At 48.0% G+C, this 70,809-nt stretch overlaps 5 protein-coding genes across 6 annotated transcripts in view; 2 read left to right on the top strand and 3 right to left on the bottom strand.

Annotated features, from left to right (window-relative positions):
• Nucleotides 1–536: 536 nt before the first annotated feature.
• On the top strand, nucleotides 537–13,381 carry LOC306697812 (uncharacterized protein). The gene is made up of 13 exons (XM_079161872.1): nucleotides 537–605; nucleotides 713–1,007; nucleotides 4,869–4,950; nucleotides 5,024–5,206; nucleotides 5,661–5,801; nucleotides 5,978–6,056; nucleotides 6,211–6,439; nucleotides 6,601–8,404; nucleotides 8,502–8,675; nucleotides 9,489–9,662; nucleotides 9,769–9,942; nucleotides 11,588–11,634; nucleotides 11,774–13,381. The coding sequence occupies exons 3-13, from the start codon at nucleotides 4,883–4,885 to the stop codon at nucleotides 12,388–12,390; spliced, it is 3,690 nt and encodes a 1,229-aa protein (XP_079017998.1). The 5' UTR covers nucleotides 537–605; nucleotides 713–1,007; nucleotides 4,869–4,882; the 3' UTR covers nucleotides 12,391–13,381.
• Nucleotides 13,382–15,953: 2,572 nt separating this feature from the next.
• On the top strand, nucleotides 15,954–17,993 carry brd3os (BRD3 opposite strand). 2 transcript variants are annotated; one of them, XM_079161897.1, is made up of 2 exons: nucleotides 15,954–16,139; nucleotides 17,304–17,993. In XM_079161897.1, exon 2 carries the CDS (start codon nucleotides 17,414–17,416, stop codon nucleotides 17,699–17,701), a length of 288 nt encoding a protein of 95 aa, XP_079018023.1. In that variant the 5' UTR covers nucleotides 15,954–16,139; nucleotides 17,304–17,413; the 3' UTR covers nucleotides 17,702–17,993. The 2 variants fall into 2 exon arrangements, with proteins under 2 accessions (XP_079018023.1, XP_079018022.1); XM_079161896.1 differs by having other exon boundaries at nucleotides 17,316–17,993.
• Nucleotides 17,994–26,456: 8,463 nt separating this feature from the next.
• On the bottom strand, nucleotides 26,457–40,862 carry brd3b (bromodomain containing 3b). Its single transcript, XM_079161883.1, is given in 13 exon segments — nucleotides 26,457–28,698; nucleotides 32,358–32,656; nucleotides 32,764–32,996; nucleotides 33,261–33,443; nucleotides 33,536–33,664; nucleotides 33,761–34,195; nucleotides 34,293–34,434; nucleotides 34,436–34,460; nucleotides 36,396–36,543; nucleotides 36,639–36,776; nucleotides 38,208–38,319; nucleotides 39,064–39,416; nucleotides 40,494–40,862. Coding segments are annotated over 12 exon segments (2,055 nt in total). The 5' UTR covers nucleotides 39,156–39,416; nucleotides 40,494–40,862; the 3' UTR covers nucleotides 26,457–28,579.
• Nucleotides 40,863–43,722: 2,860 nt separating this feature from the next.
• LOC306697819 (nucleus accumbens-associated protein 2-like) lies at nucleotides 43,723–49,618 on the bottom strand (the record flags this gene model as incomplete). Its single annotated transcript, XM_079161884.1, has 7 exons — nucleotides 43,723–44,342; nucleotides 44,572–44,669; nucleotides 45,151–45,256; nucleotides 45,363–45,539; nucleotides 45,641–45,900; nucleotides 46,255–46,493; nucleotides 49,193–49,618. The coding sequence occupies 7 exons, from the start codon at nucleotides 49,616–49,618 to the stop codon at nucleotides 43,723–43,725; spliced, it is 1,926 nt and encodes a 641-aa protein (XP_079018010.1).
• Nucleotides 49,619–56,587: 6,969 nt separating this feature from the next.
• The window catches only part of qsox2 (quiescin Q6 sulfhydryl oxidase 2), a 17,640-nt gene continuing 3,418 nt past the window's right edge, over nucleotides 56,588–70,809 (bottom strand). Inside the window, 11 exon segments of the mRNA XM_079161899.1 lie at nucleotides 56,588–57,448; nucleotide 57,600; nucleotides 57,603–57,901; nucleotides 58,281–58,469; nucleotides 64,771–64,921; nucleotides 65,089–65,211; nucleotides 65,344–65,473; nucleotides 65,616–65,765; nucleotides 66,371–66,516; nucleotides 69,954–70,044; nucleotides 70,177–70,282. Coding sequence (XP_079018025.1) covers nucleotides 57,276–57,448; nucleotide 57,600; nucleotides 57,603–57,901; nucleotides 58,281–58,469; nucleotides 64,771–64,921; nucleotides 65,089–65,211; nucleotides 65,344–65,473; nucleotides 65,616–65,765; nucleotides 66,371–66,516; nucleotides 69,954–70,044; nucleotides 70,177–70,282 — 1,559 coding nt within the window. The 3' untranslated portion in view covers nucleotides 56,588–57,275.

Raw genomic sequence — 70,809 nt, forward strand, 5'->3', positions numbered from 1 at the left:
CTAGCAGTAGCATGCCAGCTACGGCTAGGCTAAGCACTCAAAGCAGCAGACTCACTAGATCTGCTTCATGAGGTGATTGTGTCATTTCATATCGGTCAAGCTCGTTCAGTAAATCTACATTCTGTGTGAAGGCAGCTCACTGGTGGAATGCTCTGACATCACACAACACGTACAAAACATTCAAGCACAACCTTAAAGAACGGCTTGTTGCCAATCAGGTGTGCAAGCATTGATGTGCTGTCTGTCCTGCCTGCTTGTTTCACCTACATGTGCATTTGTCTTGTTCAGTGTTGCTATTTTACATGTTTTGATGTGTATGTTAAGTGCTTCAGTGTTATACAGAGTTCAAGGTGCCATGTGATGAGGAAGCAGTCTGTCCCAGTTGAATGCAGACTGCATGCATCAGTATGTACTTTGTAAGGAAGCTGTCCCGCCCCAACAGGTTCAACCAGATCCACAAAGTGGAGTGAAGAACAACAACACTCTCAGGTCTCTCTGTTGTCTTAGTGAATGTATTATTCTAGATCAACTCTACACAACATTTGCTGCAAAGGTTTCTGCTTGATCCTCTGTTCCCTACTAGTCTACATCTACAAGGAGACAAGGTGACAAAGAGGGGCGTGCATGGATCCTCTAAACTCTCTGCTCTCAACAACACAATCCAGTCTGTTGTCAAAGCAACTCTTTACAAGTTGAAGTGATTTGTCCACAGATGCTGAGTTTGATCCTGAGAGACTCTTGTTTGAGCTGTGAGGAGGTTTGTGTTCACAATGACGTTTGATCCTGTGAACGCAGCTCAGACTGAGACTCAGTCCAACCAGTCCGACTGCATCCTGTGATGGTGACGTGAGGACACACGCCCTCTCTGATGAAGCATAACAAGCTGCGTCACTTCACTTCGTCTGATGGAAGTTGAAGTTGAAGTGAAGCACGAAGCTCCTTTTCTACACAGACCTGCTGAGGACAGAAGAGAGCTGCACACGGAGGAAGTTCATGCTGAAAGTTCAGTAAGTGGAGCTGTGATTGGTTGAAGTGACGTCATTGATTGTTGTGAACGTGTGATTGTTTAAAGCTGCTTTCAAACACAAACGTCAGCTGGGAAACAAGATGGCCGCCTGTGTGAGCCGGCAGAGAGAAGCTGCTGTTAGTTTGAATGTTGAAGTCCAGATGTGTTGCTTTGAATGATGACGCTGTGATGAAGAAGAGGAGTTCAGTCTGATCTGGGGTCTGTCAGGGTCCGTGTACGTTTTATTCATCTGTTTTACATTTTAAAAAAATATGGAAAATACATAAATTTTTCTTTTTTTTTTTAAACTAAACATTCCTAAGAAAAGAGAACCAATCAATCATGTTGTTGCTCTTGTTTTGTGTATTAAATACATCTGTATCAATAACCTAGATAATGAACAAAGGCACAGGTAAATAGGACTGAATCTATGGTTTAAATACACGTTTACTGCCATCTAGTGGTAGAAAGAAACACTTTGTGTGTCCTTACAGGCTACACTCTGTGTTCACTGAATCAACAGCACAACACAGTGAAACACAACTATCAGTGCAACAGCAACATCTCTGTGAACACAAACATGACTTTGATGAAACTACATCACGAACTGTGTTGCATCAAACAATGAATATTAAACAGCATGTAGTCACTACTGATGCTAACACACTCCCATCGGCAGAGATTTATTTATTTATTCATTTCTTGCACACGGTCATTATATTGCCTTGACTTTTATTTTGAAATATTCTTGTTTCCGGGTTACCTGTTGTGCTCTGCGTCTCGTTTTAAAGGAAAAAACTAAAAACGGATTTGCAAAAACGAAACCCGGCTCGTTATTTGACTTCTTTGGTTTTTCCGTTTTTGAATTCAGAACCAAAAACGGAAATACGACCTTCCACTTCCGTTTTCCCGTTTTTGGTTTGAAATGTAAAATGAGAATACCATGGTATTTACGTATTTAGTTTTTCCGTATTAACGGTAAAACAGATGACTAAAACGTACACGGACCTGTCAGGACTTACTGCTGTGGAGCACTAGGACCCAGCAGGGACCAGAGAGCTCACCTGAGAGACTGTTTGCTCTCAGCTGCTGCTTTCAATCCTCTAAGTCCACAAAGCTTCATGTTCATTTCTTCTTCTGCTTCTCAACACATTTACTCCATTTGTGGCATGTTTGAATGTGTTTGTGTGTCTTTAGTGTTGACTTTGTCTCTCATTGATCACCAGGTTGTAGTCGAGCTTTTACTAACTGATCAAATGTTGAAGTGAACGATCCATCAGATGAAAGCTTCCACATGTTCCCATAGTGCCCACAGTGAGAAGAGAACACTAAGATCTCCTGATGGAGAACATGAAGAAGCTTCCTGCTGATGTCAAAGGATCTGAGCTTCCTGAGGAAGAAGAGTGTTGACTGAGCCTTTTTAAAAACAGCATCAGTTCTTCTTCCAGTTTCATTCACCGTCCAGATCGACCCCGAGATATTTATACGACTGCACACTTTCTATCTGCTGACCTGCAGTTGTCCCTGGGGAGTCCTCCTCCTCCTTCCTTCTGAAATCAATCACCAACTCTTTGGTCTTTCCAACATTTAGTTTAAATGTTCATCACACCAGCTGACAAAAGATTCAACCTCCCGTCTGTAGAACAGGTCACTGCCTCGGGTCAGTAGACCAACCAGAGCAGTGTGATCTGAGAACTTCTGGACGTTACAGGACACGTTGCTCTGCCTGTAGTCAGCTGAATGAAGTGAGAATCAAAAGGAGATAGAACTGATCCCTGTGGTGCTCCAGCTTTAGTGAAGATAGTGTCAGACAGTTTGTCATCAAGCCTGACAAACTGTGGTCGAGACAGAAGGGAATCCAAAACCCAAGCAGCAGTTGTATCGTGCAGGTCAAAGGTCAGACGTGTTTTAGCTAAACGGAGCGGTTGGATTGTGCCAAGTCTCTTAATTGTCGTTTCCTCGCTCCCAAAGCTCTTATTTAGAGAGGAGAGAGGAGAGAGGAGGGAGGAGAGAGGAGAGAGGAGAGGAGGAGAGAGGAGAGAGGAGAGGAGGAGAGAGGAGGGAGGAGGGAGGAGAGAGGAGAGAGGAGAGAGGAGAGGAGGAGAGAGGAGAGAGGAGGGAGGAGGGAGGAGAGAGGAGAGAGGAGAGGAGGAGAGAGGAGGGAGGAGGGAGGAGGGAGGAGAGAGGAGAGAGGAGGGAGGAGGGAGGAGAGAGGAGAGAGGAGGGAGGAGGGAGGAGAGAGGAGAGAGGAGAGGAGGAGAGAGGAGAGAGGAGAGAGGAGAGAGGAGAGGAGGAGAGAGGAGAGAGGAGGGAGGAGGGAGGAGAGAGGAGAGAGGAGGGAGGAGAGAGGAGGGAGGAGAGAGGAGAGAGGAGAGAGGAGCGAGGAGGGAGGAGGGAGGAGAGAGGAGGGAGGAGGGAGGAGGGAGGAGAGAGGAGAGGAGGAGAGAGGAGAGAGGAGAGGAGGAGAGAGGAGGGAGGAGGGAGGAGAGAGGAGAGAGGAGGGAGGAGGGAGGAGGGAGGAGAGAGGAGAGAGGAGGGAGGAGGGAGGAGAGAGGAGAGAGGAGAGAGGAGGGAGGAGAGAGGAGAGAGGAGAGAGGAGCGAGGAGAGAGGAGAGAGGAGGGAGGAGGGAGGAGAGAGGAGGGAGGAGAGAGGAGGGAGGAGAGAGGAGAGAGGAGAGAGGAGCGAGGAGGGAGGAGAGAGGAGGGAGGAGAGAGGAGTGAGTTTCATCATTTCAGAGAAACAATCATCATGTTCTGCTGATTTCATGATGACGTCACCGTTTAAAACGTTCAGACGCAAATAATCATAAATAGACGAAAACATTCCACCGTAGAGATGATCCTGATCTCATGAACACAGTTTAACAGACTGCAGAGACGATCACTGTGTTTATGAGTTATTAGTGTTATTAGTTACTATTATTAGTCCAGAGGTCATGAGAACAGACTCACACTCCTCTAAAGTCTCTCCAGCTGTTAAAGCGACTGACAGGTGATCAGGTGTGATCAGCTGATCAGCTGATCCTCGTCATCAGAAACAGACGTCGCTTCACGTGAGCAACTGAGGAAAAGACGTCTCATGTCTCTTAAAATATGTTTCCTCGTCTCCTCTCTCCTCACATGGTTTCCTCCTTGCATCCCTGGTGGGAGGGACTAAGACGCAAGGAAAGGAGCCAAGTGAGGGAAACGAGGATGCAATGAAGAGACTTGGGATGTACCCAGAGTCGACAGCAAAGGGGGCGGCGCCTCAGTAAGACGATGAAAAACAACTGAAGTCACAATTAACGAAAGGTTTGTTCACTTCAGTGTTTAGTGTGAGCAACAAGAAGCCAAAGGGATTCAGCTGACACTGATAGGAAACAGAGAGGAGCAGCTGATACAGGAGAGATGATGTAAAGGAGGAATGAGTGCTGATCAATGATTGGACGGATGCTTTCAGCTCTGCTCTCAGTGGTTCCTCTACACATGAAGGTACAAAGTGATGTGAATCCAGCAGCAGCTAACAAGGTCACATGACTGATTCTGGATCATTGGACGAGCTGCTTCATGCTCTGACTGGATGTAGTAGACGTGGAAACAGAGGAACATTTGAAGAGCTTTTCAAAGTCACTCAAATAGAAGTGAAAAGTGACGTCATCCCCAAAGAAAGGCCAATAAAAAGCCACATGAAGAGTCTTCCTCTAGTCTTCAAACAAGCCAACAGACTAAAGAGCATTGTGAACGTCATTTCTTAGAGATGACTCTGCAGCTCAAAGTGACAACAACATGGAAACTGTCCCATGAGTGTCTTTAGTATTGAGGTGAATGAGCTGTGTGTGTTTGTCATGATGAAGAGAAATAATGTTGTTGTGTTTGTGTGAAGGTGTGGACTCTGCTATGAATCAGTGTGAGGACAGAGAGGAGGGAGTCCCTCCCTCTAAAACCAGCCACACCAAAGCTCAGAGGTGAGATGACCGTCTCTAACTGTCCATGACTCAAAGTCTTTCATTCACTGACTCTGTTCCTACATGTGACCAGGACCCATCAGGGACCACACTGTCCTGGACCTGGACCTGGACCTGATCCTGATCCTGAACCTGGACCTGGACCTGAACCTGGACCTGAACCTGAACCTGAACCCAGTTGTCTGTCCATGAAGAGTGACGGGTCTATGGGTCTTCCTATTACCTTCAAAGATGGACGCCACTCTGTTGATCAAAGGTGAGGATATCAAACTGATGATGATGATGATGATGATGGTGATGATGATGATGATGATGATGATGATGATGATGATGATGATGATGATGATGATGATGATGATGATGATGATGATGATGATGATGATGGTGATGATGATGATGATGATGATGATGATGTCAGAAGGACACTCACACATGGTTCCTCTCTTCATCCTGATTGGACAGCATTACTCTTCAACCATCATGGTCACCTCACTGCATCACTTCCTGTCTTTGCTGCACTGAATACAGCTTCAACATCAACACTGAAACATTTCTACATGAAACATTGATTTCATACTAAACGTCTCCTAAATCTACCAGGATACTAACACACAGAGTCTCTCTCTCTCTGGCCTTTATGCCTCCTGGCATGTAGGGCAGCAACAGAGCAGATTTGTCTCAGAGCAGAATTGATCTGTTTTTTCCATCAGGAGGAAGCTGGAACAACCTGGACCTGAACCTGGACCTGGACCTGGACCTGGACCTGAACCCAGCTGTGTGTCCATGAAGAGTGACCGGTCTATGGGTCGTCCTATTTCCTTCAAAGATGGACGCCACTCTGTTGATCAAAGGTGAGCTGGAAGACTGAGCTGTTGATTCTCAGTGGGATCAGCAGGACTAGTGAACCTTTACCACTACAGGGACTCATCTGATCCACATCCACATATCACTTCATGGACCTTTACCTTGTGTTGGTCTCTGTGTGGACAGACACAATGTGAGCTGATTCTTCATGATTCCTCCACAGAGAGGACCAGGAGAGCTCAGAGGTTCCCAGAGGTCAGTCTGCCCAGCAGCATCAAACACACCTGGACTCCATATTTATGGTCTGTACATGTACAACTACTTTAAATCTATTCTGTTCACAATCATCTCCATGCTGCACTTTGTAGACCAGTGGATTGTCAGTCTGTCCAACATGGATCTGATGTTTGGTTCCATGGTTTTAGTTTTTGTCATTCAGAGAATATTCTGTTCCAGCTGCTGGAGGAGAACATCGTCACTTTTGTGAAGAACGAGCTGAAGAAGATCCAGAAGGGACTGAGTTCAGATTACCCAGAATGCTTAGAGAGTCAGAGGGAGGATGAGGAGGTGTTGGACGGTGAGGATGAAGAGCAGAGGAGGAGCAGCAGAGAGGCATTTCTGAAGATCACAATGAACTTCCTGAGGAGGATGAAGCAGGAGGAGCTGGCTGACTGTCTGCAGAGCAGTAAGAGGATTTCTCTAAAGATTTAACATGCTGGATAAATGGGACGTTTACTAAAGTCTCAAGAGATGGACCAACATGTGTTCATAGACTCATTCTTTGAGGAAATGACATGTTGAAATCTATTCTTTGACTCATTGATCTTCTTTGTTGTGTTCATTCAGGACTTCTTGCTGCAGTTTGTCAGCGTGAACTCAAATCTAACCTGAAGAAGAAGTTCCAGTGTGTGTTTGAGGGAATCGCTAAAGCAGGAAACCCAACCCTTCTGAACCAGATCTACACAGAGCTCTACATCACAGAGGGAGGGACTGCAGAGGTCAATGATGAACATGAGGTCAGACAGATTGAAACAGCATCCAGGAAACCACACAGACCAGAAACAACCATCAGACAAGAAGACCTCTTTAAAGCCTCACCTGGAGGAGAGGAACCAATCAGAACAGTGATGACAAAGGGAGTGGCTGGCATTGGGAAAACAGTCTTAACACAGAAGTTCACTCTGGACTGGGCTGAAGACAAAGACCACCAGGACATACTGTTCACATTTCCATTCACTTTCAGAGAGCTGAATGTGCTGAAAGAGAAGAAGTTCAGCTTGGTGGAACTTGTTCATCACTTCTTCAGTGAAACCAAAGAAGCAGGAATCTGCAGGTTTGAAGAGTTCCTGGTTCTGTTCATCTTTGACGGTCTGGATGAGTGTCGACTTCCTCTGGACTTCCACAACAATGAGGTCCTGACTGATGTTACAGAGTCCACCTCAGTGGATGTGCTGCTGACAAACCTCTTCAGGGGGAACCTGCTTCCCTCTGCTCGCCTCTGGATAACCACACGACCTGCAGCAGCCAATCAGATCCCTCCTGAGTGTGTCGGCATGGTGACAGAGGTCAGAGGGTTCACTGACCCACAGAAGGAGGAGTACTTCAGGAAGAGATTCAGAGATAAGAAGCAGGCCAGCAGGATCATCTCCCACATCAAGACCTCACAAAGCCTCCACATCATGTGCCACATCCCAGTCTTCTGCTGGATCACTGCTACAGTTCTGGAGGATGTGTTGAAGACCAGAGAGGGAGGAGAGCTGCCCAAGACCCTGACTGAGATGTACATCCACTTCCTGGTGGTTCAGTCCAAACTGAAGAAGGTCAAGTATGATGGAGGAGCTGAGACAGATCCACACTGGAATCCAGAGAGCAGGGAGATGACTGAGTCTCTGGTAAAACTGGCTTTTGATCAGCTGCAGAAAGGCAACCTGATCTTCTATGAATCCGACCTGACAGAGTGTGGCATCGACATCAGAGCAGCCTCAGTGTACTCAGGAGTGTTCACACAGATCTTTAGAGAGGAGAGAGGACTGTACCAGGACAAGGTCTTCTGCTTCGTCCATCTGAGTGTTCAGGAGTTTCTGGCTGCTCTTCATGTCCATCTGACCTTCATCAACTCTGGAGTCAATCTGCTGTCAGAAGAACAAACAACCTCCCGGTTGTCTGAAGTCTCTAGAGACAAACCTGAACTAACACGTTTCTACCAGAGTGCTGTGGACAAGGCCTTACAGAGTCCAAATGGACAGCTGGACTTGTTCCTCCGCTTCCTCCTCGGTCTTTCACTGGAGACCAATCAGACTCTCCTACGAGGTCTGCTGACACAGACAGGAAGTAGCACACAGACCAATCAGAGAACAGTCCAGTATATCAAGGAGAAGATCAATGAGGATGTGTCTCCAGAGAAAAGCATCAATCTGTTCCACTGTCTGAATGAACTGAATGATCGTTCTCTAGTGGAGGAGATCCAACAGTCCCTGAGTTCAGGACGTCTCTCCACAGATGAACTGTCTCCTGCTCAGTGGTCAGCTCTGGTCTTCATCTTACTGTCATCAGGAAAAGATCTGGACGTGTTTGACCTGAAGAAATACTCTGCTTCAGAGGAGGCTCTTCTGAGGCTGCTGCCAGTGGTCAAAACCTCCAACAAAGCTCTGTAAGTACAGAGAGAGTTAGATTCATAGATCATAACTTAAATATGCTGCTATCTTTTCTACTTATTGTTTATTTTTTCTTCATCATTGTCTCTTCAGACTGAGTGGCTGTAACCTCTCAGAGAGAAGCTGTGAAGCTCTGTCCTCAGTTCTCAGCTCCCAGTCCTCTAGTCTGAGAGACATGGACCTGAGTAACAACGACCTGCAGGATTCAGGAGTGAAGCTAATGTCTGCTGGACTGAAGAGTCCACATTGTACACTGGAGACTCTCAGGTCAGGATTCAATTAATGTCCAAATAGTTTCCTTATTTACTTCTATGGGTAAACTCATAACCTTCATAAGATTGTCTCTGCTTTCATGATTTCAATCAAATATTTTATTTCTGTCACGGGGCATTATGGAGGACTCAAACGCAGATCAGGCAGAGTAGCGTGAAGAAGGTTTTTTATTGCACAAGTTACTCCGACAGGAAACTTACAGGAAACGACAGGGGATCCACGGACAAGACGAGAGACGAGGGGGGAAATCCAGCAGGAATGAGACAGGGAAGGCAGACGGGAAACCTGGGAACAGGACGAGCAAACGGGCGGGTAGACATTAAGCAAGGATCTGGCAACGAGTGACTGAGGGACAGGAGTTATGTAGAGGGATGAACAGGTGAGGGGAGTTGTGCTGATGAGGGGGAAGTGCTTGATTAATAATCAGAGGCAGGTGAAGGGAATTAGACTGAGGGAGTGACTGACAGGTAGAGTGAGAAGCTACACAAAGACACACAGAACACAGAGGCAAAGCCTCATCGTGACAATTTCAATATTCTTCCATAAACATATGTAATAGTGTTTTTTTCTCAGTGTATTGTTACATCAGAGAGTTAGCAGTAATGTTGTAAGATTGTTGATAGACATTAGTGGGTTCTTGGTTGTGACGAGAAAACAATCAGTAACAATGTTAATGTAACCCCACAGTAGCCGACAGTATCTCAGTACTACAGTAACCTTCCAGCCCTCACAGTTCCTCACATAACTTAAATACGCTGCTATCTTTTCTACTTATTGTTTCTTCTTTCTTCATCATTGTCTCTTCAGACTGAGTGTCTGTAACCTCTCAGAGAGAAGCTGTGAAGCTCTGTCCTCAGTTCTCAGCTCCCAGTCCTCTAGTCTGAGAGAGATGGACCTGAGTAACAACAACCTGCAGGATTCAGGAGTGAAGCTGCTGTCTGCTGGACTGGAGAGTCCACACTGTGAACTGGAGACTCTCAGGTGACCCTGTGAATTACTTTCTTGGACTAAGTACTAAGTTTAAAGTTTACACACAAACAGATTCCGTCAGATTATGTGATGTGTGTGTTGTTTTGTGTGTTTGCAGCCTGTCAGGCTGTCTGATCAAAGAGGAAGGCTGTGCTTCTCTGGCCTCAGCTCTGAGCTCCAACCCCTCCCATCTGAGAGAGCTGGACCTGAGCTACAATCATCCAGGAGACTCAGGAGTGAAGCTGCTGTTTGCTGGACTGAAGGATCCACACTGGAGACTGGAAACTCTCAGGTATGAAGAGGCCTGCTGCAGCTACAGACAATCAGTCTGATGGAGGAGGTAGAGCTGGAGACTTTTCTCTGTCACACTGTCAGCCTGGTTAATATGACCCTGACACACCAAGCTGACCTCAAACTACCAGAGACAGGGAAAATAGGACAGTGGTGTATCCTGACACGTTGACGGGCATCATGGTGGGTTGACATGAGTCAATGTCGTCACGCTGCAGGTTTGTGGGCTCATATCAAACAATAGTTGATGCTTAGATGCTCGTGTGTGTTGCCCTTTAGTCCAGACTTTATTGTGAAAAGACAAACAAACAATAAATAATCACAATAGGAATGTTTTTCTGTTTTGAAGGAGTTCAGCTTTACCTGGTTTTGGTTTGTTCTGCACTGAGAGCCAGTTCCCTGGCTGATAAGAGTCGACTTGTTGAAACTACAGGTGACAGTCGGCCACAGACGCTCAGTGAAGAACCAACAGCTGATTGTGGACATGGTGTGTCAGAGCCCAAAGAGGTTTATTGAGGACTGGACCAAAGTTCTAGGGGGACACAGGCAGTGCTCTGTGGCTGCAGACGGACTTGAACTGTAATATTTTCACCCCCAGATTACAGATCATAGAAACCAGTGTTGACTGTTGCTAGGAGACGGGATGTGAACAGCTTTGTACATCCAACCATCCCCCCCGACCTCCTCCATCAGAGGGTTTGTGGCGCTGTAGTGGTTTCAGGATTCTTTCTCCTTTACTTCTGAGAGACAACAGTCATTATTACACAAACACAAGAGGTCGCTTGTCAGGACCAGAACATCAACAATCAATGCTTCTATACTGACAACAGATCAGCTGACTCTGTGTGATGGTGAAGAGTCGTGTGGTGGTGATGAACCCACAGAGAACTGTCTCCATCTCTGCAGCTCTACTGAGCTTTTTAGCCTCTTTTAGCTCCTAGTTTTGGTTCTGCAGCACATTTCCTGTTTGGTTCAGTCTCAGTGTTTCCAGCAGCAGCTGTTTTCATCCAACAAGCTGTGATGAAGCCACTGTTCACTACCTGCTCAGCAGCAAACAGCAGACAGACTCAGTCAGAGACTAGCTGGTGAACATAGAGGAGCATTTAGCAGCTAAAGAGACAGATGTTTCCCTCAGGAGGTGGTGGAGACCAAACACAGAGCTACAAGAGAGAGAATAGTGGACTAACATTCATCAGGAGACACAAACACAAAGACTCCTGATGAGTCATCATGTTGATGTGTAACTGCTGGATGTGGAAGCAGCTGGTTGACATCATGTTAGACACAACTACTTTATAAGCTGATAATATGTCACATGGTGTGTTTACAGCTTGTTTTCACTGAACCACAAGTGGACAAAGAAATCAATTGATGCAGGTTTAAACATGTGATTTACTGACTGACTGGTGGAGGAAACTGAGTGTGAAATGGATGATTGTCAATATAATACTGATAATAATAGATCATGAACAAGTGAACATCATGAGCTGTCGTCATGGGCCAATCAGAAGAAGCTCCAGTGAAGTCAAAGAGTATGAGCTGATGAATAATAAGTGCTCCATGTGAACATGAATAACAAAGCTCTGTGTGTGAGAGCGATGTAATGTCCATGTTTCATGCTGCTCTGACCCCCCTCCTCCTTTCAGGGTGGAGCCTGCTGGAGTCCGATGGTTCAGACCAGGTCTGAGGAAGTGTGAGTGTGCTTTGAGTTTGATTCATGAAAACAAAGCATCTTCAGACTGTGACATCACTCATTCACATCTCTGATGTCATCATCAAACAGATGATAGATTAATAACTGCAGCTGTGTTGTGTCTTGTTCTCTCCATCAGATTCCTGTGAACTCACACTCGACACAAACACAGTGAACAGAAACCTCAAACTGTCTGACAACAACAGGAAGGTGACACAAGTGAAGGAGGATCAGTCATATCCTGATCATCCAGACAGGTTTGATGACTATCATCAGCTGCTGTGTAGAACTGGTCTGACTGGTCGCTGTTACTGGGAGGTTGAGTGGAGCGGAAGAGTTAATATATCAGTGAGTTACAGAGGAATCAAGAGGAGAGGAAACAGTGGAGAGTGTAGGTTTGGATTAAATGATCAGTCCTGGTGTCTGTGGTGCTTTGGTGGTCGTTACTCTGTCCGTCACAATAAGACAGACACACCCATCTCCTCCTCCTCCTCCTCCTCCTCCTCCTCCTCCTCCTCCTCCTCCTCCTCCTCTGGTAGAGTAGCAGTGTATGTGGACTGTCCTGCTGGCTCTCTGTCCTTCTACAGAGTCTCCTCTGACACACTGATCCACCTCCACACCTTCAACACCACATTCACTGAACCTCTTTATCCTGGCTTTGGGTTCTGGTTCAGTTCTGGTTCCTCAGTGTCTCTGTGTTCTCTGGAGGGAGAGTCTCCTCCTGCTAGAGAAACCTTCTCTCTGCTGACCAGATAGTTCAGTGTGTACAGGATCACACACAGCTGATGTTAGTTCGTACCAACCTGGTCTCTCAGTGGTTGTAGATGCAGTTGGAGCAGGTGAGGGGTACCTGAGCTGGTCTGGACTCTGGGGGGTTGAGAGCTCTCTGGGACTTGTGGTGTTGCAGATGGAGGTCTGAAGGAGCTGAGCGAGGTCCATGTAATGACCTGACATGATGTGTTGTCTGAGAGAAGCTGTGAAACATCTTTGACTTTGTGTAGAAAACTGAACTTTGTTGTCTTGAAACATTTGTTTGTGTTCAGAAAAACCTCCGAATGTCAAACAAGAGTCTTTCTGGATCAAATTCAGCATCTGTGGAAAAAGAACCACAAGTTGTAAAGAGTTGTTTTGATTTGAACAAACTAAATTCATCTTCTTTGATCATCGTGTAACAAATGAACAAACTGTGAGAAGTGACGTTGAAATCAAAAGAAATCAAAGTTTTGGATGATTCTAGATAATAAAGCACATAAACATCACGTCAAAGCAGAAATGTCCAAATCCATCCCAACACTGTATAAAATGAAGGATTAGTTAAATCAGCTTCATTCTTCACGTGGTGTTGTTCACTTTCACTTCATTCATCACTGACTGTGTGCTAGTTTGATGAAACTCATAGAAACAAATCAAAAGAGACAAAAGAAGTTTGAACCAAACTACTGATCAAGAACCAACTCAGCTGTTTATTCAATGAAGATATATTATAATTCAGAATGTGTCATGATTTCACTTTTCATTCTTTGATTTGTATTCTTACTGATCATGTGTTCATTTAATGATGCTCATGTTTCAGTGATGTTCATTCATGTATTAACGTGTGATTGTTGACGAGGCTGATTGGTGATCTGAACTTTTGAGGTTTTTGACATTTTATCTTTTCTTTTATTTACTTTCTACATCATCTGTTTCTGTAACCTTTCATGTTTTTATTGTATAAACCAAATAAAACTGGTTTGTATTTTGTACATTCCAACCAAAGTCCAGTGCTGCTGGTCTCTGAGGGTGTCTGCGTAGTCTCCATGAGGTCAGAGAGCTCTTCTCCTGGGAGAGGCTGACAGCACTGAATGATGGAGATGAAAGATAGTTACTGTGTTGATCCCTCAAGGGGACATTTCTTCACTGCAGCAGCAATTATGGTCCAGGTCAATAAAAATATTAAATATTAAATGCAAATATCAAACGCACACAGTGGTGGGCCGTGCGTTTCATACCTGGGCCTTCACTGCTGAAATACCACCTTATAACCACACGGTGGCGCCACAGCTCCGGTTATTATTTGTTTCTTGGGCTGTAACTATATAACGTTACGTATTCGTATGAAACCGTTCGTACGAGGCTTACAAACCGAACAATACGTTTGAATAATACTAGTGCATTTGGAAAATACAGAAGCTTAAATTGTAGTAAATATAATGTTTCCTGCGCTCAGTAGGAGACAGCGGTCTGTGTGACCTCTGAACCCGAACAACAAGAACCACAACAAAAAACAGCTGGGGCTCCGCGAGTGTTCTGGGAGGCTAGGCTAACTAGCTTAACGGAAAAACAACAGCAGTAAGACACATTCTGCTACACACTCGAGGGCCGTTCAGATACTAGATGTAAAAAAACAAACACAGTTCACTTACCAAATGCTGTTCACTTAAAGACAAACTCCATCCCCCTTTCTTTGTTGACAAAGAGTTTAATCTCACGGTTAAATCACAACTCACTAATCCGTTTCTCCTCCTTCAGACATTCAGTGTTAAAAAACAAAGCTCGGTAAAAAAATAATAATCTACACCAAGCTAAATGCAAAACATGTCATAATTTCATTCATATCTTTCAATATGAACTCTCACTACTCCGACTGAGCCTCTGCTGTAAATTTCGGTTCAAAATAGTCACGCGCTCGCCCACTGACCAATCACAGCTCAGAATCTCACTGCAGCGCTGCTGCTAATGCTGACATAGCTGTAGGCCTGCAGGCCGCTCTGGCGCATCAAAGAATGTTAAACTAAAGATCTGATTGGTTGAACACTATGACGATCAACAACATCGTCCCCATTCACTTAACCTGCACATGGATTCACTGGTGAGTCTGCAGGCCTGGGGCCTCTCTTCTACCTAGAGACACAGAGGTGAACTCTGATTGGATAAAAGCTCTACTTAAAACAAGCTGCACTGAAGCAGAGCAGCTGAGGAGCACAGTAGCTGTGCAATGAGAACATAAGATAATGGGAACAATATTTATATAAATTATGATACATGTAGTGTATTTAAAAACAATGATTAAATTATAAAATAGCTCTAACTTTGTGATTGTGTTTAGGCCAGCAGAGAAGGCTTTGAGGCCCTGACGGCCCAACACTGAACGCACAATATATACAATAATAATAACAGAGTAAAATATTAGATATAAAATGCACAATATATACCATGAAATAGAATAATATTAAATTAACTAACTAAACAGTAGTGCAAACAGAGTAACAGAGGTATAGTTGTGTGATTGATCTGTCCTGAGGAGGATCATTATAGAGTCTTACAGCAGAAGGTTCTCCTGGATCTGGATCCGTCTGTCCCTGCAGCAGGTGGTGCAGAGGGGGGTCCTGGTGATCCAGTATGGAGAATAGTTTCTTCAGAGTCCTCCTCTGCACCACCTGTTCCAGAATGTCTCGTTTGATTTAATCTCAATAAACGGACAAAAAAAAGATGCAGAAATATCTGCAATGCAGATTTGTTCTCTCCTCAAGACGACAAACGAATCACTTTTAAAATACTTGTTTTCTGAATGGAGCTCGGATCGATTGGTGCTAAGCTATCGATCGGTGCTAAGCTATGCTAACATTGTAGCAGCTCCAACAACACTCAAAATAACTTCATATAGGAGTAAATACGGCAGCATCTTTTAAGTTATTTGTACCGTTTGGTACATATTTCTACACACAGTTTCCGGTCTCTACTGATACGAGGTCTCGTAGAGCTCTGGTGAACAACTACATATAGGTCTACCTGCTAGAGTCCCGTAGACCTGAGTCCTTCACCAGAGACCACGTCCAGACTCAACATGTAGGTCTACCTGCTAGAGTCCCGTAGACCCGAGTCCTTCAGCAGAGACCACGTCCAGCCTCAACATGCCCCCCCTGTATAATACTGACACACTTTGTCTGGTTTTGAAGCAGAACCTTTACTTGTGGTTGAGTATTGTCTCAGCGTGGTTTTAGTACACATACTACAGGAATGTACTACTATACTTCTCCCACCATTTTTATTTCACTTAACTTTATTTTAGTTTTTTTCTTACTTCACTGAAACCCTCTCCTCGTAGGAACCTTTGTTTGTTTCTTTGTGTGTTCCTATCCGGACCCGGTTTACAGACACACCGTTGCTATTGGATGCAGTGCAGCGGCTTCAGCTGTGCTATGGTTGCGGCATGCTAACGATGCTAACTTCAACTAAAACCGTTAGAGAAAATACATCAAACGTAGCACTTTATATTCTGACGTGTTTACCCTCTGGTGCAATGACGTCATTAAGTCTGTAAACGTCAGCTAGGGTATTTACCTCGAGAGCTAACGGAAGCTAACTGAGCAGCTAGGATTAGCTGTTAGCATTTGAAAGCTGTCTGAGCAGCTAGTTAGCTGACGGGCGGCTAACATCCATTAGCTTCTCAAGTTTCGCTTAACGGAAGAATGTACGGGAGCCGGAATGGACGAGAGGACACGAAGAGGTCCGACTGATGGACTGTGAGTCTGTCCCTCTGTGCATTTATATTCAACTATATTATATTAAACTATATTCAACTATATGTATAGATACATATAGTTCAATATATTCAACGATATAGTTTAATATATTCAACGATATAGTTTAATATATATACTGTATATATATAAATATTATAATATTTATATATATACAGTATGTCATGTCCTCAGGTCCTCATGTCATGTCCTCAGGTCATGTCTTCATGTCCTCATGTCCTGTCCTCATGTCCTCATGTCCTCATGTCATGTCCTCAGGTCCTCATGTCATGTCCTCAGGTCCTCATGTCCTGTCCTCAGGTCCTCATGTCCTGTCCTCATGTCATGTCCTCAGGTCCTCATGTCATGTCCTCATGTCATGTCCTCAGGTCCTCATGTCATGTCCTCATGTCATGTCCTCAGGTCCTCATGTCATGTCCTCAGGTCCTCATGTCATGTCCTCATGTCATGTCCTCAGGTCCTCATGTCATGTCCTCATGTCATGTCCTCAGGTCCTCATGTCATGTCCTCATGTCATGTCCTCAGGTCCTCATGTCCTGTCCTCATGTCATGTCCTCATGTCCTCAGGTCCTCATGTCCTGTCCTCATGTCATGTCCTCAGGTCCTCATGTCCTGTCCTCATGTCATGTCCTCAGGTCCTCATGTCATGTCCTCATGTCATGTCCTCAGGTCCTCATGTCATGTCCTCATGTCATGTCCTCAGGTCCTCATGTCATGTCCTCATGTCATGTCCTCAGGTCCTCATGTCATGTCCTCATGTCATGTCCTCAGGTCCTCATGTCCTGTCCTCATGTCATGTCCTCATGTCCTCATGTCATGTCCTCAGGTCCTCATGTCATGTCCTCATGTCATGTCCTCATGTCATGTCCTCATGTCATGTCCTCAGGTCCTCATGTCCTGTCCTCATGTCATGTCCTCATGTCATGTCCTCAGGTCCTCATGTCCTCATGTCCTGTCCTCATGTCATGTCCTCATGTCCTCATGTCATGTCCTCAGGTCCTCATGTCATGTCCTCATGTCATGTCTTCATGTCTTCATGTCATGTCCTCAGGTCCTCATGTCATGTCCTCATGTCCTCATGTCCTGTCCTCATTAACCGTTAGAACTAGATCCAGGTTAAACTCATACCTGGTTTTCTTCTTTCAGGTTCTGCTGAAGGATCAGACGAACAGGTGGACTCTTCATACTGAGATGGACCTGGACTTGATCCGGGCCGATCTTCTTCTGACCATTTCTGTCACCATGCTGGTTTCGACATGTCGGACTGCGACCCAGCTGCTGTAGAGGAAGCTCCTGGTCCTGGTCGCCCCCCCCTGGCGGAGAAGGCCCTGTCGGAGGCCTTTGCCCGGCTGAGGTACCGGGACACGTCCCTGCTGGTCTGGCAGCAGCAGCAGCAGGACCTGCAGGCCGCCTCCCCCTCCACCTACCTGAGCCGCAGCCAGTCGGCCTGGTACAGCAGCTTCGGGAACCAGGCCGTGCTGGTCCGGGACAAGACGGGTCTGGAGGACGCAGAGGGGCGGTCCAGGATCTGCAGCGTCATGTAGACCGGAACCAGGAACCAGGACCCTGAGCTGACTGGTTTCATTCCAGTCCTGGTGGGATGTATCAGTGAAGTTCAGGGTTTGGTGGTTGTGGTCTCGGAGGGACGTCGGTCCTCTAATCCACCAGAGAAGAAGAGACAGAGAGCCGCTGGGCATTGTGGGAAATGTGTTCCAGTTTGACTCCAGGACCTGAACTACAAAGAGTCCAATAAACCAGTTCATGTCCTGGTTATCTAGTTTAACAAAACCTTCACATAAAGGGGCGGGGTTTACAGCTTCTGACCAATCAGAGACAAGGACCAGTCTGATGTCAGCAGAGCGTTTTATGAATAAAGAGAAAACTAGAAAATCAAAGAAATAAGAAGTTAAAGTCAGAATTCATAAATGAATACATTAATAAAATCACTGCTTCATCTAGAGAGTAGATCCAACTGTTATTACATGTTTATTATATTAAATGAATATACCAATATGAAGCAGTGATTTTATTAATATATTAATTTAAACACATTTATTAACAGCTGTTCTTTCAGTCTGAATTATGACTTTAACGTGAAATATTATCTATTGATCCATGAGCCGAGCTCTGATTGGTCAGGAGGCGGAGCCTGGTCACATGACCACGAAGACTCCTGTTTACATTTAAAACTAATCACAACACCTGGTTAGTTTGGTGTAGAATGAATTAAAGTAAAAACTTACCAACATACAACTTTACATTAATATTACTTTACATTAAAAAGACTTTACGTTAAAAAGACTTTACGTTAGTTCGACTTTACGTTAGTACGACTTTACTTTAATACGACTTTAAGTTAATAAGACTTTACTTTAATATGACTTTACGTTAATAAAGTCGTATTAAATTAAAAACGTAAATAAGTACCTGTCAATGATGACTCAGTACCTGTAAACGACTGTGACTAAATAACGACTCGGTGTCTGTAAATAACGACTCGTGTCTGTAAAAGTACCTGTAAATAAAATCTCTGTCTGCAAATGACGAGTTGGTATCTGTAAATAACGAGTTGGTGTCTGTAAAAGTACCTGTAAATAACGACTCGTAACTGTAAATAAGTACCTGTAAATAACGACTCAATAACGACTCGGTATCTGTAAATAACGAGTCTGTCTGTAAATAACCCAGTGAGCATTTTTCCGTTGAAAAGACGTTCAGAATTGGTTCAAAAGTGAAAGTTTATTCGCCGACTATTCATAGTTGTTTAAACGTTCAGGTTTAGACCAGATTTCAACGGGATTTGCAATACTACAATGTTTCGTCCTCTACATTGTGCTAATAGTATATCCTCATTTTAGAGGCGTACTAAGAAACCACATTTATCAGTTGAAAGCCAGTTTTGCAAATCCCGTTGAAATCTGGTCTAAACCTGAACGTTTAAACAACGACTATAAATAGTCGTCGTTTAAACGTTCACTTTTGAACCAGTTTTAACATGATTTCACCTCGAAATGCTCTCAGATCAATATGTAGCAACTAAATACTTCAACATAGTAACACATCAGTTTACTTACAGGACAAAAGACCAAGTGAGACAGGAAACCGTTCATTTGTATTTATTAACTTCTTGCACCCAAGAGCCCTCTATAAATACACACAATATAAATAACGTTCTTTATATACACAACTGTAAGCTATTATGTTGAGTATGTTAAGAAGCAGGGTTCCTATATATGTGTTTGTGCTTTTATTGTGAAGGAGAAGACGGAAGGAGAGAGAGAGTGGAGAAGTGTGAGTTTGAATTAAAGTGGCGGCCTCTTGGCGCTGAATACGAGCTCGTGGTTCTGTGTTATTATTATCCTCACATATATATGTGCAACTAAACCCTCGGCTACATTGGTGGCAGCGGTGGGATCGCTTTCCTACTGAAAAGACCCATCGTCAGATAAGTGAAGGCAGTTCACCGAAGTTTGAGCTAGTTAGCTAACGTAGCTAACTGCTAACACCCGCTTAGCTTAACTGTGTACAGTGTTCAGCTAGCACGTGTCGGAGATTCCGGGCCGCGTCTGTGTGGGGCCATCTCCTGTTGCATCGCCATATCAAGCACAGAGAGTGAAAACAAAACAAAAGAAACACGACAGAATGTTTAACTTCGATGACGACCTGCTGGGCTACAGTGGGCGGCGCGGAGATCGGCCGTTCGCCGGCAATGTCAGGATTGAACTTCCACCGCCCTTTGCCGGAGAGGAAAAGCAAAGTTTCCCTGCTGGTCCAGACAGTATGAAGTCGCTGTGAAGGCGCTGGTAGGAGGCAGCGGAGGTGACTATGATTACGAACTGGCTAGGATCTCGCCAACGTGGCTGACCAAGGCTGCTTTTCTCCTGTGGGATAGCCTGCCAGCGGCCGTGCAGACCGACTATTCTGCAGTAAAGGAGAAATTACTGGAAGCTTTTGGACAAAGACATTCTCTGGACTGTTTCAGAGCGAACCTCTCTGCCCGTGTCCGTGCTCCAGGTGAGAGTTTGGAAGTGTATGCAGCAGATATAAGCAAGCTAGTTCAAGAAGCATTCCCGGGCTACGTGAGATAGCGCACAGAGAGGAGAAATTTAGCAGATTTCTGTCTGGACTCGATCCGGTTCTGAGAGCTGAATGTCACGAGCAGGGGGCTACTGAGTTGGAGGAGGCCCTGGTCATTGCTGGCTGATGGCCAGAGAGACTCTGAAGATGGACTATGTCAACACCCATGTGAGCCAGCCTCTTACAGGAAGCAGTACAGCACCAATGGTACAGTCCATATCTGATAGTGGGGGCTTGTACAGAACGATGGACAGAATGACTGAAGAGATGAGAGAAATGAGGATAGAGATGAGGAGAACAACCGACTGAGATCCAGTGGCTGCAAGGACGAGTGGAAAACCTCTCACTCAGTGCGTGGAGGTCAGTGTGTGTGTGTGTGTGTGTGTGTGTGTGTGTGTGTGTGTGTGTGTGTGTGTGTGTGTGTGTGTGTGTGTGTGTGTGTGTGTGTGTGTGTGTGTGTGTGTGTGTGTGTGTGTGTGTGTGTGTGTGTGTGTGTACGTTCCCCTGACCGTGCCTGGTGGGAACGTACAGAAAGAGGTCCCGGGGAAAAACAGGATTACCGGACGCCTTACGATAACCGAGGCGGCTCTCCAACTTGGAGGGGCCCTAGATCTACCAGGGGCCCCTTTAACGAGGACACACAGAGGAAGAGAGGAGTGCGTTTTCTCTCTCCCAAGAGAGAGGACCCAGCCGATCAGTCGGGAAACGGAAGGTAGCTGATGTTGAGGCCCAAACACCAGCTACCACACCTCTGGGCTCAGCCAATGATGCATCGAGACAAGACGCAACAAAGCGACAGAGTACCTCATAAGTGAGGGGGAGCATTGAAGGGACTGACATCAACATATTGGTGGACTCGGGGGCTACAGAGTCGTTTATCAGTGCTGATTGTCGCACGATCGGCCCATAAATGCTGACTTCATTGCTGCGCGTGCTGTGAATGGCCAGATGCTGGACACATTGGGCACCATCACTACCACCCTACGTCTGGGTAATGAATCCTGGCAGCATGTTTTCTATGTACTTACTATCTACACAAGCAGCACTGCTGGGCCTGGACGTTCTGGTCCCTAATCGTGCCCTCTTGGATTTTTCCCGTGGCAGACTGCAGTTATGAGACACTGAGATTCCACTTTTGAGTGTCAAAGACTTGATTCCTGAGTGTTGTAATGTCTCAATCGCAACTGCTATGACATCGCCACCCCTCAGCGAGATGCTGGTGCCAGTGTGTGTGTGTGTGTGTGTGTGTGTGTGTGTGTGTGTGTGTGTGTGTGTGTGTGTGTGTGTGTGTGTGTGTGTGTGTGTGTGTGTGTGTGTGTGTGTGTGTGTGTGTCCGGCCGGGGTCACTGACCAGCTGCCTGACTTTGTGGGCTACTTAGCACCTAACCTCCGGAGTAAGAGTGAGTGTGTCGTTGCACACACAGTGACTTTGGTGAAGGACGGGGTTACTACCGCCCGGGTGTTGAATCCTACAGATCAAGACATGGTACTGAGAGAAGGCATCTAGGGGAGTTTTCTATGTGAATGAGTCTGAGCTGGTGTCACTCCCTCAGGTTCCAGTTTCCGTCACCTCATCCACTGAGGTGCCGTTTGTGTCACTGGAGGAGTCTCCGACTAGTCAGCAGCAGAAGGCACGATTGGTGGCATTGCTAGCAGAACACCAGGAGATATTCAGCACATCCAGAGGAGTGCCTGGCAAATGCACGCTTATTCAACATCGCATCAAAACTGACAATCATCCTCCCCAGCGACAGCGCGCGTACCGGACTTCACCAGAGAAGAGGAGAAATAGACCAGCAGGTGGCAGCCTGGCATCGCCTGTCGTCCTCGTAAAAGAGAAGAATGGTGGAGATTCTGCATTGACTACCGTCGCTTGAACAGTGTAACGGTGAAAGACTGTCCTCCCCTTCCCAGGGTGGAGGATACATTGGATGCGTTAGCAGGCTCCCTGTGGTTTAGCACATTAGATTTCTCTAATGGCTGCTGGCAGGTTGAGGTTGCTGAGGGAGACAGAGAGAAAACGGCCTTCACGACGGGCAGGGGCCTCTACCAGTGGCGGTCGATGCCGATGGGTCTCACCAACTCACCGGCAACGTTTCAGCGGATGATGGAGCTGGTGCTCAGAGGGCTGCCGTGCAGGTGTGTATGGTGTATCTCGATGATGTTCTGATATACAGCCCCACCGTCGAGAGTCATCTCTCCAGTCTGCGTGAAGTTTTCTCCAGGATCCGAGCAGCAGGTCTCAAACTAAACCCTAAAAAGTGCCACCTAGCTCAAGATCATGTGGTGTTCCTGGGGCATGTTGTTTCTCCCCACGGCCGACAGCCAGACCCTCGAAACACTGACAAGGTCAGAACGTGGCCTACACCACGGAATCCAACTGAAGTGAGCGTTTGTGGGTTTATGCTCTTACTATAGACGTTTAGTGAAGGACTTTGCCGAGCGTGCAGCACCTGACGTGTAGAGGCACGCCGTTCCAATGGACCCCTGAATGTGATGAGGCCTTTGAGTATCTTAAAGGAGTGCTCTCAGAGGCCCCGGTTGTCACTATGCCTGACTTCAACATCCCCTTTAAAGTGTACACAGATGCCTCCATGGAAGCAGTGGGGGCCGTGTTGGCTCAAGACAGGGACGGACTAGAGAGAGTGCTGCTGTATGCTAGTCAGGTCCACGTTTGACAGAGAGCTGTGGGCTGTACGCCAATTCAGACATTACATCGGAGCGGCAGCCTTCACCATTATAACTGATCATAAGCCTCTGTTGGGCCTCCGCAGCATGTCTATTGACAAAGATCCCACTGGAAGAAGACCACGGTGGATATTGGAGCTGGATCCTTTCAGCTGGGTCATTCAACACAAGGATGGGAACAGCAGACTGATGCTGATGCTGATGCTGATGCTGATGCTGATGCTGATGCTGATGCTGATGCTGATGCTGATGCTCTCTCACGGCGGCCACAGGATCCTGTGGCTGGTACGGTGAATGACGCCTCACGAGAAATCGCCACAGAGGTGAATGCAGTAGACTCAGACAGGGAGTCAGGTGTTCCCCAAGCCGACAGTCTGTTGACACCGCCATCTGCAGTGAACCTCCCGACCTCTGACCTCATCACAGGGGGGCAGCCATTGGAACTGGACAGTGAGAGAAATGAGCTGTCTTTCATACGTGAACTCTCTCATGATGGGACTGGACTGAGAGAACGGCAACAAACCGACCCAGATATTGCTACGGTGTTGGATTGGAGGGATTCTCGACCACCTCGGGGGCAGATGAGAGGCAGCTCCAGGTGGCTGTGGAAGTTATGGACTGAATATCTCGTCTTTCTGTGGTGAAGGGCCCGCTCTGCCGGAGAGTGACTTCCTCCCTCACAGGGGGTGCTCAGTATCAAGTGGTCGTGTCCTCATCGCTTGTCCCTGATGTCACCATCTTCATGGAGGCCCTGTGGCGGCGCATTTCTCAGTGGAACGAGTGTGGGAACGAGCAAGGCAAACTTGTGATTGGCCCTCTATGTTCACAGACATTCGACAGTGGTGCGAGCAGTGCCTCCCATGTCAGACCCGCAGAGCCCCTGTGCTTAAGCACCAATGGGCGGGTCCCAAGCGACGCGACCATTCCAGAGAGTGGCAATGGACATTCTTGAATTACCAGTGACTGCTAAGGGCAACAGATATGTGTTAGTAGTGGAAGACTACTTCTCCAAGTTTGTAATCTGTAGGCTCTTCCTAATGAAACGGCCCAATCAGTCGCACAGTGTCTGAGGATTACGTGCTGGTACATGGCGTTCCAGAAAGTGTTCCCAGTGACCGGGGCCGGCTGTGGTTCAAAGACTGTGTCAACTTTTAGGGATTAAGAAGAGACGCACCACACCGTATAATCCCAAATCCGACGGCATGGTCGAAAGATTTAATCGGACTCTCATCGATCAACTGGCCAAATCACTGCTTGCCTGCGGAGGTGAATGGGATGAGTATCTGGAACAGGTGTCTTTTGCCTCTAACACCTCTGTTCATGCTTCCACTAACTACACTCCTTACTGTTTAACTCATGGGCGGGAAGCTCGTGTCCCGGTGGATGTGTTGGTGCCATCGCAAATGGTGCGCGTGGACTTGCCTCTTTCTCAGGCTGACTTTGTGACCTCTCTGGTGGAAAGGCTGGAAACAGCTTTTTGTGGTGCTGATGCCCACGAACAACAGAAACTGTATTATGATGGAACGGCACGCCATCAGCCGTATGGAGACGGGGACCTCGTATGGCTGCATAATCCTACGGAGGACCGCATGAAACCTGCTCCCCACTGGAAGGGACCCTGCAGGGTCCTGGCTGTGTTGGACTCTCAAGGAGAACAGGGACTCATCTATCGCATTGGCAGTCCTCTGGACCTCCACGGACCGGAGCAGGTGGTTCATTACGACAGACTGAAACCTCACACCTTGCTACGGCCTGCTGGTTCTTCAAGTAGCCTCCCAGCTTCTCCTCACCGAGCTCCTTCGCTGCAGGACGAGGGGTCTCCAGAGGAGGGCTGTGGGGGGGAGGAGCCGTGGGTCACTGGTGAACCACAACAGACGGTCTCGTTCAAAGAGAGTTGTGAGACAACCAGCATATTTAAAGGACTTTGTCACTTATCGTTAACTGATTCTTTTTGAGTGATACATGTTTCTTCGTTGTAGCAGCACATGCTTTATATGTATGGTGTGTCTGAACGCTATGGGGATCAGCTATGTCTGTGTCTATTGGGATGAGTGGGGCATATTTTCTGGAGGCTGTGCAGTTGGGTGATGGAAGGATGTACGATGTTCTTTACTGCCAAATGTCGTGTTACAGAGACATGTTATGAGGATTGGAAAATGTGATTTTTTTTGTGCACTTAATGTTGAGAAACGGGGACGTTTCTTTATGGAGGAAGGGAGGTATGTAAGCTATTATGTTGAGTATGTTAAGAAGCAGGGTTCCTATATATGTGTTTGTGCTTTTATTGTGAAGGAGAAGACGGAAGGAGAGAGAGAGTGGAGAAGTGTGAGTGTGAATTAAAGTGGCGGCCTCTTGGCGCTGAATACGAGCTCGTGGTTCTGTGTTATTATTATTATCCTCACATACATCATCTCCTTTTCCTGATTTAAATGTCGTTGTCAAAGCCGCACAGGAGCCGGTTTCAGAAGGTCTGCCATATTTTCAACTTGGACATCTGTGAATTAAACAAGTATTAGAAAAACATATCGACTTTCAGACCAGTTGTGACATTGTTTTACTCACGTCCTCCTCATCTAAACTGTGTACAGCCCCACTCGCTGTCCGCCGTGTATTTTACATGTAAAATGTCCTAAATAATAATTGTATAACGCTGGGCTACAGAGACATTTACTAACACATGTTGCTAACGCTAACGCTACTCGCTAACATGCTAACGCTACTCGCTAACATGCTAACGCTACTCGCTAACATGCTAACGCTAGCTAGCAGTCTCGCGCGCATGGTCAGCATAACTTATTTTTGGTATTGTAATGATATTTAGGTTTACAGTAATGGAATAAAGTAGTTAAAGTACTTACAGAGTATGTCGTTAGCGTGAAGCATCGTTTATTCCGTCAGCTCGTTCACGTCACTCATCAACTCAGTCAGAGCGGCTCAAGTCGTAGCGTGTCTCCAGACTTACCTTCTCCATCAAAAATAAACAGAGTCCGTGCGCATGCGTGTTGCAGCCGAAAACACAGACTCGTATTTTACGTGAACATACAGACATAATGTGCTCTTCTCTCATTACGACGTGCTGGGAGCTTCTTGTTGACAGCACAGAGTCTATAGTTCCATATTCATGACGTTTTATATGAAACATTAAATGAGTTGAAATCACGTCTTCCTGTAGACCACATATCAACGGCCAGCGTAATATCATTTTGGAGAAATATGTTTAAAGTAACCAAAATCGCGTCTCTTTCAACCTACAACTGAACAAACCATCAATATTTTTAAAAAAATTGGTGTTTTGTGACACGTTGATATTGTAACCGTAATTTAGCCGGTGAAATGACGGTGAAAATAGGTCTAAGACGTTCAGACCCCATTTCAACGCGATTTAAACCAAATATCAACGTTGAAATCCGGGTTAGTGCTCACTGGGAAGTACCTGTAAATAACTCTACCTATAAATAACGAGTCTGTACCTGTAAATAACGACTCGTCTGTAAATAACGACTCGGTGTGTGAGAATAAGAGTCGAGTCAGAGAGTCAGTTTATGTGTTTATTTATGAAAACAAAGGAACTCAGAAAATAAGGATCCCATATCAGTAATTACATCAAATAATTCACTTGTTGGTTCTCGTCGGTTCGTCCTGTCTGTCTCTCTGCCCGTCTCTCCTCTAACCCACAGACAGCTACTTTACAGCTACTATACAGTGCTCAAACATACGGATGAAAGAACGTACGGCCGGAGTGCATGCAAATACATAAAATCACTTTTTTCCTTTTTCTTATTAAAATACAAAAATTAACTATTAGCATCAAAGCTCGACCAACTAAAAACAAACAGGAGGGTTACTGTGGCAACGAGCTGTCTGTCTGTAAATGTGTTTATTGATTAGTCTGTAACAACGTCTTGTTTTCACTTTCTTCAGTCCGACAACAAAGAGCACAGATGACATCCCATAATTAAAACTAAACCGTCTCCAAGACAACTGCGCAAACCCCCCCCCGATGAAGACCATGATATTTTGGTTGAAAGTTTTCCCAAAAACAAGACTTTTGTCCAACAAACGAAGAGGAAATCAATAATCAGAGGCTTTCAGTTCAGAGGGTTCGACCAATCAGAGCGTCGTCTGTATGGAGCAGAAGTCACATGATTTATTCTGATTGGTTCGACCTGATTGATTAGAAGTGAAACAATAGAAACTGTTTTTATTTAATAACGTTTTCAATTATGTTTTTTTTTTTGAAAATCAGCTAAAATAAACCTTTAAATGAACAGAGACTGAGTCTTCCTTAGACCTGGTTCAGTCTGTGGGGGGACCAGTGTGAGTGGTCTGGTTGGGGGGGGGGGGGGGGGTATATAGAGAACCTTATAAGACACAAACAAGTTCAGCACACAACCTGAAAACCAAAGACAGAGAAACCAAAGAACATGTAGTGTTAAAATAAAAACGTGTGTCTCTGCTGACGGCGGGGGGTCTGCTGGTCTCAGGAGGACTTCACTTGTTTGGAACCTTTTCTTCTTTATAGAAATCATCCATCAGACTTTTACTTTGAAAATATTTGAAGATTTTCATATTAATAAAAAAAAAATTAAAAAAAAACTCCTGCAGAAACTTGAAGCAGAGAAAAAACAAACACCTTTTATTGTCACACCTGGATCTGCAGCTGAGACCATTAAAGACCTGGATCTGGTCCTGAGGAGACACTGAATTCCCTTCAGACGTCCAGCACCTTCTCCAGATGTGACTCCGGATGTTTCACAGCCGTTAAAGAAACGCGTCCATGAGACCAGACCACTAGTTTGTGGTCTTGAGGGACAGAACTTGGTCCTCGTCCTCTGCTGGTCGTTTATTGATCTTCTCTTTTACATAATTTAACTAAATGACACAAAGAAAGAATTTGAAGAAAACTCAACGTCTCTTTCCAGGAATCAAGACCTGGTTCCTGAACGCTGAGGATCCTCCCGACTCTTCTCTCTGCAGCAAGTTTCCATAAAAGTTGATTGGTGGAGTTTATCTAAAACCCACTGAGACCTCCTCCTCCTCCTCCTCCTCCTCTCCCATGATGCTCTATAGATGCTTCTGGAATGTTTTCAGAGGTCAAAGGTTACAGCCGGCCATCCAAGAAGAAGAAGAACGCTGAGAAGATCAGTACGACTCCCAGACAGACAGACGGGCAGACAGACAGGCTGCCGTCTCCCCACCTCCTCTTGCTGGGAAAGGGTCATTTTCTTCTTCTTCTCTTTCATCTGTCGGCAGTCCTCCATGAAGAAAAGAAAGAAAAGAAACCGACACTAGGAGCTAAAAAACCTGTCAGCCTATTTACATACAGTCTCCAAGTCTGGGCGTGTGTGTGTGTGTGTGTGTGTGTGTGTGTGTGTGTGTGTGTGTGTGTGTGTGTGGGGGGGGGGGGGGTTGAATATATATATTTATGTATGCTTGCGTAAAAGTTCAGAGTGTGTTTTCTCTGTCTTTTTTCAGGATGGAAGTTTACATGGATGTGTGTGTTAGTGTGTATCTGCATGTGTAAACTGGATAGATTGAGTTGTGTGTGTGTGTGTGTGTGTGTGTGTGTGTGTGTGTGTGTAGAGTGGATAAACCTCTGTGTGTGTGATCAGTGTGTGTGTTCAGTAAAATGTGTGTGAGTTTGTGTATCCGTATGTTCAGTCTGTGTCGGAGGAAGAGGAGGTTCCTGTTGAGGAGCTGTCATCAGAGGAGGAAGAGGAGCTGCCACTCAAGCGACTAGCCCCGCCTCCCGACGCCCCTCCTCCGGCTGCCTTCTCTGTAGCGAGAGAGAGACATGCAGGAGTTAATAAACAGATGTACGAGTCAGTGATATTCAACAGAGATCATGCTCAAATTCACCTGCTACCCGAGTCCTGTGGCAAAAAAGTGCATCCCTGTCGTACCGAGGAGGTACCGGAGTAACGTCGAGGAGGTACCGGAGTGAGGTCGCGAACGTACCGGAGTGAGGTCGCGAACGTACCGGAGTGAGGTCGCGGAGGTACCGGAGTGAGGTCGAGGAGGTACCGGAGTGAGGTCGAGGAGGTACCGGAGTGAGGTCGAGGAGGTACCGGAGTGAGGTCGAGGAGGTACCGGAGTGAGGTCGAGGAGGTACCGGAGTGAGGTCGCGGACGTACCGGAGTGAGGTCGAGGAGGTACCGGAGTGAGGTCGAGGAGGTACCGGAGTGAGGTCGAGGAGGTACCGGAGTGAGGTCGCGGAGGTACCGGAGTGAGGTCGAGGAGGTACCGGAGTGAGGTCGCGGACGTACCGGAGTGAGGTCGAGGAGGTACCGGAGTGAGGTCGCGGACGTACCGGAGTGAGGTCGAGGAGGTACCGGAGTGAGGTCGAGGAGGTACCGGAGTGAGGTCGAGGAGGTACCGGAGTGAGGTCGCGGAGGTACCGGAGTGAGGTCGAGGAGGTACCGGAGTGAGGTCGAGGAGGTACCGGAGTGAGGTCGAGGAGGTACCGGAGTGAGGTCGAGGAGGTACCGGAGTGAGGTCGAGGAGGTACCGGAGTGAGGTCGCGGACGTACCGGAGTGAGGTCGCGGACGTACCGGAGTGAGGTCGCGGACGTACCGGAGTGAGGTCGAGGAGGTACCGGAGTGAGGTCGAGGACGTACCGGAGTGAGGTCGAGGACGTACCGGAGTGAGGTCGAGGAAGTACCCGGAGTGAGGTCGCGAACGTACCGGAGTGAGGTCGAGGAGGTACCGGAGTGAGGTCGCGGACGTACCGGAGTGAGGTCGAGGAGGTACCGGAGTGAGGTCGAGGAGGTACCGGAGTGAGGTCGCGGAGGTACCGGAGTGAGGTCGCGAACGTACCGGAGTGAGGTCGCGAACGTACCGGAGTGAGGTCGAGGAGGTACCGGAGTGAGGTCGCGGAGGTACCGGAGTGAGGTCGCGGAGGTACCGGAGTGAGGTCGCGGAGGTACCGGAGTGAGGTCGCGGAGGTACCGGAGTGAGGTCGCGGAGGTACCGGAGTGAGGTCGAGGAGGTACCGGAGTGAGGTCGCGGACGTACCGGAGTGAGGTCGAGGAGGTACCGGAGTGAGGTCGCGAACGTACCGGAGTGAGGTCGAGGACGTACCGGAGTGAGGTCGAGGAGGTACCGGAGTGAGGTCGAGGAGGTACCGGAGTGAGGTCGCGGAGGTACCGGAGTGAGGTCGAGGAGGTACCGGAGTGAGGTCGCGGACGTACCGGAGTGAGGTCGCGGACGTACCGGAGTGAGGTCGCGGACGTACCGGAGTGAGGTCGAGGAGGTACCGGAGTGTGGTCGCGAACGTACCGGAGTGAGGTCGCGAACGTACCGGAGTGAGGTCGCGAACGTACCGGAGTGAGGTCGCGAACGTACCGGAGTGAGGTCGAGGAGGTACCGGAGTGAGGTCGCGGAGGTACCGGAGTGAGGTCGAGGAGGTACCGGAGTGAGGTCGCGGACGTACCGGAGTGAGGTCGAGGAGGTACCGGAGTGAGGTCGCGGACGTACCGGAGTGAGGTCGAGGAGGTACCGGAGTGAGGTCGAGGAGGTACCGGAGTGAGGTCGAGGAGGTACCGGAGTGAGGTCGCGGAGGTACCGGAGTGAGGTCGAGGAGGTACCGGAGTGAGGTCGAGGAGGTACCGGAGTGAGGTCGAGGAGGTACCGGAGTGAGGTCGCGAACGTACCGGAGTGAGGTCGAGGAGGTACCGGAGTGAGGTCGCGGACGTACCGGAGTGAGGTCGCGGACGTACCGGAGTGAGGTCGCGGACGTACCGGAGTGAGGTCGAGGAGGTACCGGAGTGAGGTCGAGGACGTACCGGAGTGAGGTCGAGGAAGTACCGGAGTGAGGTCGAGGAAGTACCCGGAGTGAGGTCGCGAACGTACCGGAGTGAGGTCGAGGAGGTACCGGAGTGAGGTCGCGGACGTACCGGAGTGAGGTCGAGGAGGTACCGGAGTGAGGTCGAGGAGGTACCGGAGTGAGGTCGCGGAGGTACCGGAGTGAGGTCGCGAACGTACCGGAGTGAGGTCGCGAACGTACCGGAGTGAGGTCGAGGAGGTACCGGAGTGAGGTCGCGGAGGTACCGGAGTGAGGTCGCGGAGGTACCGGAGTGAGGTCGAGGAGGTACCGGAGTGAGGTCGCGGAGGTACCGGAGTGAGGTCGCGGAGGTACCGGAGTGAGGTCGAGGAGGTACCGGAGTGAGGTCGCGGACGTACCGGAGTGAGGTCGAGGAGGTACCGGAGTGAGGTCGCGAACGTACCGGAGTGAGGTCGAGGACGTACCGGAGTGAGGTCGAGGAGGTACCGGAGTGAGGTCGAGGAGGTACCGGAGTGAGGTCGAGGAGGTACCGGAGTGAGGTCGAGGAGGTACCGGAGTGAGGTCGCGGACGTACCGGAGTGAGGTCGCGGACGTACCGGAGTGAGGTCGCGGACGTACCGGAGTGAGGTCGAGGAGGTACCGGAGTGTGGTCGCGAACGTACCGGAGTGAGGTCGCGAACGTACCGGAGTGAGGTCGCGAACGTACCGGAGTGAGGTCGCGAACGTACCGGAGTGAGGTCGAGGAGGTACCCGGAGTGAGGTCGAGGAGGTACCGGAGTAAGGTCGCGAACGTATCGGAGGGAGGTCGAGGAGGTACCGGAGTGAGGTCGAGGAGGTACCGGAGTGAGGTCGCGGACGTAGAGGACGTACCGGAGTGAGGTCGAGGAGGTACCGGAGTGAGGTCGAGGACGTAGAGGACGTACCGGAGTGAGGTCGCGGACGTACCGGAGTGAGGTCGAGGACGTACCGGAGTGAGGTCGAGGAGGTACCGGAGTGAGGTCGAGGACGTACCGGAGTGAGGTCGAGGAGGTACCGGAGTGAGGTCGCGGACGTAGAGGACGTACCGGAGTGAGGTCGCGGACGTACCGGAGTGAGGTCGAGGACGTACCGGAGTGAGGTCGAGGACGTACCGGAGTGAGGTCGCGGACGTACCGGAGTGAGGTCGAGGACGTACCGGAGTGAGGTCGAGGACGTACCGGAGTGAGGTCGAGGAGGTACCGGAGTGAGGTCGAGGACGTACCGGAGTGAGGTCGAGGAGGTACCGGAGTGAGGTCGCGGACGTACCGGAGTGAGGTCGAGGACGTACCGGAGTGAGGTCGAGGAGGTACCGGAGTGAGGTCGAGGAGGTACCGGAGTGAGGTCGAGGACGTACCGGAGAGAGGTTACCACAGAGTCATGTGAACATCTTGTCAGAGTGTCACAGAGGCCACATTTGAGCGTGACAGCATGCCTCAGTGTAACAGAAAATCATGTCCAAGTTCCATTTGTACTGGTTCTTATCAAATATTGCTCAAATGCATTGGTTTCACAAAAGAATTGAATGACTTCCAGCAGCCTCTGTGTAATATCCCAGTGTAGCAGAAATGTCCTAATAACTTCACAGATGGTACTATATTTGGATATTAGAAGTATCTCAGTACTCGGTACTTACGTAGTAGCTTCCTCTGCTTCTTCTGAAGGCAGGATTTGACGTAGCGCTCCAGCTCTCGAAGTGTGGAGGGTTTGAGGGTTTCGAAGTCGATCTCGATCTCGTCTGGGTTCGAGTCCCTCAGCGATGGCTCTCTGGACTGGATGATGTGGACGACGCGGCCCAGCTTCTCCCCCGGCAGCCGGTTTATATCCAGACTCAGCTGGCGCTTCTCATCATACGACATCGGTAGAGATGACTCCTCGCCGTCGTCCCCGTTAGCCGAGCCACCGCCCGACGCCTTACTGCCTTTCTTAGGTTGCCTGGAAACCGACAGAGTCACTCCGAATTACAATGAACTCCCAGCAGAGAATAATGAAACTTTAGTTTCCACAGGTTAATTCTTTAAATTCACTTGATTGAATGGTACCTCGTGGCGGTCACCGTGCTGTTGGCTTTCCTGGCTGGTGCCTTCTTCTGATTGGCTGTTTTTGGCTGCTGAGCGGCAGCTTTAGGCTTCTTCTCTTCTTCCAGCTTGCCCTTGTTCCCTTTGTCTTTCTCCTTATCTTTCTTCTTCTCCTTGTCTTTTTTCTCTTTCTTCTTCTTTGGCTTGCTGACCGGAGCCTGGGACAGGACGGCTAGCTGCTCGTGCACCGCCTTCAACTGATGGAATATACTAACTATCAATACCTTTCACTTCCACTCAATATCTAGAAACGCCTTCAACTGATTATTACAGAAATAGATCTAGAATCACATATTAATATGTAAGATCAGTATTCTAATCAAACATTCATATCTCAAAACTGAATCATTTAACAGAAAATTAAATCAACAGAATTTCATACATTTAATTCAATCTACAATGATATTAAAAAAGAAGAAAACCAGGATGTCCTTGACCTGTGATTGGTCGGCAGCACCAACCTGCTCCTGTAGCTCAGCCAATCGCGTGGCTCGCTCCTCCTCTGAGTCGGACGATTCGTCGGAGGAGGAGTTGTTGCTGCTGTCAGAGGAGGCGGTGCTTTTACTGACCAATGGTGTTGTAGACGGGACCGATGCTTCCAGGCCCTCATCTGGGATCTTAGCGAAACGCATCTCAAACACGTCCTGACGAGAGAGAGATTAAAATGAACCGACTACAAGGTGAAGGTTCTGGAGGGTTCTGGAGGGTTCTGGAGGGTTCTGGAGGTGGTACATACCTGCAGCTTGCGGGCCATGGCCACCACCTCGTGGTCTGGAGGGTTGTACTTGTAACAGTTGGAGAACATTAACCTGACGTCAGTCGCAAAACTTTGAGGATCACTGTATTCTCCTTTATCCATCTTTTTCTGTTCAGGGGGAGAAAATAGGAAGATTAATTAAAAAAAGAAAATTGCAATCAACGCCATGAAGTGTGTTCTGTGACGATGTCGTGCGAGCGTTACCCGGGCGGTGCTGAGGTCCATGGGATGTTTGATGATGTCATGGTAGTCGTGCAGCTCCAGGGCCTCGGCGTCCACCGGCTTGTAGAAGGGCCAGGCGTAGGCGGCGTGTTTCTTAGAGAGCATCTCCTTCAGGATGGCGTCGCAGTGCTTCATCTGCTCGCCCAGCTTACCGCCCTTACTCCTCCCGGCTCCTCCACCGGCTCCTCCTCCTCCTCCTCCTCCTCCGCCTCCGCCGCCGCCTCCTCCCACCTCGCCCACCGCCACCTCCTCCACCGTCTCCCGGCGGGTCTTGGCGGGTCGGGCGGCGGCCTCGCGGCGGGACAAGCCCAGTTTGGGGGGTTTGGCGTCCTGAGCGGACGGAGAGTCGGCACGACCGGCGGAGATGGCCGACGTGGTGGGAGTGGTGGTGTCAGCTTTCCTCTTCACACCTTTCTTCTGTTTAGAGACACAGACAGGTATGACGACAGGCAGGGAGACACAGACAGGTAGACAGAAAACTCAGTGATGCTGTCTCACAACACACAACTGTTACCTTGACGACGGGCTGTGCAGACGGCATCATGGTTGCCGGGGGCAGCGGGGCAGAGACAGGGGGCGTGGTCTGGACCGGTGTGGGCGTGGCCGAGATGACAGGTGTCTGAGAGGGGGAGGGGGAGGGGTAGGAGGGGGGGGGGGGAGGCTGACTCCGCCTGCTGACTCACTGAGAGAGAGACAGACAGAAGCAGTATTAGTACTGCAGAATACACCAGTATACACCAGTATTAGTACTGCAGAATACACAAGTATACACCAGTATTAGTACTGCAGAATACACAAGTATACACCAGTATTAGTACTGCAGTATACACCAGTAGCAGCAGTATTAGTACTGCAGAATACACCAGTATACACAAGTATTAGTACTGCAGTATATACCAGTAGCAGCAGTATTAGTACTGCAGAATACACCAGTATTAGTACTGCAGTATACACCAGTATACACCAGTATTAGTACTGCAGAATACACCAGTATACACCAGTATTAGTACTGCAGAATACACCAGTATACACCAGTATTAGTACTGCAGAATACACAAGTATACACAAGTATTAGTACTGCAGTATATACCAGTAGCAGCAGTATTAGTACTGCAGAATACACCAGTATACACAAGTATTAGTACTGCAGTATATACCAGTAGCAGCAGTATTAGTACTGCAGAATACACCAGTATTAGTACTGCAGTATACACCAGTATACACCAGTATTAGTACTGCAGTATACACCAGTATACACCAGTATTAGTACTGCAGAATACACCAGTATACACCAGTATTAGTACTGCAGAATACACAAGTATACACCAGTATTAGTACTGCAGAATACACAAGTATACACCAGTATTAGTACTGCAGAATACACCAGTATTAGTACTGCAGTATACACCAGTAGCAGCAGTATTAGTACTGCAGAATACACCAGTATACACAAGTATTAGTACTGCAGTATATACCAGTAGCAGCAGTATTAGTACTGCAGAATACACCAGTATTAGTACTGCAGTATACACCAGTATACACCAGTATTAGTACTGCAGAATACACCAGTATACACCAGTATTAGTACTGCAGTATACACCAGTATTAGTACTGCAGTATACACCAGTATTAGTACTGCAGAATACACCAGTATACACCAGTATTAGTACTGCAGTATACACCAGTATTAGTACTGCAGTATACACCAGTATTAGTACTGCAGAATACACCAGTATACACCAGTATTAGTACTGCAGTATACACTAGTATAAACCAGTATTAGTACTGCAGTATACACCAGTAGCACCAGTATTAGTACTGCAGTATACACCAGTAGCAGCGGTACTAGTACTGCAGTATACACCAGTAGCAGCAGTATTAGTACTGCAGAATACACCAGTAGCAGCAGTATTAGTACTGCAGAATACACCAGTAGCAGCAGTATTAGTACTGCAGTATACACCAGTAGCAGCAGTACTAGTACTGCAGTATACACCAGTAGCAGCAGTATTAGTACTGCAGAATACACCAGTAGCACCAGTATTAGTACTGCAGTATACACCAGTAGCAGCGGTACTAGTACTGCAGAATACACCAGTATTAGTACTGCAGTATACACCAGTATACACCAGTATTAGTACTGCAGTATACACCAATATACACCAGTATTAGTACTGCAGAATACACCAGTATTAGTACTGCAGTATACACCAGTATTAGTACTGCAGTATACACCAGTATTAGTACTGCAGTATACACCAGTATACACCAGTATTAGTACTGCAGTATACACTAGTATAAACCAGTATTAGTACTGCAGTATACACCAGTAGCAGCAGTATTAGTACTGCAGAATACACTAGTAGCAGCAGTATTAGTACTGCAGAATACACCAGTATACACCAGTATTGGTACTGCAGTATACACTAGTATAAACCAGTATTAGTACTGCAGTATACACCAGTATTAGTACTGCAGAATACACCAGTAGCAGCAGTATTAGTACTGCAGTATACACCAGTAGCAGCAGTATTAGTACTGCAGCACACACCAGTAGCAGCAGTATTAGTACTGCAGTATACACCAGTAGCAGCAGTACTAGTACTGCAGTACTAACCTGTGGTAGCGGCACCGGGCTGTTTGCTCTTGCTCTTGCCTTTGGGAGCTGGAGGCAGCAGAGCGACTTCTTCTTGAGGCATCTGAGAAACTTTCTGCAGGAAGATCTTCTCTAGAGCCTGAGCCATGAGGACGATGTCATCGGTGGGCTGAAACACACAGACACACAGCTGTGATGTTCACACCTGAAGCTGCAGGTATAAACGTATAGAAGTACACACAGTGTGGTAACTGGTGTGTGTACCTTGTTGTAGATGTAACAGTTGGTGAACATGGTGTTGAAGTCCTGCATGGCTTCACTGGCGCTCCAGTAATAATTGTTCTCCAGACGTTTCTTGATGGTTCCCATGTCCATCGGGTTCTTGATCACCTTGTGGTAGTCCTGGAAACATGGTTAGCTTAGCTTAGCATAGCTTAGCAAGGTACTGCCAGGGTTCTCCAGGTTACATTTAAGAACTTTTTCATCGCGTTAATGTTGAAGCTGGTATAGATCGGGCTTATTAAATCTGTGTCTTACTTTACATAATGCTGGGTAGCTGTGAATTATCATCAATTAATATCATGACATCATCATTTATTGATTGATTATATGTTGTACTGTGTCAATCTTAAGATGTAAAGTAAATAAAGCTGATGAATAGTATTTGCCCCTCAGGTGTAGTGGAGGTATGAAGAACACGGAAATACTCTAGTTTAGTACTAGTGCCTTAAAATTTAACTTAAGGACAGTACTTGAGTACATGTACTTCCTACCACTGGTAGCAGAGTAGTTATCGAGTCGTCATTGTGTAGTTATTGTGTAGTTATCGTGTAGTTATCGAGTCGTCATTGTGTAGTTATCGTGTAGTTATCGAGTCGTCATTGTGTAGTTATCGTGTAGTTATCGAGTCGTCATTGTGTAGTTATCGTGTCGTCATTGTGTAGTTATCGCGTCGTCATTGTGTAGTTATCGAGTCGTCATTGTGTAGTTATCGTGTCGTCATTGTGTAGTTATCGTGTAGTTATCGAGTCGTCATTGTGTAGTTATCGTGTAGTTATCGAGTCGTCATTGTGTAGTTATCGAGTCGTCATTGTGTAGTTATCGCGTCATCATTGTGTAGTTATCGTGTAGTTATCGTGTAGTTATCGAGTCGTCATTGTGTAGTTATCGAGTCGTCATTGTGTAGTTATCGCGTCGTCATTGTGTAGTTATCGTGTAGTTTTCGAGTCATCATTGTGTAGTTATCGTGTCGTCATTGTGTAGTTATCGTGTAGTTTTCGAGTCATCATTGTGTAGTTATCGTGTCGTCATTGTGTAGTTATCGTGTAGTTTGAGTCATCATTGTGTAGTTATCGCGTCGTCATTGTGTAGTTATCGCGTCGTCATTGTGTAGTTATCGCGTCGTCATTGTGTAGTTATCGTGTAGTTATCGAGTCGTCATTGTGTAGTTATCGTGTAGTTATCACGTCGTCATTGTGTAGTTATCGTGTAGTTATCACGTCGTCATTGTGTAGTTATCGTGTAGTTATCGTGTAGTTATCGAGTCGTTATCGTGTAGTTATCGAGTCATTATCGAGTCGTCATTGTGTAGATATTCTACTGACCCATTCTAACTAATCCACCGATGTAAAGGTGACATTTAACGTTAATGTCACAAACAAAACATTTATTCATGACGTTCTATATTTAATCCTTTCGTTAGCAGTTTTAATACTATTAATACTTATTATTGAGGATATAACTCAACGCTTTAGTGAAACGACTCTGCTCCATGTGAAGCGCACAGACGGAGACGATCCGGTGAGATTGAACATGAAGTGAAGAGGAACTCACCGCCAGGCAGAGTTTGATGGCGTCCACCGGCTGGTAGAAGGGCCACGCGAACTGATGCTTCCACAGCGTCTTCACCACCACGTTCTGCATGTACTGCAGCTGGTTGGTCTTTCTGAGATCAGATAACAGACAGAGGAGCCGGTGAAGAACGGGGTCATAGATACCGCCGATCAGAAGAAGAAGAACAAATACAACTTCAACATCACGTTGCATTCATTATTGATCCTCGATGTCCACATGAACAGATCCAGATCCCTTTGTGGTTTGATTATAGCAGCTGGTCTACGAGGATCCACAATACCATCAAAAATACTAAATGTTGTACTTTTACTTTGTTATAGTAATTTATAGTGTTTTTTCTTGATAAAAACACACAATTCAAATAAAAGATTGTATTTTTATTGATTTATTATTTATAATGATAATGTGTTTAGAGCTCATGTTAGAAGTTAAACATCATAATTCATCTCTAATATGTTTTAAATTCATGTGAAAACATCTTCAAACTACTGGATTTATTCTAGTTTATCACCAAAACTACATTTTACAGACTACACGTGAACACATCATGATGACGTTATAATGAACCTTCAGTCAGTCCTCATGTTCACTGAGCAGAGCCTGAAGGCATCATGATGTCACTGAAGTGAACCTCGTTGGTTAGCCGTTAGCGGTGCTGCTAACGTTACTAGCTCTCCTCTGATTGGTTGTTGACAATGAAACATGATCAGAGATCAGAGACTAGAAACACAAGTTCTACTGAGTCAGTGAACACTTTATTCCAACATTCTGACTTGTTGTCCAACTATTTCTTGGTGCTTTTCAGTGAAATAAAAGGATTGGAGGCATGTCCTACCTGCCAGGTTTGGTGGCGTTGGTGACCTCCGGGGGGGCCGGGTTGGTGACGGTGGGGGGGCTGGGGGGCGCAGCCTCGGGGGCGTCCGACATGGTGGACGACGGTGACGCAGCAATGCACTGTGGGATATCAGTGTCTGACCTAAAGGTGAAAAAACAACTCCCTCTGTATTCTGAGGGTGTGTGTGTGTGTGTGTGTGTGTGTGTGTGTGTGTGTGTGTGTGTGTGTGTGTGTGTGTGTGAGAGAGAGAGGGCGGGGGGGCACACAGGTGTGTGTTCAGTTCAGGTGTAGTTGGTGGTGCCGATTCTTCAGCTCGATGTATCCTCTGAGGAGACAAACTCCCATCGCACAACCTGAGAGACAGAGACGCCGTGAGTTAAGTTATCAGAGAAACAAGCTGAGCTAACGTTAGCATCAGACGTCTGGATCTTAAGTATTTGTACACTGTGCTATTAATAATTTTACAGCAGTAGAGCTCTGAAGACTCCTTCCACCAGACTACCTGCGGTAGAATTTAACACCTGGACCACAACCCGCCTGAGACCCAGACCAGTTCTGTTCTACAGTAACAGAGACCGGAGCCTCCTCTAAAGAGTCCAGATCAACAGATGTTAAGAGCCCGGCAGCTGCAGACGCTGTTAACAGACACACCGCTAACAGACGCCGCTAACAGACACACCGCTAACAGACACTGTTAATAGACATACCGCTAACAGACACACTGCTAACAGACATACCGCTAACAGACACACCGCTAACAGACACACTGCTAACAGACACTCTTAATAGACACACTGCTAACAGACACCGCTAACAGACACACTGCTAACAGACACTGTTAATAGACACACTGCTAACAGACACTGTTAACAGGCACACTGCTAACAGACACTCTTAATAGACACACTGCTAACAGACACTCTTAATAGACACACTGCTAACAGACACTCTTAATAGACACACTGCTAACAGACACCGCTAACAGACACTGTTAACAGGCACACTGCTAACAGACACTGTTAATAGACACACTGCTAACAGACACTGTTAACAGGCACACTGCTAACAGACACCGCTACAGACACACTGCTAACAGCCAAACTAAGCTAATCAAGCTAACAGCCAAACTAAGCTAATCAAGCTAACAGACAAACTAAGCTAATTAAGCTAACACACAACACAATCGAGTCACCATTGACCCATCCACAGATAATAATAATAATAATAATAATAATATTATACAGACCCCCGCTAGGTGATTTACCGCTGAACGACACATAGATCCTTGCGCTAACTGCTCAGGTGTGAGCGTGTTTTTTTTTTAACAGGCTAACGAAAACATCCCGTTTATCTCGCTTTAAAAAGATGGCGGGCAAGCACAGGGCAAAATATGAGCTAGGTGGCTAAGCTAACGGAGCTAGGCTACTTACCGAAGACGTAATTAAACGTCGTAAATAGTATTAATAGCCGTCGTGTTGACGTCTGGAGCGCGTGATGGAGGTGATATCTTGCCGGTTTGTTCGGTAACGAGCGGATTCACGCGCTCACCGATCCGTTGTGTGCAGATGTTACCGCTCTAGCTAACGAGCCGTTAGCCTGTTAGCCTGTTAGCTGAGCTTTGTCTGGAGACACACAGCGACACTTCCGCTCCGTTTACCCGCTTAAAGCCACCGGTACCCGGTCAGAGAGGCGGCTCTACTTCGTGTCTCGGTGCTCCGGGAGGCGTCCGATCGACGGTCGGTTTTATGGAAGATTTTGTTTTTTTTATTTAGCGAAGTAGCATAATAGATGAGTTATCAGCTGTCTCCCGTCTGCGCAGGCGCAGTGGCGAACAGCATCGTGGATGTTGTTGTGATCGGATTGGTTTGCCGGGTTGTCTCCGGTGCTCTGATTGGCTGTGGGGATTTTACAGGGTTGTGATTGGTCGCTGGGGAGATATGAAGCGCTGTGATTGTCCGGTGAGTTAGATGAAGAGCGGTGATTGGCTGATGTGATTACTGGACGGCCGTGATTGGCTGGGGAGGTACAACTGGATCAGAATGGCGTTCTCACTGGAACTACGTTTCCCAGCATGCAGCGTAGCAGCAGAGAAGCTGGCCGAGGCCTGCTACAGAGGATGTTTAAATATATGAGATATGTTTACATTAATACAATAACTGATCTTTATATCGATACATCATCAGATAGATTGAGTCATTTAGGATATAAACCAAAACATTCAGTCAAATAAGAACCAATGTATTTATTTCGATTAGGATTTAAGTCAATATTTTCTATTGAACTCCCCTTGACACTTATTCAAATTTACTAAAGAAAAAGTATTCTAACACAGCTCCGGTCTGAGCTAGTCATCAACCTCTGGTTCCTTAGTGTTAAAGCTGCATTCTCTCTAGTGTCCACCAGGGGGCGACTCCTCTGGTTGTATAGAAGTCTATGAGAAAATGACTCTACTTCTCTCTTGATTTATTACCTCAGTAAACATTGTAAACATGAGTTTATGGTCTCAATCTCTAGTTTCAAGTCTTCTTCAATACAGCATGATGTTCATTTAGTAAATGATGGTCCATTTAGAGCAGGCATGGGCAAACTACGGCCCGTTGGGCTTGTTAATCCGGCCCGTCAAATATTGGTACAAAATTGTCCAAATTATAGTAAAGACCGCATTCATTTTGCCTTTTTCCTGCAATACCCGGCGTTTCAGTTGATCCACTAGATGGCGCACTCCAGACACACTTGAGCTCTGCTGGGTCTGGTCTGGTCTCTATGACGCCCACACCGCCTTCACTGATTGGTTCTTAGCAGTCACGACTGTCCTTCCCTGGTTCTCCTCACCACTGTCACGTGACCCGGACCGTCCCACAGCCTCGATCACCGATCGGCTACCAGGTTAATTCAACATGACGACTGAGTACAGCTGCTGCTGACCGTGTTGTGTTTACCAGCTGCTGTTCAGGTAAAGTCTGCTTCATGAGGAGGAAGCAGCTGTTAATGCAGCGATCAGTGAGCAGCGTGTCCAGCGGAGGAATCAGACCTACGGAGCGGACTCTGGAGTCACGTTAGCAGCTTTAGGGAGGACGATGGACACACAGCGGAGGACTTTCCTGATTAATGCTCATTTTGTTCTGCACATCTACGGTGAAGTTCACAGATAAAATGTAAAGGAACTAAACAGGAAATGCTCTCCAGCAGACAGAGAAGACTCCAGCAGAGCTACGAGAGAGACGAGTCGACCACATTCATGGATCATAATCTAGTGAACGTGATGTGAACGTGTTCATATTAACGTGAATATGAGGAGAGAGAGAGACCTGTAACTAACGCTAAGTCTGAAAAATAAAACTTCTCAAACTTTCCACTAAACGTGTCTGTCTGAGTTCATAGAGGAAGATTTTAGAGAAGATCTAAAGTATCAAACACGAGCTTTCATTGTTAAAGACTTCATTACTGTCGTATTTTGTTTAGCTAAGCAACCAATCTACTTCCTGTTGACACGGCGCCCACATGCCCAGTGCACGTGAAGAGTCACGTGATGTTCGTTTTCAGGCGTTTCAGTCTGGACGGAGATCGTTTCTCCCTTAAACTGGAGGAGTTTGATGCTTCACTGAGCATCAGGAGGATGGAGAGGCTGCTGTTTGGCTCTAACTACGTGTGTGAACATCAACAGATCACGTCACTGATCCCAGTGAACTGATGAACACCTCACGTCTGTCCTGAGAACCACACTGACACCAAACGTTGGTGCCCGGCCACAAAGAGAGAACTCTGTTCTCTCCGTCCGTCTGCTGCCGGCCCGTCGGTCACATTCTAAAACTCAACGTGTCCCCTGAGCCTGAGGGTTCGCCCACCGCTGATCAAACAGACCATAAAGCAGGGGACGCTTTATGGGGGCGGGGCTACACAGTGATTGACAGGTGACTTACCCGGACCACCCTACTGCAGGAGCACCTCCTCCAACACACTGATGCAGGAGAACGTTCCTGTGCTCCTCCATGAGACGCTGCTGTTCACTTCATTTAATACCTTTCTAGTGTAGAGACTGTGCATTTTTATTACTTTATTTTTGATATCATGTAATAGGTCCGGCTCTGTTATTTGATTGTGTTTTATTATATTGTACATATTGTGCGTTTTACATACTTAATATTAGTATTTTATTGCGTAACTTCGTTTGTCCCCTCGGGGATGAATAAAGTATCTAAACTAATCTAATTTTACACACTTTGAAATGTTTCAGATCAAACAGGAAACACAGAAACATCTTTTTATCAAGAAGCTTTATTGTCTTTATCAGAGTGAACATCTTCATCATCATCATCATCCTCCTGTTGCTATGGTTCTGTGTGCTGGACTGCAGGAGGCTGTTAACATGCAGCAGACTCAAGCAGACAGACACGAGGACAGACAGACAGATAGAGGAGCAGACAGACAGACAGACAGACAGAGGAGCAGACAGACAGACAGACAGATAGACAGACAGACAGAGGTAGGTCAGACAAAGAGGAAGACGAACGGGTGGCAGAGAGGTAGACAGGTGGACAGGTAGTGAGGTAGGGGGACAGACAGACAGGAAGTCAGGAGGACTGTCTGGCTCAGGTAGTGGCAGACAGACAGGTAGCTATTGTGTTATTTACATACAGGTAGGCAGATGCTATAGAAAGCTTATTGGCTGTCTTCCAGAGGCTCCGCCCCCCTCTCTTCTGTGTCGGCCAATCCCCTGTGAGGAGGGGCGGGCTCCGCAGGCTGAGGGGAGGGGTGGGAGGAGGAGGAAGAGGATGAGAGGGGGAGGTCTGGAGCTTCAGTCTGTAGCCTCCCTCCTCCGTCTGCCTCGCCGGCCATCGGCGCCTCCTCCACCTGACCCCCCCCACCCGTTCCACCTCCTCCCACACGGGACCCGGCGAACTGCAGGTGAGGCAGGAGGGCGGGGGGGGCGGGGGGGGCCGGGGGGGCCTCCTTCTCTCTCTCCCCCGCCGCCTCCCTCTCACGGTACAGCGGAGCCTCCAGGCCGAGGTAGGAGGCGCTGAGCTGCCGCAGGTCCAGGTCGAAGGGGCTGCTGCTGGGCTGCACCACCGCTTCTCCTCCTCCTCCTCCTCCTCCTCCTCCTCCTCCTCCTCCCCTCTTAACCTTGCGGGGGTGGGAGGAGGTGGGGAGGCTGTCGGGGAGGAGAGACTGGATCTTGGGGAGCCAACGTTTGCGGACTCTTCGGGCGTTGGTGCACATGTCGGCCGCAATGACGTTCATCTCACTCTCCTTAAAGTTAGGAGCAAAGTTCTGACAGTAGACTGAGGAGGAGGAGGAGGAGGAGGAGGAAGAGGAGGAGGAGGAGGAGGAAGAGGAGGAGGAGGAAGAAGAGGAAGAGGAGTGAAATCTCTCAATAGTTCCAAAATATAATAAAAAGACATAAATCCATGAGTCAGATGGTCTGTGTGTGTGTGTGTGTGTGTGTGTGTGTGTGTGTGTGTGTGTGTGTGTGTGTGTGTGTGTGTGTGTGTGTGTGTGTGTGTGTCTTACGTTTGACAGTGTTTAACACCCGGTTGTCCAGAGGTTTTCTGCTCGGATCATTGGTGGAGGAGCGGATCCCTGTCCCACAGCTATTGGCCAGAGTGTTTCTATGGAAACCATAACAACCTAATCAGCACCTATACTGAGCTTTAGACCCCCCCCCCCCCACGGAGCAGTTATGTAAAACAGCAGCAGGATGTAAAGGAAGCTGCTGACTGTCAGAATGTATTTCTCACACAGCCTCATGTCACATGACGTCTGATGACATCAGACGTCATGTGACATGACGCACGCAGATAGTCTGGTCTGCGTGCGGGAAACGGTTGATTATGATTCTTCATTTTGAAGTTCTCTCTGTTGGTGGAGGTAATATGAGTCACTGCCCATAACATGCCGATCTATCTAACAGTAACCTGCTCTACCGGTCTCTAAACTAGGACCAGGGTCCTGGGTGGACGTCCATGCGATACCTGAGCTAGCAGTTTACCCCTGCTCCCAGTCTTTATGCTAAGCTAGGCTAACCACATCCAGGATCTCTCTCTCTTAACTCATCGAGATGAAAACAGCGTTTACAAGTTTTTAGCTCACCTGTCGAAGAACGTAGCCAGCAGTCTCCTGAGCAGAACCTTGTGTTTGACTCCAGCACACAGGTGACAGTTCATCAGCTGACCTCGCGTCATGAACACACCTGAACCTGCACACACACACACACACACACACACACACTGACATCAGTCAATGTTCACTTTTAAAATGTAACGCTCTACGTCTACAGCTGGACAGGTGTTCTGATGTCCTACCTGCCACCAGCTCCACCTTTTCTCCCGGGTCTCCCTCAGTGTAGAGCGACGGGTGGCAGCGATACCCGATCTGACTGATCAGACTGGCCGGGAGCGCCATGTTGTCCCGACCAACCAGCACGCAGGGCCGACGCTCGTTAGCCAATGGGAGGGACAGCATCTCTATCTTCTCTTGGACTGGACCAATGAGAAACGGAGAGAAGGTGTGTTTATAAATGTAGTTCCTTCTTATTGGACAGGAGCAAAGATAGATGGGATCGTACCATCATGTAACTTACTGTAGGGGTTTCCGGGATGTCCGTAGATGTGTTGGTAGAGTCCAGACTGGACGGTGTTCCCGTAGTAATCCTCCTCTAGCTCCTCCTCTGTGGGGGGTTGAGAGGGAGGGGAGTCCATGGGGAGGCTAGAGCCTCCTGGACTGGAGCGCCCCCCGTTCGCAAGCAAGTAGGACTGCAGCCCCGGAACCAGACTTCCACCTGCACCCAGGTAACACAGAGCACTGCTCCTGGTCGCCTGGAGGTCCCCAGAAACTTCCATTCTGAGGACAGAACAACAGGGACAAGATAGACCAACAAGGACAAGATAGACCAACAGGGACAAGATAGACCAACAAGGACAAGATAGACCAACAAGGACAAGATAGACCAACAAGGACAAGATAGACCAACAGGGACAAGACAGACCAACAGGGACAAGATAGACCAACAGGGACAAGATAGACCAACAAGGACAAGACACAACAACAGGGACAAGATAGACCAACAGGGACAAGATAGACCAACAGGGACAAGATAGACCAGGAGGAGACAATCATACCAAAAGCAAGGCGCGTGTAAAGAACATGTAGGGAGCATGGATGGTTCTGTACGGTTCTGTGTATATTTCTACCCACCTGGCTTCCTCTCCTCCTCCTCCCCTTACTGCTCTTCTGGCTCCTCCTCCTCTGGCTCCTCCTCCATTCGCCTCAGCAGGAGGAGTGTCGGCTCTCTCCTGTTTGATCCTGCTGACGGCCAGCAGCAGCTCCTCTGGGCTCAGGACCGGCTGGTCCAGACTGGACTCCTGCAGGTGGGGGGCGCCGTGCTGCTCGACCACCGGGGCGTCGAAGCCCCCGAGCTCGTCTGCTGAGGTCGTCTGTAATACATCAATGTGTTGATATAAAGTTAAAATGTAAACATATAGTTGATATGTGGCCTACCTGGATTGTGGTCTATCTGGATTGTGGTCTACCTGGATTGTGGTCTATCTGGATTGTGGTCTACCTGGATTGTGGTCTATCTGGATTGTAGTCTACCTGGATTGTGTTCTATATGTAGTCTGTATGTGGTCTACCTGGATTGTGGTCTATATGTGGTCTACCTGGATTGTGTTCTATATGTAGTCTGTATGTGGTCTACCTGGATTGTGGTCTATATGTGGTCTACCTGGATTGTGGTCTATATGTGGTCTACCTGGATTGAGGCCTATGTAGTCTACCTGGATTGTGTCTAAATGTGGTCTACCTGGATTGTGGTCTATATGTAGTCTATTTGTGGTCTACCTGGATTGTGGTCTACCTGGATTGAGGCCTATGTAGTCTACCTGGATTGTAGTCCATGTGTAGTCTACCTGGATTGTGTCTATATGTGGTCTACCTGGATTGTGGACTATATGTAGTCTACCTGGATTGTGGTCTATATGTAGTCTACCTGGATTGTAGTCCATGTGTAGTCTACCTGGATTGTGTCTATATGTGGTCTACCTGGATTGTGGACTATATGTAGTCTACCTGGATTGTAGTCCATGTGTAGTCTACCTGGATTGTGGTCTATATGTAGTCTACCTGGATTGTAGTCCATGTGTTGTCTACCTGGATTGTGGTCTATATGTGGTCTACCTGGATTGTAGTCCATGTGTAGTCTACCTGGATTGTGTCTATATGTGGTCTACCTGGATTGTAGTCCATGTGTAGTCTACCTGGATTGTAGTCCATATGTAGTCTACCTGGGTTGTGGTCTATATGTAGTCTGTATGTGGTCTACCTGGATTGTAGTCCATATGTAGTCTACCTGGGTTGTGTCTATATGTAGTCTGTATGTGGTCTACCTGGATTGTAGTCCATATGTAGTCTACCTGGGTTGTGGTCTATATGTAGTCTGTATGTGGTCTACCTGGATTGTAGTCCATATGTAGTCTACCTGGGTTGTGGTCTATATGTAGTCTGTATGTGGTCTACCTGGATTGTAGTCCATATGTAGTCTACCTGGGTTGTGGTCTATATGTAGTCTATATGTAGTCTACCTGGATTGTGTCTATATGTAGTCTACCTGGATTGTGTCTATATGTAGTCTACCTGGATTGTAATCCATATGTAGTCTACCTGGGTTGTGGTCTATATGTAGTCTGTATGTGGTCTACCTGGATTGTAGTCCATATGTAGTCTACCTGGGTTGTGGTCTATATGTAGTCCATATGTAGTCTACCTGGGTTGTGGTCTATATGTAGTCTGTATGTGGTCTACCTGGATTGTAGTCCATATGTAGTCTACCTGGGTTGTGGTCTATATGTAGTCTATATGTAGTCTACCTGGATTGTGTCTATATGTAGTCTACCTGGATTGTGTCTATATGTAGTCTACCTGGATTGTAATCCATATGTAGTCTACCTGGGTTGTGTCTATATGTGGTCTACCTGGATTGTGGTCTATATGTAGTCTACCTGGATTGTGTCTATATGTAGTCTACCTGGATTGTGTCTATATGTAGTCTACCTGGATTGTAATCCATATGTAGTCTACCTGGGTTGTGTCTATATGTGGTCTACCTGGGTTGTGGTCTATATGTAGTCTGTATGTGGTCTACCTGGATTGTAGTCCATATGTAGTCTACCTGGGTTGTGTCTATATGTAGTCTGTATGTGGTCTACCTGGATTGTAGTCCATATGTAGTCTACCTGGGTTGTGGTCTATATGTAGTCTGTATGTGGTCTACCTGGATTGTAGTCCATATGTAGTCTACCTGGGTTGTGGTCTATATGTAGTCTGTATGTGGTCTACCTGGATTGTAGTCCATATGTAGTCTACCTGGGTTGTGGTCTATATGTAGTCTGTATGTGGTCTACCTGGATTGTAGTCCATATGTAGTCTACCTGGGTTGTGGTCTATATGTAGTCTATATGTAGTCTACCTGGATTGTGTCTATATGTAGTCTACCTGGATTGTAGTCCATATGTAGTCTACCTGGGTTGTGGTCTATATGTAGTCTGTATGTGGTCTACCTGGATTGTAGTCCATATGTAGTCTACCTGGGTTGTGGTCTATATGTAGTCCATATGTAGTCTACCTGGGTTGTGGTCTATATGTAGTCTGTATGTGGTCTACCTGGATTGTAGTCCATATGTAGTCTACCTGGGTTGTGGTCTATATGTGGTCTACCTGGATTGTAATCCATATGTAGTCTACCTGGATTGTGTCTATATGTAGTCTACCTGGATTGTGTCTATATGTAGTCTACCTGGATTGTAATCCATATGTAGTCTACCTGGGTTGTGTCTATATGTGGTCTACCTGGATTGTGGTCTATATGTAGTCTACCTGGATTGTGTCTATATGTAGTCTACCTGGATTGTAATCCATATGTAGTCTACCTGGGTTGTGTCTATATGTGGTCTACCTGGATTGTAGTCTATATGTGGTCTACCTGGATTGTAGTCCATGTGTAGTCTACCTGGATTGTAATCCATATGTAGTCTACCTGGGTTGTGTCTATATGTGGTCTACCTGGATTGTGGTCTATATGTAGTCTACATGTGTCTCGGTCTGGGTACAGGTCTCTGTGGGTGTGGCCAAACTCCACCTGTGAGTCGCAGCAGAGAGGCGAGGAGGATGAGGAGGCCTTCATCATCATGAGCTCCATGCCCCGCTCCACGATGTTCTGGATCTGCAGGTACCCGGCGGTGTACATGAGGACCAGCTGCTCGCTGGCGGCCATGCTGAGGCGCCCCGTGTAGCAGAACGACAGGATCTGCTGGAAGCACGTCGGCGTCACCGAGGACGGCAGCTCGAACACCGCCGGGGGGGACGAGGAGTCCGCTGCCGAGCTGAACAGGTCTCTGAAGTACAGCGAGGAGGCGGCGAGGACGGCCCGGTGAGCCTTGAAGGCCTGACCCTGAACCAGGACGGACACATCGCAGTAGTGACCCAGCAACCGCTGCTCGTTCAGGTTCCCCAGCACACTGTTGCCGAAGTCCGGAATCTCCACCTGCAGCAGCCCCTCCGACATGGTGGATCGGTCCGGAGGAGGAGGACGGGGACAGGTAGTGACGGCTATAGGAGGAGGAGGTCCTGAGGCGGTCCTGAGGGTTTAAGTGTCAGGGATCCTGCAGATAAAACCTGCAGAACACTTCAGATGCATATTCTTGTGGAGGAAACGATGAGGTCAGGGGTAAGGGCTGGCAGTGGGGGGGCAGGTGCTCAGGTCGCAGGTGTTGAGATGGACAGGTTGAGACTGTAGACCATCAAGACGGAGCTCAGCTCAGCACAGAGACACCTAGAACATACATATACAGTATATATATATATATATATATATATATATAACTTTAAGTCACCATATAAAGAAAACAACAACAATCCATAATTCTTTTAGCGCTAAATAAAAACGACTCAACATATTTTCAGGATGAATCTGTAACATTCTCTCATTTCTGTCTGTAAATAATGAACTATTGTCTTCTGAACTCTGTTTTCATTCTGCCAAATGACAGAATGAAAACATAATGATCAGATCGTCCTTCACTTCAACATGGAGGGAGTCTCATGTATGACTCATCAAACAGTCAGCATGACATCACTTCATTTCATCATTTAGATGACTTTTATCTCATGACGTCTGGTTCTTTATCTGCAGCTGAAAACACGTAAAGTCAAAAGTCTCCGTCCTGTTTGGTTCACAACTGGACACTAAATCCACCACAGACTGCAGGACTACAAGTCCACAAGATCACAAGACCACCTACAGAGCATCTTAATGTTGCTATCATGGACATTTTCAAGAGCTCTGACGTTACATGCGTTACATGCGTTACATGCGTTACATGCGTTACATGCGTAATTAATAATTAGATAATGAATTGACTTCCTGACCAGAATACAAACTCGGCTTTCACTCCGAAGGACCGGAAGACTTGTAGCAACGGCACTGGTACCCCCCAGGAAACCTGGAACTATAAGTAACATGATAAATCACCTCATCAAACACGGAGGAAACTCAAAAGACAACCTCCGGTTCTTTAAAGTGTTAAAGCTGCATTATCTCTACTGTCCACCAGCGGGCGACTCCTCTGGTTGTATAGAACTCTACAACGCTACAACTCTACAACGCTACAACACTACAACGCTTCAACGCGTCAACGCTTCAACACGTCAACACTACAACGCTTCAACACGTCAATGCTACAACGCGACAACGCTTCAATGCTTCAACGCTACAACACTTCAACGCTTCAATGCTTCAACGCTTCAACACGTCAACGCTACAACACTTCAACGCTTCAACGCGTCAACGCTTCAACACGTCAACACTACAACGCTTCAACACGTCAATGCTACAACGCGACAACGCTTCAATGCTTCAACGCTTCAATACGTCAATGCTACAACGCTTCAACGCTACAACACTACAACACGTCAATGCTACAACGCGACAACGTGACAACGCTACAACGCTTCAATGCTTCAACGCGAAACACTTCAACAACTCTAAACTGGGACCGACTGGTTTCCAGTTAAACCGCTGGGTTTAACTGTCAAACTGTCTTTAATATAGTTAAGTCTTACACACACACACACACACACACACACAGACGCACACACACACAGACGCACACACACACAGACGCACACACACACTGTATTATCACTATATATTAGACATCATCATCATCATCATCTAGTACGGTACAGCAGTAGACCAGTAAAGTCCAGTCAAGATTCTAGTTCAGTAGAGCCCAGTAGAGTCCAGTCCAGTAGAGTCCATTAAAGTCCAGTAGACTCCAGAACAGTTAAGTCCAGTGAAGTCCAGTCCAGTAGAGTCCAGTAGAGTCCAGTAGAGTCCAGTCCAGTAGAGTCCAGTAGAGTCCAGTACAGTTAAGTCAAGTAAAGTCCAGCAGAGTCCAGTCCAGTAGAGTCCAGTACAGTTAAGTACAGCACAGTCCGGTGAAGTCCAGGTCCGTTCAGCATTATTGTTGTTTACAGTGCAGCAGACAGTCGGACAGACAGGTAGATACAGAGACAGTGTTAGACAGACAGACAGACAGACAGACAGACAGACAGACAGACAGACAGAGACAGGAGGATGGATGTCAGACAGACAGACAGGTCTTCACCTCCTCACTGCTCCTCTTCCTCCTCAGCTTCTCCTCCATGCAGCAGGACGGCTGGGAGAGGTTTTCTTCTTCTTCTCCTCCGCTCAGTCAACGCATCGTCTGGTGTGACACAGGGCGGGGGGGGGGGGTAGAGACACAGCAGACAGCCGAGGAGGAGGAGGAGGAAGAGGAGGAAGAGGAGGAGTCATCTGAGGACAGAGAGCGAGCTAATGCGGCTAACTGCCCTGCAGAGGACGAGAGAGAGAGAGAGAGAGAGAGAGAGAGAGAGAGAGAGAGAGAGAGAGAGGGGGGAGAGAGAGAGATGCATCATCTGCTGCTATAGACACACTGCAAGGTTGAATATTAATATTGTGTGTGTAGGTGTGTGTAGGTGTGTGTAGGTGTGTGTAGGTGTGTGTAGGTGTGTGTAGGTGTGTGTAGGTGTGTGTGTGTGTGTGTGTGGCATGACTTGGCCAAATGCACAGCTCTGCATTGCAGTGCCGAGGCTGAGTTGGCATGCCGAGTACATAGTGTGCATACTGCGACTGTGTGCCAGGCTGAGAGACACACACACACACACACACACACACACACACACACACACACACACAGAGCAGCAGCTTTTTGCAGCCTCAGCTTCCATCATCACATACAGTTGAGAATAGTTTCTAACAGGAGAGACAGACTGTGTCTGTCTCTGATTGTCTGTTTAGAGACAGACAGGTTTTGGGTATTTAAAGTTCCATCCAATATTAAGAGAGGGAGACGGGGGGGGGGGGGGGGGGGGGGGGGCTAAATAAGGACCAGTACAGTAGAAGAGCAGCCAGCTGTGTGTGTGTGTGTGTGTGTGTGTCTGTGTGTGTGTGTGTGTGTGTGTGTGATGTCAGGACTTCTTGTCAGTCTGCAGACCTCTGTCACCTCCACCTGATCACAGGTAAACGCTCTCATTACCTCCAGAGCACATTATGCAAATGAGTTGGGCGGGGCTGAAGAAAACAACACGTCTGTCAGGGACGACATAATAAAAGGATGATGAATAAATATCATTTAATTGAATGAAATCATCTAGAAGTCACTGAACTCAGAATCAATTTGATTATTATCATTATTATCATTATTATCATTATTATCATTATTATCATTATTATCATTATTATCATTATTATCATTGACCTCTGAACCTGGGAGGTCAATCAGATGCTTGAACTGGTTTGATTCCTGATACAAAGATCGGTCTAAGTCCTTGAGTTACTGTGGTCTGACAGAAAGCCTATTTGAGCAGCAGAGGAGGACTTCAGGGACCCTGAGACCTGGTTTATCAGGGCAATAGCTCTCGGTAGAGTCTCTCAAACCAAAGTGGTCTCAGGGGGTCCAGACCATGATATATTCACTGACCCTTGATGAATCATCAGAAAAGAGTTGTAGCACCTCAACCAGAGAAGTGAAACCAAGACCCCCTTCTGGAGCCAGACCTGGGAGGGGAGCTCACAGGCGAGCGTCTGGTGGCCGGGCCTTGACACACGGGGATCGGCCTACATGAAGTCGCCCTGTGGGGGGCCCGACACTCGCAGCCATAGGCATCGGGGTCGAGTGCAAAGTGGGCCGGACTGCAGCCAGAGGCAGGGACCTATAGGTGTACCGACCCCCGGCATCGCAGACCGGCTCTGTGGAACGGCACCTCTCTGGCGGGGGAAGGAACTGGAGCCGATGAGGGAGGTGGAGCTTCTGGAACCAAACTCCTGGAGAGGTGGACTCTAGCCTTGTCCAGAGATGCTCAGGGTAAGAGACACCGGGGGGTCTGAGGATCCTCACGAGCCCCCGGCTGAGCGACCGCTGTGGGGGAGTTTACCCCGAGGAACCAGAGGGTCGTCTCTATGAGGCCGAGAGACTTTTAGAGTAAGTCTCTGAAGGTTGTTTGTGCTCAGAGTACCGAGCTTGCTTGGAGTCTCTGGTCGGCAACCTGGAAATGGCGCCAACTGAGGACTCTGTGGTTCTGCTGGAGGACTGTTTCAGTCATGTGGGAAACAATGGAGGAACCTGGAGGGAGGTGATTGGGAGGAACCTGATCTGAACCCAAGTGGTTCTTTGTTGTTGGACTTCTGTGCGTCTCATGGATTCATCACAACAAACACCACGTTGGAGCATTGAGCCGTTCATAAGTGGACTCGGTACCAGAACACACAAGGCCAAAGATCTATGATCGACTTTGACGTCGTATCATAAGAGTTTTGGCAAAGAACCTTCTGATGGAGGAGGCGGTCACGCTTTAGGCCTTTCAGGATCCGTTGTCCCAGGGTACGCAGATGGGTATCGGTTTGAAGAGCTGCAGCTACACACCTCTTCAGTGTCTCATGGAGGTCAGGTCCTGTGGAGTGGTGGACCGGGGTGGTGGTTTTTGAAAAGGGGGATCAGAGAGTGTGTTGAATTATCGGGGTATCACACTGCTCAGCCCCCCCAGGAAAGGTTATACTCGGGTCCTGGAAAGGAGGCTTCGACTGATTGTTGAACCTCAGATCCAGGAGGAGCAATGTGGATTGTGTCCTGGTCCTGGAACAGTGGACCAGGTCTGTTGGAGGGGTCATGGGAGATTACCCATCCAGTCTACATGTTTGTGGACTTTGAGAAGAACTAGGACCGGTTCTTTACTCTGATCCATCAGGTCCTTGTTGAACCAGAGGGGGGGGGGTCCGGTTTGATTTTGGTCTCTGCTGTTTGCAGATGTGGCGGTTCTGTTGGCTCCTCCAGAACGTGGTCTTCAGCAGCACCGGGTGGTTTGTAGTCTGAAGCCTCCGAGTCTGAGTTCATGGTTCTCTGGCCGTGGGGACCTTGATGGAAAACGTCACGAGGTCAAGGAAAGATGTGAAGGAAAGGTCATGAGGAGTTAGGAAAAGACAACCGTGGTGTTCAGAGAATCCGACTCCACTTTCACTAAACTACGTCGTTGTGACGTCTGCCAATGAAACTACAACGAAGGACTACAACAAGTACAACTAAATGTTATGCTAAAGGTGATAGGAAAGGAAGCATTGAAGCACCTTTCCTTAAACATCTAGAGCAGAGGTCTTCAACAGGGGGTCCTCAAACATGAATGTGTCCATTATTGTAATAGTTCAGTATTGTTTGCAGGATAACAGGTGTTAATGCGTAGCAGTGCCACCAACAGGCCATCGCTCACTATCGTTTCCACATTTATGTTTAAAATAAAAACGTCACTTTGAACAGCTTGTGTGTGTGATTATCATGTTGATATTGGCATCAGCTGACAAGGTGTGTGTATACACACCAGGCCCAGTTTAATATAAAACACAATTCTATACAATAGACACAGTCCTCCCCAAACTCAAGAGTGTAAATCTCTAAATACAAGGTCTATTTGAATAATTTAAATGGAAAAATAACACAAATAAATGTGAGCTTTGTTAACATGTGTACATATCATTGTATATGTTGCTGGTAAATGATGAAACGAATGTTACACACAGCTCAAATTGAACATTTTCAGGTTCGCCTTTTTTTTTTTGTGCCTAAAAAGCACTTTTATTGATTTTAAATGATGCAAAAGGCCTAAACTCTCCCAAATCATATCACAACATGTCAGCAGTCCTTTTAAAAAACAATTGGCTTTGATAGAGTGAAGTATGTCTGAGAAATCAATGCCGCTGTACAGGTCAGCTGAGGTCAGCCAACGTCAATTCTGATTTTGGAAGGCGCCGATATCGCTGTCTTATTGTACTTTTAAATACTATATATCTATATATTTCACTTCTTTTATCACTAATAGTGTTCAATCTATCTAATGCAGAAGTTTGGCATCATTTTGAGAGCCTGGGCCATATGAAAACTTGTAAAATATGGCTAATTTTCGTCAGAATTTCAGTTTTACGAGATGTATTTGAACCTAACACAGCCTGTGATTGGCCAATTTGCGCAATTCCCACAGATTTGAACCCGGAAGACTCTGGGCAGTGCAGTCATTCGTTCTTTGAGTTGTTTACAGAATTTTAAGCCAATAAAATAATCGAAAACTGCTGCGAAATGGCCGCACGGATTAATTATTTTTCTTTTTCGATTTTCATCCAGGAAACATCTAAAAGGTACGAAGCGTTTCAGTGTTTATGATGATGGGCTGAGTTGATGTCTGTGGCAGATCAACAGTAACGTTCTAACGGTTTAAAGTAGAATAATTCTGAAGCGATAGTTCGATGCAGTTTGTTCTCCTCGTGCTGCTGGATATGAAGTGTGTGTGTGTCCTGTAGGTCGCGGCTGGATCGATAACGGTGAACATCGCCTTCTCCTGGTGAGAAATCGGTGAAATTGTGGTAGTACTTGTAGTACCTTGAAGTACTTTGTGCATATATGTTTTTGAGTGATTAAAATAAGTTACATGGTCCATTTGATCAGAATCTCTTCGTCATGTACGTTTTTGAAATATTTTAAAATATAATTTCCTTCGTTCTCGGAGGTGATTTGTACTACATGTGTGTACTACATGTGTGTACTACGTGTGTACTACATGTGTGTACTACATGTGTGTACTACATGTGTGTACTACGTGTGTGTACTACATGTGTGTACTCTTCTCCCTCCTCGGGTGAAAGATTAAACATAGGAAACACGAGAGCATCCTTCACCAAAGGAAAGGAGATAATGCCGTCCCACAATTCCTTGCGGCAGCAACATGTAAAGCAACCGTTCAATAACATAGTTGCTGTTTAATTGTACATTAATGATTTGTTCAGCATTTTGTTTTGTCCTTGTTACCTTTCCTAAGTCCTTGTTACCTTTCCTAAGCTGGAGGACCACAGCAGACCTGGTTTCAGACCTGAAGCTCCGGTCTGGTTTTTGGGGGTTTTGAACCAGCAACCTGCAGTAAAGTTGAGTCAGTCAGCTGCAAACTTGATTTATTCAGACGGATTATTTACATCTCATTAAAACATCCAATCAGAAGAGTAGAAAGACGGAGGACGGACGGTGCGTTCAGGCGTCAGCAGAGAAAAACAGACAGAGGTTTCAGCTCCAGAATCATCACAAACTAAATAAAGAACATCGAACAAATGAAGAAGAACAAACTGCACGTCTCAATAATAACCACCATGAATTCATTCATAAGAATAAAAAAACTAAAGAAAATTAAATATTTAAGTGATAAATGGTTCTTGTGAAAATATAAATTTCAAAATGTAATTAAAACTTAAAAATATAAATTAAAAACGCTCGAAATGAAAACTTGATTTACAAGAAAATTCTGTTTTTAATTTAAACTTTTGAGTTTTTCAGTTTGAACATTTTATGTTTAAAAAACATCTTTTTAACACTTTAACGCGGCAACACACACACACACACACACACACACACACACACACACACACACACACACACACACACACACACACACACACACACACACACACACACACACACACACACACACACACACGGTCAGAAGTTCAAAACTGATTCTATAAATACAACAAATCCAAAATATGGCACATCAGTGGTTCTGGTGGACTGTGAGACCAGGACTACAGTCAGACCGACCCGGTCCCGGTCAGGCCGACCCGGTCCCGGTCCCGGTCAGACGTGGAGGCGGGAGTGTCTGAGTTTCCACCTCCTGGACCGGACTTTGAAGAAGAAGAAGAGCAGCATGAGGAAGAGGCAGGAGCAGACGTACAGGACCACACACAGACTCATGTCCACGCTGTTAAAACCCAGACCCAGGATCCAAACACCTCCTCCTGTTCCTCCTCCTGTTCCTCCTCCTGTTCCTCCTCCTGTTCCTCCTCCTGTTCCTCCTCCTCCCAGACCCAGAACCTCCTCCCCCGCCCCCCCACTGAGAGCCTGGTGTCCGGGTCCAGACACCGGCTGCTTCTCAGATTTCTCCTCGGGCTCCTTCCTCACTCCTCCTCCTCCTCCTCCTCCTCCTCCTCCTCCTCCTCCTCCTCCTCCTCCTCCTCCTCCTCCTCCTCGCTCCTCCTGTGGCTGGCTGGTCGGTAGAGGATCAGGAGGAGGTGCGGGTGCTCGTGGGGGGGTCACGGAGTACTTGGGGGACATGTTGGAGGCCCCGTAGTGTTGTCGGAGGAAGAGGAGGACGCTGTCGTGGTTCCAGACGTGGACGCCGTGTTTCTCCTCGTGGCAGGAGGCGCAGAGGGAGGGACTCGGCCACGGAGCTTTAGGGAAGAGAGGGTCATCACTCAGGGAGCCTATAGGAGGAGGAGGGGGAGGAGCTAATGTTATTACATCATCATCATCATCATCATCATCATCATCATCATCATCATCATCATCATCATACAAACCAAACTCCATTCAGAAAACAAGGATCTCAGGCTGAACCTGATCCAGTCCTTCAGGGTCTCAGGCTGAACCTGATCCAGTCCTTCAGGGTCTACAACTCTTTTGTGGCCGATCATAAAGGGTCAGTGGATATCTCTTGATCTGGACCCCCAGAGACCACCTTTCCTTGAGAGACCCTACCAGGATCTACTGGCCCAGATAAACCAGGTATCAGGGACCCTGGACTAAACTAGTCCCTCTGAATGATTCTGATGAACCAGAGCCTGCAGTAGCGGGTTCACGTACCTGCCAGTCTGTAGTTGACCATGTTGTGCTGGTTCCAGAGCCAGAGGATCTGGTCCTCCCGGTTCTGGACCTTCTCCACGCTGACAGCAGCAGCTTCTTCAAAGTGACGACCGCATTCCTCACAACCGAAGAACGTCTTGATGTAGCGACGCATCACCTGCAGGACCGGAGACGCCTCCACCTCCAGACCTGAGAGAGAGAGAGAGAGAGAGAGAGAGAGAGAGAGAGAGAGAGACAGAGAGAGAGAGAGAGAGAGACAGAGAGAGAGAGAGAGAGAGAGACAGAGACAGAGAGAGAGAGAGAGAGAGAGAGAGAGAGAGAGAGAGAGAGAGAGACAGAGAGAGAGAGAGAGAGAGACAGAGAGAGAGAGAGAGAGAGAGACAGAGACAGAGAGAGAGAGAGAGAGAGAGAGAGAGAGAGAGAGAGAGAGAGAGAGAGAGAGAGAGACAGAGAGAGAGAGAGAGAGAGACAGAGAGAGACAGAGAGAGAGAGAGAGAGACAGAGAGAGAGAGAGAGAGACAGAGAGAGAGAGAGAGAGACAGAGAGAGAGAGAGAGAGACAGAGAGAGAGAGAGAGAGACAGAGAGAGAGAGAGATTTTTTTTTTTGATTTTACAGAAACTTTTATTTCCAATTCAATTGTGTTTACAGTTTCACTGTTTATCAGAAATTACAACAAACTTAAATCATGCCAAACAAAACAAAACCAAAAGAAAAAATTAAAGAAAACAAACACAAATCATAAGTTCAGAACCAGAGCGTCATCTCTGACTGAACACAGAACGTCTCTCAGAGCCCAAATGTTCACAAAGAGTTCAGTTTTCTTGGTCAGTCGGTAGAAACAGAACTCCAGCTTGAGCCGAGCAGCCAGCAGCCCCGTCAGCATCAGAACCACGTCCTCTGACCCTCCACCCCTCACACGGTGTTTCCTGGTTTTCCAAATTGCTAGTTTGGCCAGTCCTGAAAGGAAATTCATCAGTGTGAGGACAGATTTGTTTTTAGCGGAGTAGTTCGGACCATAGATGAAGAGACAGAAAGAAAAGTGTTCTCCTAAGCCCTGAAACCACGCCTGCAGGCGGCTGAAGAGTCTCACCAGTCTGGAGCACTCAACGAACAGATGATGGATGGTCTCTGTCTGTGAGCAGAAAGGACAGCTGTCCCCTGAGCCAGGATCCAGGTGCACCAGATACCTGTTAGTAGCTATGGCCCCATGTACAATCCTCCACTGGAGGTCCCCTGTCCGTTTGTCTGCAGGGGGTTTGTACAGGGACCGCCAACAGCCCCTTGGGGAGGATCCCCTGCCAAAATAATCAGTCCACCTCGACACCCTCACTCCTGCCAGAGAGCGCAAGTTAGAGACCTTCACACTGGTCTGATACGCTGCTTTCCTCCCCAGAGTCTCAAAGTCCCCCAACTGTGGTGTCTTCAGAGACAGCAGGATGTCCTCCTCATCCTCCCACTGTCCCACAGCAGGACTGACAGCCAGGGGTGGGAAGACATACTCACATTCATCGTCCCATTGCTCAGATATACGCTCTGAGGACTTCTGGCAGGGAAGCGCAGACCTCCTCCACCAGCCTGAGCAGCAGCCTGCTGGACCGGATGCTGGTCAGCTCCGCTAGATGAGGGATGGAGGTCTTCATCAGATGCCCCAGCTTCACACAGCCGGCCTCTCTCAGTCTGGATCTCAGGCTGACAGACGTCAGGACCTGGGATGTGACGTAGCTGCTTCCGAACAGCGGCTCCTCAAAGAGCCACATCCCTGGTGTCGTCACAGCTCTCCGCCGGACTGTAAAAACCTGCCACGCCTGTAGGACGGACTGGTAGAACGGTGTCAGACCGGTTAAATCCACTGACTGGGGCTGAAGCAGGAACAGGTGTTTGTCGTAACCTAAACGTCCAGCCCTCCTCAGCAGCACACAGGCAGCATCAGTCCATGGCAGGCCCAAGCTGTACAGCAGTCTGAAGGCTGTGATGCGTGATGCAATGTCCACCAGACCCTGTCCTCCCTCCTGGACCGGCAGGTACAGCACCGCAGATCTCAGCCAGTGAAGCCCTGACCAGAAGAAATCCACAACTTTCCTCTGGACTTCCTTAATCAGGCCCTGTGGTGGCGGTAGGACTACCAGTCTGTGCCAAAGGGTTGAGGCAACCAAGTTGTTGACAATCAGGCCCCTCCCCCTGTAGGAGAGCTGAGGTAGCAGCCATTTCCATTTAGACAGTCTGGTACACACTCTCTCCACAGCACCCTCCCAGTTCTGTCTTTGAAACTCCTCTGTTCCCAAAAAAACACCCAAAACCTTCAGGCCCTGCCTTCCCCATCTGATGCTTCCTGGTAGCTTTGGTGTTTCCTTGTCTGCCCACTGCCCAACCTGCAAAGCTTCACTTTTTTCCCAGCTGACCTTTGCTGAAGATGCCCTCTCTAACAGATCTAAACTGCTACCTAGGAACTGGACATCCCTCTGGTCGTTGACGAACACATGAACATCATCAGCATATGCTGACACCACCAGCGAGGGCCGCTGAGGCAGCCCCGGTAACATGAGTCCTGACAGACGGGATCTCAACCTGTTCAGGAGAGGCTCAATGGAGTACAGCTGTCCAGAGATAGGACGTCCCTGTCTGATGCCTCTCTGGACCTGAACTGGACAGCTCAGCGCCCCCCCACCTTCACCAGACAAGCAGCTTCCTTGTACATCAGACTCACCAGTGACACAAACCCTTCACCATCAAAAGCCTTCTGGTCTAATGATATAACACCAACATCAATATGATGCACTTTACAAAGGTCCAACAAGTCTCTCATGAGAAAAATGTTGTCCATGATGGATCTGTCCGGTACGCAGTAAGACTGGTCTCTGTGGATTATAGACTCCAGAAAGTTCTTAAGCCGGTTGGCGAGCACCTTGGAAAGAAGTTTATAGTCTGTGCATAACAACGCCACCGGCCTCCAGTTCTTTAGTGAGGACAAATCTCCTTTTTTGGGTAACAGTGACAGTACTGCATGTCGACATGTCGTCGGCAGCAGGCCTGTCAGTGAACACTCCTGCAGCACCTCCCACAGGTCGGCTCCCAAACACTTCCAGAAGTGTTTATAGAAGTCCGCAGGCAGTCCGTCCAGTCCGGGAGCTCTCCCAGCAGCCATCTGACCCACAGCAGCGGTCAGCTCCTCCAGGGAGCAGCTCTGTCCTCGGGGCCCAGCTGAGGAAGGTCCTGAAGCAGCTCGTCAACACTCTCTCTGTGGTTGTCCTCCTTCCTGAAGAGGGCGCTGTAGAAACTTACAGCATGTTGCCTCATTTCGATCGGGTCAGTCGTCATCTCACCATCCGGGAGGCGGAGACACACCATCTGTTTGGTCCGAGAGACGGACTTCTCCAGATTGAAGAAGTAGGAGGTAGGAGCATCCATGTCCCTAACACTGGTGAACCTTGACCTGACCAAAGCTCCTTTAGCTCGCTCCCGTAGAAATGAGCCTAGCTGCTGCTTCTTCTGCTGAAGCCTGTGAGTGTCTGTGCTGGTGTGAGTGAGTAGACTGTGCTCTAAATCCCTGATTTCAGTTTCTAGATCCTCAATGACCCTCTTGACCTTTACTGTGGAGTGACTCGTATACTGTTGAACAAAGACACGTATATGTGCCTTTCCTACATCCCACCACTGACTCAGGGACTCAAAGTCGCTCTTCTTTTCTCTCCAGATCCCCCAGAAAACCTCAAACTTTCTACAGAAGTCACTGTCCTGAAGCAGCTTAGTGTTAAAGTGCCAGTAAGAGCTGCCTTTGGTGGTTGGTGAGGTGTGAACATCGACAGTGACGAGGTGATGGTCGGTGAATCCTACTGGGTAGATGTGTTCAATAAGCAGTTACTGAAACTATCAGATACATAAACCCGGTCCAGCCTGGCTGCCCTAATGTTCCCATCTAACACCTTCACCCATGTGTACTGCCTAGCCCGGGGATGTTTGACCCTCCATGCATCCACCACACCTGACTCTGCAATCACCTGTGACAAGGTGGTGGATGACTGTAGGTGAGGTTCCTCTCCTGTTCTGTCTAATAAGGGATTGATGGTGCAATTCCAGTCCCCCCCCATCACCACACAGTCGTTGTGATCACACTGCTGCAGGACATCTCTGAGTTTGAGGAAGATGTCCGTCCTGTGTGAGCCCTGGTTTGGAGCATAGATGTTAATAAAAACAAAAGTAATGTTCTGTATTGATGCTCTGACCACTAAAGCCCTGCCTGTCACTACCTCTGTGGAGGAGAGGATGTTAACATCCAGCCCAGGAGAGAACAGAACGGCTACACCTGCAGACAGGTTGGTCCCATGAGACAGGACGTACCGGCCTTTCCACCACAAACCCCAGTCCACCTCGTTGTGTGGGTCGCTGTGCGTTTCTTGCAGGAAAACAACGTTTAGTCGTTTCTGAGCGATCATGTCTGCAGTGACCGCTCTCTTCTGCCGGTCCCTCCCACCGTTCATATTTAAAGAGCCAACCCTCACCGTGTGCATTGAGAAATGAAAAAGAGTTGTGATGTAGACAGTTAGAATAAACAGTGACACAAAGAAGAAGTGAAACACATCCATGACAGGCTCACTTAGAGGTTTTTAACCTCTTAGGACCTTTCCCTTTATCTCCCCTCTTGAGCTTCCTGAGGATCGTCATGTGCTTCTTTAGACGGAAACATTTCCTTTCCTCTAAAGCATCCTCACCATACATCTTCTTTATGGCTATAACACTTCTCATGAATTTGTCTGTGTCCGGAAAATAGTCTGAAACTTCTACAGATTGTCCAAAAGTCACCTCCAGGAAGTTATCAATCTCCTCCAGTCTGTACAGATCTCCACTGAGAGACTGTGAGTCTGTGACAGAGAGACCGTCAGAGTCAGAGTCAGAGTCAGAGTCAGAGTCAGTCCCCATCTCCTCCACAGCAGCCCCCCCACTCTCCTCTGGACCAGCAGCCTGACTCTGGTCAGCTTCAGCTGTCGGCCCGTTACTGCTGCCTCCTCCACTCTCCCTCATAGCGTCCTCTGCTCCTGCTGTCAGTGCTTCCTCCACTACCTTCCTTCCCTCTGCTACCTTCCTTCCCTCTGCTACCTTCCTTCCCTCCGCTTCTTTCCTTCCCTCTACTACTTTCCTTTTCTCTGCTACTTTCCTTTCCTCCGCTTCTTTCCTTTCCTCCGCTTCTTTCCTTCCCTCTGCTACTTTCCTTCCCTCTGTCATGAGACTCAGAGCAGCTGCTTCCTCATCAATAATTGTGTCTCCGCCTGAATCAGCTCTCTGTTCCCCGTCCTGACTGTCTGTCTGCCCGCTAAGCCCCTCCCCAGCCTCGGTCGGCGGGCCGTCGCCCCCCCGCGTAGCAGCGACCTCCGCCGGCTCGTCATTTAGCGGAGCTCCGGTGTGTTCCGCCGGCACGGCCCCCGGCTCGGGGTGCCCTTCGGCCGGCCTGTTAGGACAAGCGGTCCGCTTGTGGCCCACTTCCCCACACTCAGAGCACCTGATGCTACCTGTGCTAGCGTACAGCATGTAGTGTCCCTCCCCGTGTTTCACCCTGAAGGAGACCTGCAGCGTCTGTGAGGGACAGGTGAGGAACATGAACACCTGTCTCCTGAAGGACTGGACATGCTTCAGTTTATCGTTTTTACAGCCCAGACCCACAGTCCTGAAGCTGCTCGCCAGCTTACCGAAGCGCTGCAGCTCCCGCTCCAACACCTGGTCGGGGATGAACGGGGGAACACCGGAGACGGTGACCCGGGTGGAGGGCACTGCGAGCGGGGACACCTGCAGATACACGCCGTTCAGCGTGACGCAAAACGCTCCTCTTTTAAAAACACAAGCACACCTTTGTTCATCCGGGAGGCAAAGGACAGGTTAGCGTGTCCCACACGGTCCCCCACAGCCAGGAGAACCGCCTCTACCGGGACACTCGGGTCAGGCTGAACACGGACGCCATGCCTCAAAGACATGGACGCCGTCTCAGAGGACGCCATCCCCGACAAGAAACACGGTTCTCTGTCCACCACCAACACAGAAATTCACCGAAAACACACCACACCACCACAACTCAATCACACAGTGAACTATGGAGAAAGATTTTAGAAAAGTTTGAGACAAATCACCAAACATTTAGCAAAACTCACCACGCTGTCCACCACCATCTCAGAGAGAGAGAGAGAGAGAGAGAGAGAGAGAGAGACAGAGAGAGAGAGACAGAGACAGAGAGAGAGAGAGACAGAGACAGAGAGAGAGAGAGACAGAGAGAGAGAGACAGAGAGACGTCTCGACATCACTTCCTGTTTCCTCGTGTTTGATTGGTCACAACATGAAGTCTTTAAGTTCAACAAACTCAACAAATTCATTAAAATGAACGAGAGATTTATTCTTTCATTATAGCTACATGTGTACAATACACAGTATATGTATACATGTATATACATATACACAGTATATGTATATACATGTATACATGTACGTGTGTGTACATCGTGTGTGTACCTGTGTTCTCCAGGGCAGTGGGCGTGGCCTCATGCTGGACGGTGAGGACGTGGAACAGGGTCCAGAGGGAACACGGGTAACCTCTAAGCCCCGCCCTGCTGCCCTGGCAACCAACCCAGCGAAGCTCCGCCCCCAGGAACACGCCTGAGATCTGGACAGGAAACAGGAAGTCAGCTGCTGCTCTGTGAGTGTGAGGCCCGATCCCAATGTCCCCCTGAACCCTGAACCCTGAACCCTGAACCCTCAGGGACTCAGTGAGGTCAGAGTGTGTGTGTGTGTGTGTGTGTGTGTGCGTGTGTGTGTGTGTGTGTGTCTCACCCTCATCTTGTTGTCCACCAGGTCCAGGACCGCCTGGTAGGGGATTCGTGGAAGAGGCAGACTGAGCAGCCAATCAGAGAGCGTCTCCATCAGCTTCACCACAGAACCTCCACCTGGATACAACTACACACAGAGACACATTACCCACAATGCTGCTGCTCTGTGGGTAATGTGCACAGAGAGTACACAGTACTGTGTACTAGTACACTAGTACTAGTACGTTTACATTAGTTTTCCTCTGAACTCTGTCGTTACCTTAGCGACTAAAGTAACAAAGTCCTTAAAGGTCTGTAGCTCCTCCCCCTGCAAGGTATTATGGGTAGCCAGCTCCACTCTCAGCAGGTAGTGGAGGGCCGACTCCAGATCAGCCCGGTACACCTTAGACCTGCAGACACAGAGCAGGGTTTACTGGATCCACCGAGACCAGGACACCACAGAGTCCTCAGACCAGGACACCACAGAGTCCTCAGACCAGGACACCACAGAGTCCTCAGACAGAGCTGATCCGGTCCCACCGAGTCTCTGACCTGTCGAAGTCTCTCCAGGTCTCGCTGCCCCGTTGGTCCGGCAGCGCCCCCATCAGGACTCCACTGGTACTGGTGCTGGACTTCAGCTTGCGCTGGACTCCTGGTAGCGTCCTCAACAAGGAGGAGAAGAAGAAACGCAACCGCTTCTGACTGCAGGAGGAGAAGAAGAAGAAGAGCAGGTTCATGAAAGACTAACAGAGAGTGTGTGTGTGTGTGTGTGTGTGTGTGTGTGTGTGTGTGTGTGTGTGTGTGTGTGTGTGTGTGTGTGTGTGTGTGTGTGTGTGTGTGTGTGTGTGTCTGTGTGTGTGTGTGTGTGTGTGTGTGTGTGTGTGTGTATGTATATATATATATATATATATATATATATATATATATATATATATATATATACACGTGTGTGTGTGTGTGTCTGTCTGTGTGTGTGTGTGTCTGTGTGTGTGTGTGTCTGTGTGTCTGTGTGTGTGTGTGTGTGTATATATATATATACACGTGTGTGTGTGTGTGTCTGTCTGTGTGTGTGTGTGTCTGTGTGTGTGTGTGTGTGTGTGTGTGTGTGTGTGTCTGTGTGTCTGTGTGTGTGTGTGTGTCTGTGTGTGTGTGTGTGTGTGTGTCTGTGTGTGTGTGTGTGTGTGTCTGTGTGTGTGTGTGTGTGTGTGTGTGTGTGTGTGTGTGTCTGTGTGTGTGTGTGTGTGTGTGTGTGTGTGTGTCTGTGTGTGTGTGTGTGTGTGTGTGTGTGTGTGTGTGTATGCACTCACACATGCAGGTGTGTGTGTGTTGCGTTGGGGTGCAGCAGGTAAACAGAAGGGAAGGTTGTGATCTTCAGAGCGTCCAGCAGAGGAAGATCAGAGCTCAGAGCCCTCTTCACCTCCACACCGGAGTACTGGACCAGGTCCAGAACCACCTGAGAGAGAGGGGGGGGGGGATACTTTATTTACATATTTATAATTTGTACAACTCAATAAAGTGCTGCTGCATTAAATATATATAATAGTTGATAATAAAAGTTCATGTAAAGTTCTTCTGGGCGTGTCGTGGTGAGCTCCTCTAGACCCGGGCTCAGGGAGATCTCGGGGGAAAGGGTCTGCAGGGAGCCTCCTCTCCACAGAATGCAGACCCAGCAGAGAGTCCACCTCGTCCACCAGCTGCTGCAGGCTCAGGGTCCTGGACTCGAGCAGCGCCCCCATCAGGCCGGGGGGGACACCGCTTGTGAGGAACTTTTGCACAAACTGAATTCTAAAAGTGTCCGTCCGGCTGTCCCCCCTCCTCTCTGGATAAACACAGCTCCCAGTGCAGACCCTCCCAAAAGAAATCCACCATTCTCTTCTGTATGTGGGCCAGGAAGCCTGAGGGAGGGTCTAGACCGGTTAGACGGGGCCACAGTCGGGATAAAACCAATACTCCACCTTTAGAAGCCATCTGAGGGAGCAGCCATCTCCATGTGGAAAGATCTCCTGGACTATGTTAACACCCAAAGAGCTGGAGACCTCCAGAACATCACCCATGAGGTAGACGTGGTCTACCGTGGTAGGTCTGGTCCCGATGGAGGACCTGCTCCATAGCGTCCCTCAGCCTGGAGGCAAAGCTTGTGATCCACACACAGTAGAGACACAGTGGATGTCCTGCAGGTTCCCGTTGTCACGGCTCTGCAGCAGGACATCAGCACGGAACCAGAGGCCAGACCTTCATGAGCGAATACGTCCAGAAAGCTTTGCAGAACTCTGCAGAGAGAGGACCGGCTGAGTCCACACGGAGCTTCAGACGATCTCCGTCCAGACTTAAACGCCTCAAATCCAACATCACGTGCACTGTTCACGTGCACTGAGGCGTGCGGGTGGAAACAGGAAGTAGACGAGCTGCTCAAGGCCGTAGCGCCGACGACGCCGCTGGACGCGCTTCCAGAACAAACACACAGAACGACGAAGAGCGATTCCTCTGCTGCTGCAGCAAACTCCTCTTCATCACTTTGATGTTGTTACAACACGTAAAATAGCAACAAAGTGTCAACAAGTGTCTTTATTCTTCTTCTATAATTTCATAAATACAACAAACTATAGTTTCTGTATAAATAACATAACTTTATATAAAACTTTATGAACTGTGACATCACAGAGCTTTAGTGGCTCCAGACGAATAAAACAAAATGTCTCTTTGGAGTAAAGGCTGAAGACTCCTCACTCACTCACTCCTCACTCACTCCTCACTCACTCACTCACTCACTCACTCACTCACTCACTCCTCACTCACTCACCACTCACTCACTCCTCACTCACTCCTCACTCACTCACTCACTCCTCACTCACTCACTCCTCACTCACTCACTCACTCCTCACTCACTCACTCACTCCTCACTCACTCACTCCTCACTCACTCCTCACTCACTCACTCACTCACTCACTCACTCCTCACTCACTCACTCACTCCTCACTCACTCACTCACTCACTCACTCACTCCTCACTCACTCACCACTCACTCACTCACTCACTCACTCACTCCTCACTCACTCACTCCTCACTCACTCACTCCTCACTCACTCACTCACTCCTCACTCACTCCTCACTCACTCCTCACTCACTCCTCACTCACTCCTCACTCACTCACTCACTCACTCACTCCTCACTCCTCACTCACTCACTCACTCACTCACTCACTCACTCACTCCTCACTCACCACTCACTCACTCACTCCTCACTCACTCCTCACTCACTCACTCCTCACTCACTCACTCCTCACTCACTCACTCACTCCTCACTCACTCACTCACTCCTCACTCACTCCTCACTCACTCCTCACTCACTCACTCACTCCTCACTCACTCACCACTCACTCACTCACTCCTCACTCACTCACTCACTCACTCACTCACTCCTCACTCACTCACTCCTCACTCACTCACTCCTCACTCACTCACTCCTCACTCACTCACTCCTCACTCACTCACTCACTCACTCCTCACTCACTCACTCCTCACTCACTCACTCCTCACTCACTCACTCCTCACTCACTCACTCACTCACTCCTCACTCACTCACTCCTCACTCACTCACTCACTCACTCCTCACTCACTCACTCCTCACTCACTCACTCCTCACTCACTCACTCCTCACTCACTCCTCACTCACTCACTCACCACTCCTCACTCACTCCTCACTCACTCACTCACTCCTCACTCACTCACTCCTCACTCCTCACTCCTCACTCACTCCTCACTCACTCACTCCTCACTCACTCCTCACTCACTCACTCACTCACCACTCACTCACTCCTCACTCACTCACTCCTCACTCACTCACTCCTCACTCCTCACTCACTCACTCACTCCTCACTCACTCCTCACTCACTCACTCCTCACTCCTCACTCACTCACTCCTCACTCACTCCTCACTCACCACTCACTCACTCCTCACTCACTCACTCACTCCTCACTCACTCACTCCTCACTCACTCCTCACTCACTCCTCACTCACTCCTCACTCACTCCTCACTCACTCCTCACTCACTCACTCACTCACTCACTCCTCACTCACTCACTCCTCACTCACTCACTCCTCACTCCTCACTCCTCACTCACTCACTCCTCACTCACTCCTCACTCACTCACTCACCACTCCTCACTCACTCCTCACTCACTCACTCACTCACTCCTCACTCACTCCTCACTCCTCACTCACTCCTCACTCACTCACTCCTCACTCACTCCTCACTCACTCACTCACTCCTCACTCACTCACTCCTCACTCACTCACTCCTCACTCACTCCTCACTCACTCCTCACTCACTCCTCACTCACTCACTCCTCACTCACTCACTCCTCACTCACTCACTCACTCCTCACTCACTCACTCACTCACTCCTCACTCACTCACTCACTCCTCACTCACTCACTCCTCACTCACTCACTCACTCCTCACTCACTCACTCCTCACTCACTCCTCACTCACTCCTCACTCCTCACTCACCACTCCTCACTCACTCCTCACTCACTCCTCACTCACTCACCACTCCTCACTCACTCCTCTCACTCCTCACTCACTCACTCCTCACTCACTCCTCTCACTCAATCACTCACTCCTCACTCACTCACTCCTCACTCACTCACCACTCCTCACTCACTCCTCACTCACTCCTCACTCACTCACCACTCCTCACTCACTCCTCTCACTCCTCACTCACTCCTCACTCACTCACTCCTCACTCACTCACTCACTCCTCACTCACTCACTCCTCACTCACTCACTCACTCACTCACTCACTCACTCACTCTCTTGTCTCTAAGGGTTCATCTTCAGAGTGAAGTGATGAATGATGAACCACTGACAGACCCTCTGGTCCACCGTTACCTCTCGTCCTACGTAGGAGTCCGGTTCCTCTACGATGATGGCGGTGTAGTGGTCTGACCTTTGACCCAGCAGAGGGAGCAGCTCCACAGAACTACAGACACACAGAACCACATCATGTCATCCAGGAAGTAAACCAGAAGAGACCACATGACGTCTGATCACTCATTCTGTCTGTTCTGTTCCCTCCATGTCTCTCAGGTCGGCTCCCTCCGGGTTCTGGTACCTGTAGGGGTCCAGTGGGGGACAGTGGTCCGGCCAGTCCACCTTGGTGTGGTTCTGCAGGATGTTCACCATCAACTGTCTCACTGACTGGATCTCTCTGTCTGCACCTGAAGACAGACCGGTAGAGACAGACAGGTAGAGACAGACAGGTAGAGACAGACAGGTAGAGAGACAGACAGGTAGAGAGACAGACAGGTAGAGAGACAGACAGGTAGAGACAGACAGGTAGAGACAGACAGGTAGAGACAGACAGGTAGAGAGACAGACAGGTAGAGAGACAGACAGGTAGAGAGACAGACAGGTAGAGACAGACAGGTAGAGAGACAGACAGGTAGAGACAGACAGGTAGAGACAGACAGGTAGAGAGACAGACAGGTAGAGAGACAGACAGGTAGAGACAGACAGGTAGAGAGACAGACAGGTAGAGACAGACAGGTAGAGAGACAGACAGGTAGAGAGACAGACAGGTAGAGACAGACAGGTAGAGAGACAGACAGGTAGAGAGACAGACAGGTAGAGAGACAGACAGGTAGAGACAGACAGGTAGAGAGACAGACAGGTAGAGAGACAGACAGGTAGAGAGACAGACAGGTAGAGACAGACAGGTAGAGACAGACAGGTAGAGAGACAGACA

The sequence above is a fragment of the Pholis gunnellus genome (genome assembly GCF_910591455.1).
Source record: "Pholis gunnellus genome assembly, chromosome: 6".
Classification (NCBI taxonomy): Eukaryota; Metazoa; Chordata; class Actinopteri; order Perciformes; family Pholidae; genus Pholis; species Pholis gunnellus.

Excerpts from the sequence above, each read along its gene's own strand:
- LOC306697812 (XM_079161872.1), top strand. The coding sequence starts at position 4,883 with ATGAATCAGTGTGAGGACAGAGAGGAGGGAGTCCCTCCCTCTAAAACC. Across the intron at positions 9,943-11,587 it reads TGGAGACTGGAAACTCTCAG|GGTGGAGCCTGCTGGAGTCC; the intron begins GTATGAAGAGGC and ends TCCTCCTTTCAG. Across the intron at positions 11,635-11,773 it reads CAGACCAGGTCTGAGGAAGT|ATTCCTGTGAACTCACACTC; the intron begins GTGAGTGTGCTT and ends TCTCTCCATCAG.
- brd3os (XM_079161897.1), top strand. The coding sequence starts at position 17,414 with ATGTCGGACTGCGACCCAGCTGCTGTAGAGGAAGCTCCTGGTCCTGGT.